This window comes from Quercus robur, chromosome 11 (assembly GCF_932294415.1).
Source record: "Quercus robur chromosome 11, dhQueRobu3.1, whole genome shotgun sequence".
In the NCBI taxonomy this organism is placed as follows: domain Eukaryota; kingdom Viridiplantae; phylum Streptophyta; class Magnoliopsida; order Fagales; family Fagaceae; genus Quercus; species Quercus robur.
Window position 1 is genome coordinate 28,294,220 of NC_065544.1, and position 72,089 is coordinate 28,366,308.

At 35.3% G+C, this 72,089-nt stretch overlaps 2 protein-coding genes and 2 long non-coding RNA genes across 10 annotated transcripts; 2 read left to right on the forward strand and 2 right to left on the reverse strand.

Moving 5' to 3' along the window:
- Nucleotides 1-17,090: 17,090 nt before the first annotated feature.
- Nucleotides 17,091-27,162, forward strand: LOC126706388 (uncharacterized). Of its 7 annotated transcripts, none has more exons than XR_007648580.1 (10): nucleotides 17,091-17,383; nucleotides 17,471-17,529; nucleotides 22,870-22,971; nucleotides 23,072-23,271; nucleotides 23,381-23,737; nucleotides 23,826-23,984; nucleotides 24,084-24,146; nucleotides 25,746-25,881; nucleotides 26,032-26,214; nucleotides 26,860-27,162. It is a non-coding gene; the product is annotated as an uncharacterized LOC126706388 (long non-coding RNA). The 7 variants fall into 7 exon arrangements; XR_007648577.1 differs by having other exon boundaries at nucleotides 22,890-22,971; nucleotides 23,332-23,737; XR_007648576.1 differs by having other exon boundaries at nucleotides 17,092-17,383; nucleotides 22,890-22,971.
- A 19,140-nt stretch (nucleotides 27,163-46,302) lies between these two features.
- Nucleotides 46,303-47,328, reverse strand: LOC126704905 (uncharacterized). The gene is made up of 2 exons (XM_050403893.1): nucleotides 47,087-47,328; nucleotides 46,303-46,882 (listed from the first exon to the last, which is right to left on the reverse strand). The coding sequence occupies exons 1-2, from the start codon at nucleotides 47,326-47,328 to the stop codon at nucleotides 46,303-46,305; spliced, it is 822 nt and encodes a 273-aa protein (XP_050259850.1).
- A 195-nt stretch (nucleotides 47,329-47,523) lies between these two features.
- LOC126704906 (uncharacterized) lies at nucleotides 47,524-48,189 on the reverse strand. The gene has a single exon (XM_050403894.1). The coding sequence runs from the start codon at nucleotides 48,187-48,189 to the stop codon at nucleotides 47,524-47,526; it is 666 nt and encodes a 221-aa protein (XP_050259851.1).
- Nucleotides 48,190-59,809: 11,620 nt separating this feature from the next.
- Nucleotides 59,810-61,093, forward strand: LOC126706272 (uncharacterized). Its single transcript, XR_007648544.1, has 3 exons — nucleotides 59,810-60,202; nucleotides 60,328-60,407; nucleotides 61,024-61,093. It is a non-coding gene; the product is annotated as an uncharacterized LOC126706272 (long non-coding RNA).
- Nucleotides 61,094-72,089: the final 10,996 nt, after the last annotated feature.

Sequence of the window (72,089 nt, forward strand, 5' to 3'; positions counted from 1 at the left end):
GATATTTGTTTATCTTTTCTTTCTTACCCTTGGCCCCATCTCCCACCTTTAGTGGTAATGCAACTTCGAAGTGTGTTTGTGACAATATGATATTCAGGTCATCCTCGGGCACATATTGGCGAGAAGGATTTTGTCCTCGGATGAATACTCGACTCATTTCATGTGATATCTACTTATCTTTTCATTTGGTTTCCCTTATAACCTTATGTGGGCCTCCTCGGATAATTTAACATCCTCGGATGGGCCACAGGCCCAGTTAACATGGTTTTAATAGTTATTGATTAACTAGCCCCCACATTGATTATTAACCAATACCCTAAGGATACTTGTTGGTATGACCTTTTAATCAAATGTAAATGTTTAATAAAAAGATGTCAGCAATGGTTGACAACTTATCTTAAAAAAATTTTATGAGAAAAGAAAAAAAAAGTAATTAATATTTTGATAATTTTTTTCATTTCTTATAAAAGGTGTGTCAAAACTTTCTTAAAATGAATTGTTAATCATTATCCTAAGAGCACCTGTTAACATGACCCTTAGTGTCCAGATTCGCTTATTTTACTGAAATTGAAAACTTTTTACTGAAAGTACCGTACATAAAAGTAAAAATTAACTGAAATAATACAGTAAAACTCATAAATAGTACCAAAAAATGCAGTGAGATCCATGAATAGTAGCAAATATAAATTGAATATTAAAATAAGTTGGCAAAAACAATATTTTCCAAACAGACAATCAATTTTTTTTCAAAATCAAGAAATTTTTATTTAGTACAACTACGTTCTAGACATTGCGTGGATAGAAAGCACTGCATTTAACCAAAATCAAAATTTCAATTGAGAAACACAACCGGGATGTGTTTTTCCCCGATTAATAGGACAATATGTATGAAACAAATGAAACAAAATTACAATTAATAAACAGAAAGCAGCAAACTTACTTGCATTAATTCCGAAAAGTGGAATAGAATGGGTACAATTGCTTGAAATCTTTACTTATAGAATTCATTTATAGTTTTTTTGATAAACATTTCATTTATAGTTGATACAGGTGAATTCTATGTGTCTAGTATTCTTACTGAGAGGACAATGTTCAATAGGATGAAGTTCCAATTATTCTTAGGAAACAGACATCTTTTGATCATGTTTATAGATTCCATAGATTAGTGAGTAGCCTTATCTTTTACTCTACATCAATCAGGTTTATTTATCTCAAATGATTGCGTACTGGTGCTTTTTTCTTACTCTTCAAAATTTTATTGCAAAGTATTGAGCGTTAGGTGAAAATTAAAATCAAGAGAATGACCAAGTTAACCCCAAATTTTAGGATTAAAACTTTGTTGTCATTGTTATTATTGTTCTCTGGGCTCGACTAAGCATTGACATGATTTCATAAATTCTGTAGTCGAAAGAAAGAAATTAATCTCCAGGAAAAATAACCAAGAAAAATAAAAAGGAAAGCCAAAACGAAGATTATAGAAAACAAAACAGAATTTCACAAATAAAAGTCGTATGACAATTACCAAAGTAGAACAGTACTCCCTTGTGCTACCCGATTTATTTTGTTGCCTTGATTCTAGTATCATGCCAACTTTCATTAAAAGAAAAAAAAAATTCATGTTAAGGGTCTGTTTGGATACCGCTTATTATTAAAAACTGAAAACATTATAACAAAATAATTTTTAAATATGTAAATAGTACCGTAAAATCCAATTTTAACTTAACATTTGCTGAAATCTGTATTTACGAGTCTCATGAACAATTCATAGAACCCAAAAAAAAAACACCAAACACATAAAGTTTCATTATTCGGTGCAATCCAAGCTCAACCTAACTATCACGTAGCTGTAACCGAGTAAAATTCTTGGTAGGCCATGGTTGGTAAAAAAGGAATTAAAAAATGGTTCGGTATCCACACTACGGAGAACAAAACTTCGACAAAGAGAATATAACAGCTATTAAAGACGGTGATCTCATGCTTTAATTGATTTTGTCAACTACAATTCCAAAAATCACGCCAACAATCACCTACCTACAACAAAGCAAAAGGTTTGATAGTCATGATTTTAAATGTTTTAAAGTAGCTAAAATTATGTTGGGCCCAGTTAATGTGTGTTAGGCACATGTTAATCATTCATTTTGAAAAAAAATTTATGAAAAATTAAAAAAATTGTCAAAATAATAAATTATTTTTTCTTTTTTTCATAAAAAGATTTCTAAAATAATTTACTAATATATGCCTTAAAGGCACACAATAGTAAATCCCAAATATGTTTAAAAGACAAGGAAAAGGGCTTTGGATCAGGTGTAATAATTGCATGGCACTAAATCAAGTAAAGAAAATATGTGAAAAACGTCAAAAAAGCGATCAAACCAAGTATGTGTTTGGATTGCGTTTCTATGCTGCCTTTGTGCGTTTGTGTTTTCCTTCTTTTTTGCTTTTTTCTTTTTTTATTGAGAATAGTGTTTTTTTATTGGATGTTGTCTGTCAGTGGGTCCTGTGTACGATTCACGGGATCAACAAACCTTTCATAAAAAATGAGTCTCACAGTACTATTCACACATTTAAAAATTATTTTGCTATAGTATTCTTAGTTTTCAATTTTTAGCAAAATAAGCCGTATCCAAATGGACCCTGAGATTGCTTTCAAGTATGATCAGACCATTTACCTACTTTTTCTCACATATTTTTTTTTTTTTTTACATTTTTTACTTTTTAACTTTAATATTTTAACTTTTTTTAATATATTTTATTTAATGGTTGAGATTGAAAATTGCTTTTTCAACTTTTAATCTCAACCATTAATTATAATTGTATAAGGTGTAATACCTTAAGTATTGCACCTAATCTCAATCCCAAATATGAAAGTAACCGAGATGACATGGCACGTTTATATGCTATGATTGATTTTGACATTTGATTCGGTGGCACTAGGATTTTTTTTTTTTTTTTTTTTATTTTATGAGTAGCCACTAAAAAAGCCTTTAAATTAGAGAAAATTTAATAGAAAAATAACTTTAATATTCTTCACAAAAAATATCGTCACAAAAAAAGGCAAATATATGTAGTATTATAATTTCTTTGAAATAATAAAGAGAAAAAAAGGATAAATAAGAAATAAAATAGAAACTGAGAATGTTGATATGAGAGTAATAAAGTGAGAGAGTCTAAAATGATGAGAGAGAGAGAGAGAGAGAGAGAGAGAGAGTAATGATATTTGCTACAATTATGAGCCGAGTAAGGAGAGTGAAATTCTTGTGATTGTAGAGCTAAAGAAAGCATAACTGCTGGCATTGTTTAGGAGAACTCGTGACCATTGTATTTTTTTTTTTTTTTTTTTGTATTGTTTTTTTTTTTAAGAGGAAAAATGAAATGCAGTTGGATGTGTTGCAAATTTGAATGATTAGATATTTTTATTTTTATTTTTTTGAATAGCCCTTTTATTGAATAATTTGTTTACTTGTTATTGTTTGGTCTAGTATTGTTTTTGTTTGAGTTATTTTTATTTGGACTAATTTTTTATTGTTGTTATTTAAGCTTTATTTATTTATTTAAGGGGTTAAGAATTATGTTTGGAGGCCAAAATTATTTTTAGAGTAATACTTTGTCCACGGTGTTAACATAAGGGGTTTCGAAGTCGCCACCTAGTTTTTGTAATGATCAAGGAACTAGGAAGAACCTTTGATCTTACTACTAGAGTATGGGTTCGGAGTTTAGATACACTTTTGTGAAGGTGTTAGGCAACCAAGATTGCCCAACCCTAAGGTTGGCCTAGCATCATTGTGTCTTATGTCTTAACCCTGTTAAAAACTAATTCACATTTTATATCCTAACTCACACACATACACTAACATGCATCTAACATGGCATCTTTCATCCAAAACAACATATCTATCCATAAAGCAATAAAGAGCCAAACATATATAAGAAACCCTAGTATGTTAAACCCTCTCATGTATCAAATAAAGCAGCCACCCAAGCATGGCAACAAACATATCATCAATAGCAAGCAAAACATATTATAAATAAGGCACTAACTACATACACATATACCAAAGGAGGATTAAACAAACAACATGCATGTTCATGTGAATGCATGACTTACCTTACTTACCATGTAGCATCGCAACACCCATGGCATCATGAATGGGCATGTGAATGCATGTTCATTGCATCAAATTAAGAAACAAACATAAAACCCTAATCTAAGCATGCTAAAGACAAACAAGTATACAAGACAGAGGCTCACATACGTATAAACATGTGAAAAGGCTTAAACAGAGGCAAAACATATGAAACAAGCCAACCAAACAACATAAGGAATGTAGATTAGGGTTTCTGGGCAAGCACCTGTGTACACAGCCACTAAGCTATGTACGCATGCTTATGACATGTGTGCATGGGACTTGTTCAACAACCCTAACCCAAAAATCAAAACAGAAAACAGAGCATAGACACAAAAACCCTAATTCTAACAACCTAGCATGCTTAGAACATAAATGGAACTATAAACTAAACTAGGCAAACATGCGTAAACATAAACCAAGCCAAAAAAAAAAAAAAAGATTAAAACATAAAAATAAAAGCATAAAATAAAAAGGAAAAGTTGAAGCTTGATACCTCAAAAGGAGTTCCTAAGCTTTGATTTTGACTGTTCCCCTCAGTCAAATCTATCACAGTCAATAAACACGTGATTAGTAATCTTAAACCCAAGATTGGGGCTAGAAAAGGTCCCAATCAAATAAAATTGACTTGAGGGCGTTTTGTGAAAAACTTCCTTTTGATTTACTATTTTCTAATAAATCTTAAGTTTTTCCCGTGAGATTTCTGTGTGCCTTGAAAATGTACCATGTAAGGCTTTATATAGTGGAAAAAATGGGGTTTGGAACGGCTCCCAGATGACGTGTGATTCATTTCAAACCTCAACTATTATTGCAGAAAACTTGCATTTTTCATGCTTCTGAAACCTTAGCTGTATACATAGGAAAGTACCTGTGTACGCATACTTTGGCCCATGTACGCAGGTCGTTACCCACGTAGGTGAGCCAAGGGCCGCTTTGGTCATTTAATTTCCAAAAAGAGATTTTTGCTCATTTAAAAGGTTATATTTTCCATTTTAACACTCCTCAAGTTAATTTGATACCTGATTGTGTTCTAAACTGGCCTTGGGCCTTAGAGTTTGAACATCATTGGGGAACGGGGGCTTGAGTTGTAAGGGGTATAAAATGCGGTGTCTACAGATGCCCTTCTTTTGATTCGTGAGCTTCGCTAATGGAATCAAAAGAATAAGAGGCAAAACATTTTGTTTTGACATATGGCTTGGGCCTAACCCAACCGACGCACATGACAAACATCACGCATACATGGGGCGGGGTGCAACTCTAAAGAGTTGTGTGGGATTCATATGTCCAAAGTCCCACCTTTGTTGCTCGGGAAACGAACAACGACAGGTTCACTATTCCAAAACCTGTTTTGCCACTTGCAAGTAAATGGCGAGTGACTCACTATCCTAGAGTCACTTAAAAAGAAAAGAAAAAAGAAAACAAACAAGGGTACTCTTACAAGCTAACCCATCAAACAACAAAGGGATATAGTCTCTATGGTGTCCGTCAGGGGCTCTTGCCTCAAACTTCTCCAGGTCACCTATTCCTTTTGTCTTTTTCACTTCTTTCTCTACCTTTTCATGTGAGGCTCTTGCTTTGGGTTGACCTTGGTCTCTTTCTCTTTCTCTATCTCTATCTCTACCTTTTTATATTGTGCCTGCATGTTCAATTCTCGTGGGATATGTGCACAAATAGTCTTGATTGTTGGATCCACTAGGGATGGTGAAAACTTGCTAAGGTGTAGGTTTGCATGGGAAGGAATCTTCTACCTCTTTCATGACTTACTTGGGAATGAGAAACTCAATGAGGAGTAGTGGGAATGGACTTGCTGAGGAGTAGTGTAGATGTGTGACCCACTGGGGAAGAATCTTCTACTTCCTTCATGGTTTGTTGAGGACTTTAAGGAAGAATCTTTTGCTTCCTTGTTGGGGATTTTTTGGTGTATTGGATTCACTAAGGAAGAATCTTCTACTTCCTTGCAGGGGATATTTTAAGTGTACTTGATTTACCAGGGATACTTTATGGAAGAATCTTCTGCTTCCTCACTAGGGATTGTTTAAATATGCTTAGGTCCATTGGGGAAGGGTCTTCTTCTTCCTCTATGGGGATGATGCTTGATATGCTTGATCCAATGATGCTTGAGATGCTTGATCCATTAGGGAAGAGTCTTCTGCTTCCTTACTGGGGATAGTGTTCTTGATATGCTTAAACCATTGAGGAAGAATCTTCTACTTCCTCCATGGGGATAATACTTTTGAATTTATGTGATCTACTGGAAATGGTTTTGGGGTGTACATGCTTAATTGAGGGAAGAGTCTTCTGCTTTCTTTACCACTAACTGGGAAGTTCTTTGATGATTTCGTGCCTAATTAGGGCAATCTTGAGATGTTGTTCCATTTTGAAAGTTTTTTTTTTTTTTTTTCATGACTAAACTACATGTAGTTTAGTGGTAAGGCCTAAACTATACGTAATTTAGCCATTAGGTGTATTCCCGCCTTTTCATTATCTCTAACGGTTACCAACCATTTCTTTTTCTTCTTCATTCTCTTCATCTCCCTCATCTCTTCATATTCTCCATAACTCCTATTTTCTTTTCTCCATAAAAACCTCCCTTTCCTTTCTTTTCCTTTCACTTCTGACTCTCTCAGATTCTCAAACTCCCTCATTCTCTCATTTTCTCTTTAACTCTCTTCATCTCCTCCAATGGCACCCAAAGCCAAGAAGACCTCTTACATCCTTCCCTCTGATACATTCCACCTTACCCGTTGGAGTGGGGTAACGAGGTTGATGAGGCCTCCACTGTTAACATACCGACTAGAAAATCACATTCTTATGGCTAAATCTGTAAGTTTTCAAACTTTTCTTATTTTCAAGTTCTCTATGATCTTTCATTTTAATGTGTTTTTGGCCATGTAAATGCTTAGGCTTTCCTATGGGATGAGTTTAGATGAAAACCTGACATATTAGGAGGGGTAGGAACATGTTTAGGATTGATTTTGGATGATGTATGCTTGAAAATGCCGAAGAATTGCTTTTTGCATATGTGGGCTCGAGTTTGCATACACAACTTAGATTCATGCGTACGCAGCTCCATTCTTGTGTACACAGGTATGTTCTTGAGATCCTGTGTACGTGGGGATGGGCCTGCATATGTGGGGTCTTGTTTGCGTACGTGGGCTTTGACCCACGTACATGTGACTCCTAGCAAAAGCCCTACTCTACCCATTTTCACCCCTTTTTGTCATTTTTGAACCTAAATATCATTGTATCCTTCTTTTTATCTTAATTCTTGCACCGAAAACATCATTTTGATCATTTCTCCTTGAATCAAGAATCTAATGTCATCTTTTTTTGTTTTATTTTATTTTATTTATTTATTTTTATTTATTTTTTATTTGCAATCATCATCCTCTTATGCTGGTAGGGGAAGCATCAATAAGGTGATGGAATGGTACAACCTTCTTGCCCTTGAAACTAGGGCCCACATCCAAGAGGCGGGCTTTGAGCCCATCATTGGTCTTCTTCCAGAGAGGTCTGCGAGTGCTACCTTGGTGCAGTGCCTCATTAAAAGGTGGGGGGATACTACCCACACCTTTCATATTGTCGAGTGAGAGTGACTTCCTATGATTTCTACCGCATTATTAGCGTTAGCTTCGAAGGGGGCCATCATCAACTTAGACGGTGTGTCGGGCATCTAGCTGGGTCTCGACATGTTGGGGAGGAAGTACTCCATTGAGACCATCCACTACTTCAACTTGGTGTTGGACTATATGCTTCTCCCCTAGAGGACTATGAACGAGTGTGTCCGTATGGGTAGGGCTTTCCTTCTTCACTTGTTGGGAGCTTACCTCTTTGACAATGGTGGGAAAATGGTGTCCTTAAGGTGGTTGACCCTCTTTCAGGACTTTGGGGAGGCACAAAGGGCCAACTAAGGACAGGTATGTCTTGCCTATCTTTACTCGACACTTTCAGCTTGGGCACCTTGCGGCAGTTTGTGGGGCCTTGGAAGCTCCTTGCAATTAGTTCTCTTTCCATTTCTTGCATTTTCATTTGTAGCTTGTAGTCTTGCAAACTGTATTATCTTGCGCACTGTTATCTTGCAAATTTTTAACTTGCAAACTGTCATCTTGCAAACTATCATCTTGTATCTAACCTGTGACTTATGCTTCTTTTTTGCAGTTGTTAGTGGTTATTTATGGCCTCATAACCCCGATCACTGACCTAATTTTGAGGGAGTTTCCTTGAGTGAGGGCCCACCTTGCTGGGTTGACTTTTGATGTGGTAAGTTCAAGAGTTCTAGTTTTTCATGCTTCTTCATGTATTTTCCTTAGGATATCATTTTTTAACCTCACGTTATTATAGGTTAACTGGACCTCATGGGCTAGCCAGCTCCTTCCTACTTCTCGAGACTTGGAGCATGCCGCTCTCATAGCTTCAAAGATCACCTGACCCTTTGAAGAAGTAGGCTTAAGGGCGCTATATCTAGAGAAGAGGGTGTCGTGCTAGTTGGTGGGTAGGGATGACCCCCAGATTTCAATGGACCCTCCTGAGTTCATGCTTGCCCCACACTTCATGACCGATGTTGAGTACCACTCATGGGGGAGTAGTTTTCGCAGGGCGGCTTCTCGAGGGGATGGACTATAAGGAGTTTAACATCACTGGCCTCATGCCTTCCCTTACTGCTCGGGTATGTGCTTACTCTCTTCTTTTTCTCTTCCTTGTGTTTGTCATGACTTCTAATGGTAGAAAACTGTAACAAGAGGAGCCTACTGTCGGTGAGCTTATTGACCCTCCACACCTTCCTTGGATGGTCTATGACTATGACCCTGATGGCTTTGCTTGAGAGCGCGCTGTGCCTTGTAATTCTAATATCATGGGCTATCTTTTCCCTCCCAACACTCGGAAGGTGAGTTCTTTCTTCCTTTTGTTCTTTCTCTTTTTTCCAATTCTCTCTTTTTGTTTCAATCCCTAACCCTTTTTTCTTTGAATTGTAGCCCACTATCCAAGAGCATGAGGAGTTGGTATGGTTGGCTGGGAATCTTAAGTTAGAGGTGACCAATTATTCGAGGAATCTATATGGTCCTAGAGGAGTGGCCCACCTGGGCAGTGGTGGTGGTGACGATAATGATGACGGTGGTGAGAAAGAGGATTTGAAGGTGACTTCTAGCTACTAAACAGGGAAGAGACGACACCATTGATTATCAGTAGTTCAAGACATATAGGCATACAACACACGACTTTTTTCTTTTTCTTCTTTTTCTTCTTTGCTTTTAATGTTTTTCATCTCCTTTAGTAGACATTTGGATTAAGTTTGAGACAAAGGATTGTATTTAAGAACATCTTTTTACATTTATGCTTTTGATTGGGACTTAGCACTTAAGGTACAAGATATGTGATGAATTGTATGTTTTTATACAATTTTGTTTCCTTGAAGCTTGAAATCTTGTGCTTGGAATGCGTCTTGAATGATCGGTCACAGGAGCCCTAGGAATGCTTTGGAGTGAAAAAGCTGTGCTCAAAACAACGGAACATGGGCTTCTGCCAAGCGTTGTGTGTACATGGAGATGAGCCTGCATACGCAGCTATGACTTTGCGTATGTGGGCCACGAATTAGAAAAACCCTAATTGACTTACTTAAGAATAAAAGTAGCCGTTTGAGTCCAGAATCCTTACCATCGTATTTTTAATCTAGAGAGCCCTTTTTTGAGGTCCCCTAATGGCAAAAAAACTCTTCTCTTGATGTCTTAGCTTGGATTAGGAAGCTTGGTCCTGATTTCAAGGATTCCATCGCCCCCTATGGTCTTTCTTATATCTTTCCCTACTATTAAATCAAGGTGGATGAGCCTCTTCTTCGTGCTACTACTAACTATTGGGTTCCTTTTCGGCATGTATTCCGCTACAACGGAATAAAATTATGCCCCATTATTGAAGAATTTAGTGCTATCATGGGTGAACTAGAGATTGATGATCTCATCTTCCCACCATGGGTAGGGATCTTCCTTCTTTGTTGCGAGTTGTGTTGAGTGTCCCTGCTACCATGGCAAATATGTGGTGTTTTTGAAAAATCAGATTTGCAATTTCTTTTAAAACTCATTCTATTTCTTAATTAAGCAATTAGATTTGAATTTTCCTTTTGGAGGTTCATTTTTTTCTTTAGGCTATGTTTGGCTCTATGTAAAATGTTTCTTGAGTATAAAATATTTTCAAGTGAAAATATTTTACTTAAAGGAAAACATTTTTTGTTGTTTGACTGTGTTGTGGAAATTATGCCGAAAAATTATTTCTTGTGTTTGGTCTTACATACAAAAAACCTATTTTCAGAAAAGGTAAACATAAGTCAGCCACCAACTAGCACCGACAAGGACAAGCAAAACCCACCACCAACAATCCAAAATCCAGATCAGGAAAAGGAAAAAAACTGCCACCATTGCTTTGTTGCCACCAAATTCCACCAAAACACCACCACTCACACCACCGCCACAACAACAAAATCAGAGATCAAAGAAAAAGAAGATCAACCACAAAAGTAAGTGGGGTGTTTGGTTTGGGTTAGAGAGAAAAAGTGGGATGAGAAGGAGAAGACCATTATGGAGTGGTGTTACCTGAGGGCTGTAGAGGAGCCATAGAGGCTCCACTTTGCTGGATCAAAGAAAAGAAGAGAGGGAGGGTGAGATTGAGATAGATCGAGAGTGTCGTGAGTGAGAGTGGAAGAGAGGGTGTGGTTCTTGAGTGAAGCACTAGATTGGTGACATGTAGTGTCCGATCTGGCCTTGGTTGGTTGGAGGGAAAGAGTGAGAAACAAAGAGATGAGGAAGAGAGATGAAAGTGAGGAGGTTTAGAGAGGAGGAGGAGTTTACCTTCACCAGTGGACACAAGGGACAGCGGGCGGAGCATGCAGAAGGACAGCAGTCAAAGTGATAGAGGAAGCTTCTGGTGCTCTTTCTCTCTTTGGGTAGTTGGAGTCTCTTCCGGTAGCTGGAGTTGTGAGGGAGATGGAAATCGATTGAATTTAAAATGAACATCTAAAACATTTTACACTCTAGAAAGCTCTATTTTATGGTCAACTGAAATATATTTTCAGTTTGATTGAATTTTCATGCGTACCCAAATACCCTCAAGGGTGTAAAATGTTTTCCCAATTTCAATTACACCTAAAACAAACATAGCCTTAGTTAAGAAAACAGATTTGGGAACTCTTTTTTAAAAATCCATTCCTTTTTTTTTATTAAAAATATCATATCTGAATTTTTTATTAAAAAATTCATTTTGCTTGTTAATAGATTTGAAACTTCTCTTAAAAAATCCTTTTCCTTTAAATAAAATTCAGATGTAATTTCTCCTTGCATAAATGCAATAGACCTAATATTTTGCATATTAACCCAGCATAGATCTAGGAATATTGACACAATAATTTGCATATCATTTTTTTAATGGGTATTTAAAAGATCATTTAAAAGTCTAGAAGACCAGACTTTGTCTGGGCAGGATGGGTGTCTAACACCTTCCTATTGTATAACCTAGCCCTTGGATTTAAAAATCTTAGGTTCGTAGAGGAGTGTCTTATTTTTCTTTTGATAGATTGTAACTCGGAAACAAGGCCTTGTAAAATTTTTATTAGATTGTAACTAGGAAACAAAGCCATAGTTCTTTCTATCAAGTTGTATTTATTTCAAATTAATGAGAATGTGTATTATTCAAGACATTTTGTAATCTTTTGTATAGTTTTCTTATTTTACTTATTGAATAAGTGGTAACTTCATATGATCCTAAAAAGGGAAGGTGCTGATGCCTAAACCTCTGCCAGTCCGGTCTCTCATAGGCTTAATACCACTTTGCCTACCTATGGTTCAAAAAATATCACTTTACCCACTTGAGATAAACTCCGTTTATCTCTTGTAACTCATCTCTGTTAAAAACAGGGGTAAATAGGTATTTTCGCTTCCATTTTATGTCTCTCTCCTCCCAAAACAAAGAAAAAATAAGATCAAAAGATGTCATTCATAAAAATTTAGAAATTTGTCTCAAGAACTCCAATAAATCACAAAATGTTTTTGTAACACTCATAAGAAAAAAGACACAAAAGGAAAAATTTACTTACCACACTCATTAACTTACTTTCTTCTTTGTACTTTAATTTATTCTGCATGCTCTATTAGGAAAACAAATTCTCACGGTCTTTCTCTCTTTTCTCTGGCTTTTTCTTTTTGCCTCTCTCTGTTCTGTCCTTGTCTCTCTCATCTCTCATACTCTAGTATAGATTGGTGGTAGCTTGTGGTCATGGCTGCTTGATGGTAAATGTGGAGGAGAGAGGGGTGGGTAATGTCATGTTGTTTGATCAGAGATGGAAATTGGTGGGGCGGAGTTGGGTTGGGATCCTTGGGGAGGCATATGAGCCCTTGATCCTAGCTTTGAATCCTTGTTCAATAAATTATTTTGTTCAATCCTTGTGACCTAATTATTATATAATTATCAATTTGACACTTTCCCCTTAAAGAAAGTCTTAAATTGAATCTTCCATTTGCTAAAAATAGAAAGCAAGTGAATAGCATTTTTTGTACACCAAATCAAAGATTAAAGGCACATCTTGTATCCAAGTTGGTGGCTAGGAGGGTCTTAGTATAGGAAAATTCTTAGATGCTTTCAGAGCATGAAAAATTGGTGCTCTCAAAGGATGTGAGAGAAGGGAAACACCATTTTTCGTACACCAAGAGTACCTAAGAATTACTTCTTAGTATAAGCCGACTTATGCTTTATTCTCTTTCTCCAAGAAACTTTGATATCTTTTTACACTCTTGGATTATCACATGATGGAGTCTTAGGATGCCGTTAGTCACTTTGGATGCTATTTGATTTTTACAAAATCCTCAAATTTTGATATTATTTTCTATGGTTTTGGGAGGAGAGAGACATAAAAGGGAAGTGAAAATACCTGTTTACCTCAGTTTTTAAAAAAGGTGGGTTACAAGAGGCAAATGGAGCTCACCTTAGGTGGGTAAAGTAACATTTTTATAAAGCATAGATAGACAATGTGAATTCAGGCCAAATCATAGGTGGGTTTACTACAATTATCCCATAAATTTATAATAAAGAGAGAGACACTTACAAGTCACGAACACTCACTTTTACTCTTGGACTCAGAGATATCAAGATAGTCTGATAGGGAAGAGAGATGAGATGAGATTCATGAGAGAGATTCAAACATTTGATTGGTTAAGTAGACACTTAGTGTATTATTTATATCTGGACGAGTGCAGCTGTGTGAGTCAATAATTAATATAGTGCAAGTGGGTTGAGTTTTGTCATTTAATTTAAAATATTTTTATAAAAACAATGACAAATAGATCATGACAACCGCATAAAAATCAAAATGTTATACAAACTTAACAATATAAAATGATCATACTTATCCACATTAACAATAAATAATGACAATTGATAATGAACTATTAGGTAATAATTTCAAAAGATGAAAACTCGTAAAAGAAAATTGTAAAACTTCACGCATTTATTTATTTTTTGTTGATAACTCGATATATATTTTTAATTAAATTTGGTTTAATTTAAGTTCCTAAATGATCACTTTAAAAAAAATGTCCAAAGCTGCCACTGCGTAAATCAAGAGATCTTAAGTTCATTTCCCTGTTGAATGTATTATGTTTCCAAGATATCTTATAGACATGGAGTGAATTGTGCGTGTATGTATGTGTATGTATATATATATATATATATATATAAAGTAGAAAAAAGAAAAAGAAAAAGAAAAAGAAAAAGAAATTAAGGAAGACCGCCCAGTCATGTTAACATGTCATGTCATAAATTATATCGGCTGCGGCAAAGTACTCTCGACTTAGGTGTCCGGTGATCCAGTCCATTGATGCCCAGTTGGTGTGAACTCGTTCAAATTTCTTAAGTTATAGCTAGGGCGGTGCAATGATGGAAGACAAGTTATGGTTGGTACAGGGGGAGAAGAGGGTGTGGCTTGCCATTTTGCCAATATCGTTACCACCCTATAACTTGTTTTTCATGGCAGCACCACCATTAAACCAGTCTATTTGCTGTTGGTCACCCGCCACCAGCCTCTGGGTATCCTTTGAAACAACAATATTTTTATTGCCGTACGTGGAAGGAGCATACTGGTGTTGCATGGCACGTAGCTAATACTAGCCGAAAGCCCATGGCCGCCTCTGACACCTGTGAGTTTGTCATAGTTGCAGCCAAAATAAAAAAAAAATTAGCATTTGGGTTCGGTTATTCAGAAGGATTCATGGAAAACTCAAGAAGATATATGAGCATTCCGTTCTTAATATTCCCTTTAAACCTTCATTTACCTCCATTCTATTAGAACGTCCCTTTCAAAACATACGAGTATCCATCTTAATATTCCCTTTCAACCTTCATTTTTTTTTCTCTGGCGAGCTATTCTACCATTCCTTTATCTTTAGTGTAAGCTTGGAGTGACTTCTGGCGTTCGATTTTCAGATTTTGGGAATTTACATTTTATAATATTTGAAATGATATCAATATGCTCATTCTGCTATTCTTTGTCCAATTTTTGTAGGTTTTTAATTTTTTTTTTTATCTTAGATAAAATTTTATTTTAACTTAATTTAAAGGTATATATACGTGTAAAACTTCATTCTAAAGACTTAAACTTAAACCTTGCCTTCCTCACTTCTCATAAACATTTATGCTTGTATATGTGTGAAAGCTCTCACCAATTTTTGTAGTTAACCTGCCTAAAATAGATGTCATTTTTCCAGCTCTATTAGAGCATTCATATCAAAGATATGAGAAATGCTAAATTCTAATTTTAGCTCTCATCCCTTTAAAATATCATCCACATCAAGCATGCTAATTCTAAAATTTTTGACATCTTTGCTATAGGGGAGTGTCATCTTTGACACTGTTGTAGCAAGTTGCTAGAGTTTTTTTTTTTTATAATTTCTCTCTCTCTCTCTCTCTGTTGTGCTATGCACCTGTGCCTCTCTCCACCACTTTCTCTCTCTCACTTGATTAAAATAAATAATATTTTAATAAAGTGGTAAAAAAAATAAAATCTTTGATATTGAGTGTATTATAAAGTGGAGTATTAAAATAAATAAAGTAGTATTTTAAAATGTTAAATGCTATATTTTTTGACATGTTTGATGAAAATGCTCTTACTATTTTGCCCAAAATAGGATTTTATTGGTTGTTGACTAAAGAAGCACACTAATATTGTTGACGGTGTATTGTAAGTTTTCATAGTAAAGGCCTAGTTTAACAACAACCTTTACCTTTTTCTTTTTTCTCATGAAGCAACCTTTAAAGCCTTATTATTATTATTATTATTCAAAGGGCAGAAACAATATTTCTTCTAAAATAAAAGGGCAGAAACAACCTCTAACATAGAGTATGTAAATATATAGTATTTTAACCTCCTTTACTATGGTATTTTTATCGTTATGGTTTTTCTATTTTTTCCTTTTTTTTTTTTTTTTGAAAAGTCTTTTTTTTGGTATTTTTTCCTAAATTTAAGAAATTGGAACATTTCTCAATCTATGTGTGTTATAATTGCTCAGTGAGTCAGTGACAATGCTTTTTTATTTTTATAAGACAAAGTGACCATGCTAATCTTCTCTCTATACGGTTTCTTTTTTTTTTTTTTTTTTTTTTTTTTTTTTTTTTTTTTTTTGAGTGCACTATACGGTTTCAATTTTATTGGATTTCCCTAAAAAAGAATACTATAGTTATGTTAGTTTCTCATTTTTTATCCTTTTTTTGATACCAAAAAAAAAAAGAAAAGAAAAATGCAATATATTGATATTATTTTGTAAGTTAAAAAAAAAAAAATTTTGAGTCAATGTGATATCATAGTTATATTTTATCTAATCAATTCCATTTATTATTTTTGGTCTAATGGTACTTCTTATTACTTGGGGCTTTTTTTTTTTGGGGGGGGGGGGGGGGGGGGTGTGGGGGGTGTATTCGGAAGTAGCTTAGGAGATTTCTAATAATTTCAAATTTTTAAATTTTTTTAGTAATTTATATAATTATTTACGTACTATTGTTTTTTTAAGAAAAATTATAATATTTCAAAGCTTAGGTTTCCAATTACACTTGACCTCTTGGTTCAAAAGGGTCTTTAAAAACAAAATGACCAATTGATCCATACTCTATGGCTACCCCCCCCCCCCCTTCCCAAAGAAAGGATTGTGAGTTGTGACCTCAATTTTTTTTTTTCCTGGTTTTTTGTTTATGTGTTTTCACTCATAGAACTAAGAATCTATGTTTCTCAATAGAGTCTTATAATTCAATTGATCGACTCTTTATTTTAATTTCAATAGACAAATTCAATGTTCAAACTCCAATTTCTAACTTGATAGAGTTTGACTACAAACTTTTATTAAAAAATTAACATAGTTACATTTTTTGAAAGTTAAATCGTTATATTGAATGTTCTTTATTTTATTTTATTTTTATAGAGTTACATTCTATATAGTCCTCTTTTGTGGTTTTGCTTTTTATCATTAGACTAAAACATTAATCAGTTTTTGGTATAAGTAAAGATTGAACTTTAAATTTCTTATTCTACCATTAAAGGATTTACCGGTTGAGTTAATTAGAATCTTCATGTTAAATTTCGTGGTACTAAGATGTTATTTTTATTTGATTTATAAACTTATTTTTCAATGTATTATTTAAAACTACACAAATTTAAAATTTAAACATTGATTAATTACTTAATGTTCTTGAAATTTTATAAGCATAAATGATATAATAATAAAAATTGTTCTATTTTTCATCTAAAAAAAAAAAAAAAAAAGAAGGTAATCTAACTGTAAATTGTGAAAATTTACATTAATACTTTTTTTTTTTTTTTTTTTTTTTTGGGTTAAAACATTAATACAATGATACAGGATCGAGTTGTTGCGAAAATCTGTCCTCCTCGACCCACTATTTATAATTTTTTTTTTTTTAAAAAAAGGGTTAATTTAACGAAGACTCACCTAAATAGGTGGAGTGAAGGGCGGAACAAAATCTTTGCCCCAACGGCCAAATTTGGTTGGGCCACCCCACCTGACTATATTTACTACTCACAGTGCCAACCGACATAAAAAAAGGGTTAATTTAACGAAGGCTCTCCTAAATAGGTGGAGTGAAGGGCGGAACAAAATCTTTGCCCCAACGGCCAAATTTGGTTGGGCCACCCCACCGGACTATATTTACTACTCCCAGTGCCAACCGACACTCCACGCTCCTCACTCCTCACTCCTCACCCTTTGCCTTTTTTTCTTTCAGTAAGCTCTCTCTCTCGCTCTCTCTCTCTCGTCTTAACATCTTTGGTGATTTTTGGGTAATTCTCACACATTTTATTTTGGGTGCAGAATATACAGATCAAGCCCTCGAAGTCACTCTTGATTACACTTTCTTCCCTGTCCATAAGGTACTTCTTCCTTATTTTTCTGTTTTCGTTACTCGAATAAAACACATGTTGATAAATTTCTTAATATTATTACCAAATAAGTGATTATATCTGATTACGGTATGGTTTATTTATTCTTTGTCTAACATTTGTTATTGATCTAGTGCAAAAGTTATAGATTTCAGTTTTGCTTGTTTACCACCGCACACCCTTGGTGGGTGCGATGGTCACTCCACAATTTAAGATTTTGTATTTTTTGTCTGGTTAAACAATCTGTTGTGAATTTTTATTTATGTTAATGTTAAAGTTTTGCTTTTATTTATTGAGTACTATTGATAGGTAAAGATTTGGATTGTGTTATTGAGTATTTAATTTTTTTTTAATTGTTGTTATTATTATTATTTTTTCAGAAAGTTTTATTACCACAAAACAAAGGAAACAAGGAAAAGAGTTCCACAAGGAACTCAAAAACCTTGCCGAGGACAAACATGAGCCCCAGCACAACCCACAGTCTACAATCTTACAATCAAAACTAAAAACTCCCTATAAGTCTCATTTCAGTTCACTTTGCTACACTGAACACTATAGCTCACTACAAATGTGATAACTATCAATTACACATTGTAAAACCCCCAATTAGAGGCAAGAGTGCAACTACTAGGAGTTCAAAGAATTTTCCTTCCCTTCTTCCCTTGACATCCCTTTTTATACTCTTAATCGGTTGCTCTTCTGTATTGATGCTTCCTCCATGAAATGGGGTAATTTGGAACATGGTTTCCCATTGTTTGATGTGGGGTATTTGGAGGGAGAGAAATGCTCGAACTTTTGAAGGCAATGAAAGTTTGATTTGGGACATGAAGATGTCTTTTTTCCATACTCAGTTTGGGTGGACTTATTCTTCGGGTGTTTTATCTTTTTCTTTGTTATCTAATTTGCTTGATAGATGTACTTTCTTTCTTCTTAGTTCTGTTTTTGTAACTTTGCCTACCTCAGTATACATCCTGAGTGCTATGGCTCTTTTTGTACTAGTTTTTCTTTCAATGAAGTTTGTAAGTTGTAAAAAAGAAATGAATTATGTTATTTCTTTGTATCCAAATGTGATAAACAGTAGCCCACCAAGCCACCTTGCACAAAAAAGCTTTGAAGTTACTGCCCTGTGGATAATGTATTCCCAAATTGACCACCTCCTCCCAATTATAGGATATACCAGGAACCAAACTAAGCTGCATTATCGCTTGCCAACTTCTTTTGCTGAAAGGGCACTCGAAAAAAAGAAAAAAGAAAAAAGGTTTCTAGTTTCAATCACCATTTTGCAGTAGGATCATAGACTATCCTCATTGTATCAACCTTGCTTTAGTTGAGAGCCTGTCTTTCATTGCTTACCATCCTGTGAAGCTATGCTTTGGTATTGCAGCAGGAAACCAAATCAGTGTCCACCAGGGGACCTTGCTTTGAAGATAATTCCAGGTGGCTGCAATGCAAAATTTCCCTGAAGGAGTTGTAGCTCAGATCATTCTATTGTTCTCTTTGAGATCTATTATATGCAATTTACTTTGAATCTTGACCGAATCTTCAGACCTTGTGGGCCTCCAATGTTATTCCTTGTCTTTAAGTACACTGTGGAACCTTGCCTGAAGAGAACTAGCTGCCTTATAGATAACCCTAGGCCAATAAGCTTGGTGAAACACCCCATCTAGGTGCCAATTGTCCAGCCATAGGAATATGCACTTCCCATCAGCTACTTCATGCCTTACAAGCTACTTGGCTTTAGTTATAAGCTTCAATAGATTCCTCCAATTCCAAGTGCAATTCTGAGGAATTTTGACAGCTCAGAAGCTTCTTCCCTTCAGTAACATAGCATGCATCCAGGCCACCCAATGAGAACCTGCAGGAGTGAAAAGATTCCAAATATGCTTTATAGCTGCAGCTTCATTCCAATCTATTGTATCTTTTAAATTAGTTGCAGTGTGGGGTGGGGTGGGGTGAGGTCTTTTGGGTTGGGGATGAACCAGAAAGACCAGTTTGCCTTAACCTGCAAGGCTGGGCAAAAATGAGGCAAAATAGTTGATCTACAGGTCAGGCTCAGGACACCTATGATTCGACCCCACCCCACCTTGATTGCTAAGACCAAGTGCCCGTTTGGTTTCGGCGTTTACTGTATTTCAGCAATTGCGTTTTGGGCATGGGACCCACGCTACAGTTGCACGTAGTAAACGCGTCCTTCTTCTTCTTCTTGTTTTTTTTTTTTTTTAGCCGTTAACGTTGACTTTTCCTGTGAACAGTGCACCCGTGTACTATTTCATGGGTCTCACAAACTTCATTTTCATCAAATTTTTCATTAAAAATGGATCCTACAATACTATTCACATATTTAAAAATTATTTTGCTATAGTGTTTTTAGTTTCAATTTTCAGTTTTAGCAAAGATAAGCTTAATCCAAACAAACCCCAAGTAGTTTTGATAAAATGTTAGATTATTGATATAAGTGTGTCCGTGGACTGTTATTTTGTTTGTAAGTTTGATTTGTTACTTGGCAATACTTGTTGATTTGTAGATTATGGGAAAACCAATTGTAATATTTGACTTTTTTTAACGAAAAACTTCAAAAAAAAAAAAAAAAATTCATAGGCCAGTACTAGTGATGTAGCATACTAACCTCCAATACTAATATTTAATCTATGAAAATCCTCATGCAAAATTTTGGAAAAAAATGAAATCAATGAAATTTATGCTAGTTTGTTGGAATGTGATATTGGATTACATCTGTGACATTACCAATTGTCCCAAAAATTTAAGCTATTGGGATATGGTCAATTTAACTGCATGCTTCTACACTCCCTCTTGCTTGTAGGCTCAAACTCCATTTTAATAGGTGAGGCCCAACATGTGTGATTTTAGATGGGAGGTAGTGTGGAGGAGATATGAATCAAACTCAGGACCTTATGTTTTGATACCATGTTAAATTACCAGTTGTTCCAAAAACTTAAGCTGTTGGGATATGGTTAATTTAATTATTTAACCATATACTTCTAACAACATCGACAAATACGAGATTGCTATTGAAAAATGAATTTGCTGCAAATTTTAGAACAAAATTATTTATAAATGATTTCAATGATTACGAGTTCCATTTAGATAGATTATTAAGTTGAAATATATTTAGAAATAATTAATTCATGCCTTCTTTTATTTATATTTTTTTAATGCTGAATAAATATTAGTTTTATTTTTCATGTATTAAGTTATTTTTGAGTCTTAGCTATTTCTCATTCTTGAGCAATGATTTTATTTTATTTTTTTAATTCACATCCCTAATCAAGGTATTTCAAGTCTATATATCTTGTACAAAAGGTATTTGAAAAATTATATAATGCTCATAAGATTTTTGAAAATAAACTAAACGTGCAATTTCACAATCCTAGTTTTTTCATATTAAATTTCTAATTAAACTTAGTTCTACAAGTGAATGCCAAGACCTTGTAACCTTGTAACTTAGTTGACACTTCTTGATGTTTTCAATGGAAACGTCTAAAATTCAAATCCCCATTTCTCCATTATAACTATTGAATTTAAATTCACGAGGGAATTCAAATCCCCATTTCTTCATACAACATGCTATCCACCTCAGTGCCTCTAACATGATTAGCTCTTCTATGAGAGTTCGTCAATCTATGAAAGAAACGTGTATTGTTATCACCCTCCTTCACAAACAAGGCACGGGACTTTGTTCCAAAAAATGAGCCAAATGTTTAATTTCACCTCTAAGCTGTGTTCTACGAGTTTGTTCCTCATGTGAGAGCCCCTTCTCTAGCATCCAAACCCATTAACTCACTCAGCAGAATCTTCCTAAAAGACAAACCCCCAAATTCCTACTTATTCCACTTCTTTAGATCTACTTTAAGTGCCTTTAAATTCTGAGTAAGAATGAAACTTAGAGAGCCTATGAAATGATAACCATTCCACTACTGATGAACTCTCAACAAAACCATCAGCTTTCAACCACATATTTCAAATTTGAAAGCACATCACCCCCTACTAATGCCACCAGCTTTGACCAAAAGAAGACAGTGATAAGAAACAACACAAGGAGGCACCCTTTGAGACACATCCACAAAATGATCTATCCAATCCACTGAAACCAGAGTCCTATCGATTCTTGACATAGATGATGCGTCAGAATCCCTAAACCATGTAAAAGATGCCCCTTCCAAAGGTAAATCAACTAGGTTATTATCCTTGATGAAATATGAGAATGCAAACTTGGCCGGACTAAAAGAATCTCAGCCAATTCTCTCACTTGGGTATCTAATTAAATTAAAATCACCAATCAAACTCCATGTCTAGACTAAAAGAATCTCAGCCAATTCCCACAAAGCACCCTGCTAGCTATCATCATTAGGACCATACACTCCTGTACAAGCCCATTCAAAGCCATCAACTTCACCCCCTGAATAACACATTGACTGAAAACTGCCCCACAGTCACATCAATTTTCTCAAAGGCCCTCTTATCCCAAACCAACAAGACATCCCCCTGCTGTGTGATCAGCATTTAAAACAGCCCAATTAATAAAAGGACTACACCATAAACTCTTAACAACAACAGAGTTTAAAGAATCTAGTTTAGTTTCAGGGAAGCATATAATATCGTACTTCCACTCCTTGAGTAGATTCTTCACTACCTCTCTCTTCTTGGATTATTCAACCTCCTAACATTCCAAGATAAGAGTCTCAAATAGATAACCACTAATCAACCCCAACCCATTTGAAGATCCTCTACTCCCACAAAACAAAATCCTTTAAAAACTAAAAATTGAATGGGTTGGCATTCTAGTGAACCTTTAAAAATTTAGAACTTTAGTGAACCTTTTATCATTAAAGGAATGTCAAAAATTAAAAAACCTCTATGTTGTGGAGTTCACTAAAAATTCTAAAGAAATTCAATACATTTGATTTATTTGAATGTGCATGGTCAAAAATTGGCCGTTCAATCACCCCCCACCCCCCCACAAAAAAAAAAAAAAAAATCGGTTGAGGTACTATCTGTTGCATCCATTGTAGCAACAATGGATGCTTTGGTTCATGGCTTCATGCCGTGTATGGAACACACTTGTTGTGAAAGTACTTCCTTTTTCACGGGTTCATCTGCGTATGGATTGATCAGATGAAACAATAGTTTTTAGTTTGCCTGAATCATCTTTGGGCACACAGTGAGAAGCATGGTAATTAGAGTTATTATTAGGTGCTCCTGGAGCAGGAGACTCTTTCACATTCATGGTGGATTACCAAAAAAATCCCAAATTATTTGTTCATGATTGAAATTAAATAGGCTTTGTTTAAAAAAAATTAATTTTAAATACAGCTGAATTATCTCCATGCCAGGAATAGTCAAATTGAGAATTTATGATGGGATTGAGTCAGAGCAATCATTCAGGAAGTGATGCAAATGAATCTTCATTACTTGGTAAGTTTTAATTCTTTTGCATATTTTTGTAGTTATCATTGTTTCTTTGTTTTTGCTAAACCTCTAATATTGTTCATTTGTTCTTGGTTTTTATTGCAAGATACAGAAATTAACGGCACATATATAAACACGCAAATTTCTGTTATCTCAATGAATTCCAGTCAGGATTCTTCATTTTGTCAACGATCCATTATGAAGGAAATAGCTCCAGGTGAGTCAAACAGGACTGATGGCGGCGTGGTATTCCAAGCAGCAAACTGTGGATGTGCCTTAATTGACACAAGTCCAGAATTACGTCAGGTAAAACTTAACTTGGAATACACTGTAAATGATATGTTTAAAACCCACCTTTTTCTTTAGGCTGTCTGCTAAAGAAGTTGATGAGTTGACATCGCGACCCATCCAGCAGGCTGGGGTTTCTTCCCATATGAAGCTTCTAAACTGGAACACACCGATAAGGCTTGTCAAAGTTACACCACTTCTGACTTCACTGCGGCATGAAACACTTCTAAATTGGAAATCATTGATACTCGATAGGGCTTCTAAAAATTGCACCACTTTCATGGCTTCACTGCGGGCTACATGAATCAACTGTTTAGTGAAGGAACACGTGAACGACATAGTATTGCTGCACCTTCACAGACTAAACAGCGACCTCTCACCGATACAACATAGGCCAAAGATCAGATTTTCTTCTCTCAAATTTGCCCTCAAACAATTCCACTCCTTTGAAACCCCTTCTAGAAGAATCTCCAATTTCCCCCAGGTCCCATTTCCCTTCTCTCTCTCTCTCTCTCGCTCTCAATCCATTACTTTCTCTCTCTTCATTTCTAATGAAATCATTTTGTGATCAGGAAACTCAAGGTACAGTTGATGTTCCTCACGATTTGAGCAGTTCCATCAGCTCTGACTTTGCTCAGATGTTTTCCTTGCTTCAGAGCATTTTCAAGATCTTACTTCGTATCTACAAAAAGATACTATTGTTTCTACCTCCTTCGATCCGTTCCAAACTGGTAAACTCACAATGCCTCTCTGCTACGATTCTGCTAAATGAAGAAATAAGAAAAATAAAAAGAAAAAATTACTGATGTGATTTTTTTTGGCCAATGTAGGACCGTACTGTTGTTGGAGTCTTACTTCTTGCTGTTTTTCTGGGGTTTAAGGAGATTCTTGAGGTAATGATATATTCTCATTTGCTTAAACAAATTGCATGCACATCAATGTCAATAGCCATACATTGTCCTCCAATTGCAAATTAAGATTAAACCCTGCTCTACAAAATTTATTTGTGTTCTTTTTAATTTTAATGATAAAGATGGAAGGTCTTTGGTATTTGTGGTGTCTACTTGGTTTAAAGGTACTTAGCATAAATTGCTTAGTTCGTTAGTGATGAATGTCCTGGATTACCCGACAACTAGTTATGACATATGGGGTCAGTTGCCTATAAATTTCACTGGTTGGAGGCGAGTCCAAGGGCTCATCTTTGGAAAGATTTCCTACCGTATTAATTACCAATCACACATCTGTCATAAAGATAACTTGGCAGCTTTTCATGTGTTCAAGTCTAATAGAATAAGAGTAATACCATCTCTGTGTGTGAGCGAGTTCAAGTTCAAGTTCAAGTCTGAATGTAAATAGAGTGAAATACTATATATGTGTGTGTCAGTGTGTGTGGGTGTTAGACTTTCAAATTCCAATATCTGCTAAGTATGGTGTTGGATTTGGGGAAAAGTAGCTTAAGCTTTGCAAATGCTAATGCCTCATGTTCACATTAAGCTTAGTTGCAAATTAGAACTGTGGAGGAGTAAATTATTAGGTCTTGTTAGAAATTTATTTATTTATTTTTCATAATGCTCTATCGAAGCCATAGCGGAATCCATAATAGATTCTATTATGTTATTGATGTAGGACAAATTGGGAAGTCTATCTACGTGTGCTTGTGTAGGTTTAAGGTTAAGTGAATTTGGGATACAGTGTTTACAGTTGTAGAAGAAAGGGTTAGGGCTCAAAAGTGACTATAGGTTGTTAAGATTGTGAAAAAAAAGCAAGAATATTATTTCTCTTTAAAAAGGGTAGACTTTTTGAGGGAAGTGAATGTCATCATTATAACTCAAGTCCTTGTTGCAGTCTCTCCAAATTTTTATACTGTTTAGAGAATGAACAGTTATTTTTGGCTTTTACATGACCACTTTTTCAAATAGATTTTTCAATGGACTCTCTATCCTTACTTTATTTGATTTAAATATTATTTCTTCATTTATTCTTTATTCATTATTTTATTCTCCTTTATTATGTATTTTTTTAATTTTTTTCATAGTAAAGGTTAGTTTGAGAAAAGCTTGAATGCTACCTTTATCACTCATCCCAAAAAAAAAAAAATTGAGGCAATAGAAGTGAGGGATTTTCGTCCTATTAGTTTTATTGGGGGGGGATTTATAAAATTATTGCTAAAGTTTTAGCCATTCGACTGCCTGTTGTTCTTGATGATATCATCTCCATCTCGGAATGCTTTTGTATTGGAGTTGCAAATTCTTGATTTCTTTTGATTACTAATGAATGTCTAGATTGTAGATTGAAGTCTGGTCAACTAGGGGTGCTATATAAATTGGATGTAGAGAAGGCTTTTGATCATGTGAACTGGAACTTTCTCATTTTATATTAGAGTGATGTGGTTTTATTGAAAAGTGGAGGTAGTGGATTTTCTTTTGTTTATCTATTGTTTGCTTCTCCATCTTGATTAATGGTTCTCCATGTGATTTTTCTGGAAACTGTAGGGGATTAAGACAAGAAGATTCGTTGTCTCCATTGTTATTCGTTATTGTCATGGACACTGGGTAAAATGTTGGATAAAGTTGTCAATGAGGGCTGCATATTAGGTTTCATAATGGGTAATCTAGAGGCGATTATTGGGTAATATCTCATCTCCTCTTTGTTGACGATACTCTTACTTTTTGTGATGTTGATCTTGATTAGCTTCTTCTTCTTCATATGATACTCATTTGGTTTGAGGCAGTTTTGGGTTTGAAAATAAATATGGGTAATCAGAGTTGATTCTTGTAGGAGCGGTTTTGAATATTCTACTATTGGTGGATGTGCTAGGCTGTAAGCAGGGTTCACTTCCAATGAAATACTTAGGTCTTCCTTTGGGTGCTCACTTCAAAGATAGGTCAATTTGGAATCCAATTTTGGAAAAAGTTGAAAGAAAACTTGCGGGATGGAAACGTTATTATTTATCCAAGGGAAGTAGAGACACTCTAATTAAGAGTACTTTATCAAGCTTGCCTACCTACTTTCTTTCTTTATTTCCTATCCTGACAGTTGTGGCTAATCTTAGTATTCAAAAACTGCAGTGAAAATTTTTATGGGGTGGTATGAGGGAAGAGACTAAACGTCATCTGGTTAAATGGGCAGATGTTTGTACTCCTCTTTCTGCAGGTGGCTTGGGTATTAGAAGATTGAGGCTTTTTAATGAATCCTTGTTAGGGAAATGGTTATGGCAATATGGTTATGAGAAGAATGCATTATGGAGAAGAGTGATAGAAGTGAAGTATGGTAGTGAATTTTGGTTGGGGGGGTGACGGTGCTCTAATCCAATTCTTGATCCTTATGGAGTTGGTATGTGGAGAACTATGAGACAGGGATGTTATGTACTGTGGGGTAATATTAGCATACTCCAGACGTGGCATGAACTGTGGTTATGTGCCACTAATAAGCTACGAAACATACTATCCAAAACTTGCTGCGTGGGTGAATTCTGCATTTTCTGTATATGATGTTATGTATGTTTAGAATAATCTGTGCTGTTTTTTTTTTTTTTTGAGATTAAGTCTGGATTTTTTTCCCAATAAACTTTTTGTCATTCATTCATTCTCTGTGCATGAAAAACAGGTTGTTTGCACTCTTGGAGTTGGAGGTGTAGTTTTTGTAAGCATCTTACTTTGCTTGTGGGCTATGGACTGTTAAAAGCCGGAATTTTCAGCTCCAGAATTAGCAAACGTTCAAAAATATCAGAAAAAATTCAGGATGATTGATGCAAGGAACACTGGAAAAATTATTTCAATTTTTTTTTTCCAGATTTTACTTTTGAATTATGAACCTAATTTGTTTTTAATTTTGTTGAGGATTCTGTTTTCAAAAGGGCCCTTGTAAACCGCAGTTATGATGGATGAAATTTTATGCTGAAATTTTCAATTGTTAGGTGCTGCTGACTCCTAACTTGGTGCTAATACCAAACAAACCCTAACGGCTAATTAGTAGAGCCTATCCTTTATGTTCTGTTCAATTATTTTTTCTAAATTCCTATCCCCTCTCTTATGATGCCCCTTTGATCTGTCCGACGTCAACGATGAGATTGTATCATAATGATTCCATCTAAAAGAGGTTTCATCCAACCCACCAACCCGATGAAATTGACCAAACCCAACCTAACCCAACACCTTGAGTTGGCTTTTCATGTTTTTGTAAGTTGGGTTGGGTTAGAATTTTATTTTAAGCATAGGGTTGGATCAGGTTCAGATTGATGGTGTTTTCAACACAATTCAGCCAACTATAGATATAAACTTATTTTATTATCATTTTAAAATTTTTTTTTTTTATGATTTATTTTGGTATTTTGATAATAGTTTTGATGAATTTGAAAAGTTAGAATATGATTTATACATATTATGTGAATTAATAACTTACTGAATAAAGTTCTTAAATAGTTCATGGAAATCCAAATGTTGGTTGGAAATCCAAAAGTTAGAATATGATTTAGACATACATGTAGGCATAACTTACCAATTCAACCTAGTTGGGTTGGTTTCCACATGTTGGGTTGGAAATTTCTCAACTGGACGTTGGGTTGAAAAAACCCTTTAATCCAGCTCATACATGCCCCTTATTCTGTCTTTGGAAATAACGGTTGTGCTTTTGACAAATTGATGTTGGCTTCCTGTAGGGGTGTCAAATGCAAGGTTTTCAGATCCGAACAGTTCATTGAACCGTAAAAGGGAGAGGTTCAAGGTTTTTGAGGTTGAATCGAGGTCAAACCGTGATGACGTCATAATTAATTAAAACCTAAATATAGATATTGAATTTATAAAACTAGCAAAATTGACAATATATCTATATATGTGAGGGAAATTTAATGATTTTCAAGCATATATTTAATAATTAAATAAGAAAGTTAATAAAATAAAATAATAACCATGAAAACATTAAAATTTATTATTAATTTTTGAAGTAAAGTTGAATATCTTTGAAAGATTTTAACTATAATTTTTTTTATTCCTTGTAAGAGATGGATAATTTATTTAAGCATAATAAAATTGTGTTAAGTTGTTTTTTTTTTTTTTTTTTTTTAAAAAATTGCTAAGGGGTTGGACTGCACGGTTCTCACCGATTCGTGCGGTCCAACCCCGATTTTAGCGGTTCATGGAATTAACAAAAAATCCGGTTCTTTATGCTTAAAAAACCGGTTTTCATCCCGATTCTCGATTTTCACAGTCCGACCTCCCGGCCAGTCCGGTTCTGAAAACTATGGTTAAATGGGTGGGCATAATTGGGTTGGGTATATAAAACCCATTTAACTAATTGATTCTAACTCAAATCCAACCCAACCCAATTATTATGGGTAAACCCTAACTCACCCAATTACCCAATTACCAAAATGCCATTAAAGTGAAAACCTCATTCTCTCTAGTCTTTTCTCTACTTTCCCGAAAAAAAGAAAAAACAAAGAAAAAACTTTTCTTGGATCTAAAATTTCTTTTTCTTTCTCCTCCATTGCTTCCCCACTTCAATTTTGACTAAAAAACTCTCACTTCTGCTTTCTCTTTCTCTCTCACTCTCTTTGATTTTCGATTGAGATTTGACCTGAACTTTCCAGGGAATTTTATTATTATTATTATTATTTTTAGAGATTTGATATGGCTAACGAGAAGATCGACGGTTAAGATTGCGTGAACCAATATGACAGTGAGGAATACAAAGACTCCTCGTTGTTGTCAATGTCGATGGAGGACTCGGTTTTGTTGTGTGGTGTTGGATCCAGAGCGAGTTTAAGCGGTTTGTGGGAGAAAAACTAGTCGAGGAGCGAGATTGGGCTGATAGAGTGTTTGACGGATATTCTCGTGGACGAAGGGGACGGAGATCTGTTGCTTTAGCGGAGCGATTGAGAGGACTGTTTTCTTCAATGGCTACAGGCTCTAGATTTGCAAGTGATGGGAGCTTGTCGCGCCGATGAGAGGTTGAAGCCGTTGTTGAAGATGGTCTAAGCATAGGATTGATTCTCACTTGTTCTCGGTGGTCTCTGTGTTGTGTTTATTGTGCCTCATTGTTCTTTGTGAGAGCTAGAGAAAGAGAGAGAGAAGTTTTTGGAGACCGAGAAAATGAAGGAAAATGAAAGCATTGAAATGTCCGAGGGCTTTTTTTAAATTTTTTTTTTTTTAGGGGAAGGGTTGGGTTGAATTTGGGTATATTGTTTTTGGGTTAAATGAGTCTCAATGGGTTTTTAGTTAAAACCCAATAATTATTGGGTCTAATTGGGTTGATGCCCATTTAACCCAACTAATAATTGGATGGGTTTGGGTTCAATTAGAGTGGGTGGGTTTGGGTGAGCAAATGGGTTTAGACTTACTTTGCCACCCCTAGCTTCCTGCATGATGATCAATAAGAATTTGTTGGTATGATACTTTTGTGATATTGACGAAGTGAATGGGATAAGAACAATGAAAATCTTGTTGTATGAATGGACCCTTTAAATCATCACATCAGTCCGCGTATCTCATAATGCGTCCCGTCCATTCTTAGCTGATAAGAGACGCAACCCCAATTTCAAAAGTGGCTTCCTGCCTTCCTGGTTTTGCTTCATCATTTGTGCATTGCTTATTGCCATTTTGCTTTGGATTCTCCCACGAAAATCTAGTGCTTTAATTTCTGTTTTGCATAGCATTTGATTGACTGGACCATTTGCATTGCTTTGTTTGCTGCCTTTACTGATGGGAGCTATCCTCCCGCTATTATATATTCATTCCATAGGATTATGTAAGGATTTATTGAGGTGGTGCTGATACGAGATTCTACTTTCTTTTGTACTGATGGGTTATGCTTTAATGAGTAACAGAAAATTATCTAAACATGTTCATCTAAGCATTTGAATGAGTAACAGAAAATTTAGTATACATTGACAAGTTTATCTAGGCATTAAATGTGATAGGCCAATAATGTATTGACTATTTTGGTAAATTAATAAATTAATTAGCCAAGTGAACTAATTAAATTCAATTACATGCAATAAGCGTGGTAGTACAAACAAATCACTAACTAAGTTTATATGTAGCGGAAAATAAATTTGACATAGGTGATTTATTTACAAATGGGAAAAACCACCAAGACAAAACCCCACTGGGTGAATTTAAGGTCATCACTCCCGAGAATTCACTATTATCAAAACAAACGGTTACAAGTAAAAGGAATCTCAGTACTTAATACCAACTTACAGTTGAACCCTTACCCCAATACACAATTGGACTTGTAATGTAGTGACAATCTCTCCTTTCAATGCACAGTTCCCAGTACGTGACTAACCAATCAATACATAGATCCCAAGTACGTGACTAACACACCAACTTGAGAAAGATATTGGTTGCTAAGTTCTTCAATTCATTCAAACGATGAAGATCAAGAAGCTCATTGGTTACAAAAACCTTGGCGCAAAGATGCAACAGCTTCTTTAAGAGAAAGATGAACTAAGGCAAATTGTCTTCGGTCACAATTTGAGTGAATAATCACTTTGCATCAAGTTGCATCACCTTAGACAGCCCTTAAAATAATCCTTATATATGTTTAGGGTTGTGAGAAAAGAAACCCTACACAAATAGCTTGGATATGCATGAAACATAGATTTGGAAATCTGAATTTTGTAATTCTCGATAAATACAGCTTCTGTCGAGAGTTGTCGAGAATTATACATTAAATCTCGATAGATACACCTGTCAACCTATCTGTCGAGCTTTTATGAACAACACTTCTTCACTTGTTTTTTAGACAAACTTGCATGGTTTCAATACTAGACTTGAACTCTTGCTCCTTGAAGTATTAAACATATCCTAGATCTACCCAATTACAAGTAAAGTGTGTTTAGTCAAAGGATTAACCAATTTTACGTGACATATGTTCTAACAAGTTCCACATATGTCCTAACAAAATGAAAATCAAAAAATTACCTAGACATATTCATCTAAGTATCATAAAGGAAATTAAAAAAATTACCTAGATATGTTCATCTAAGCATTTTTTTTAAAAGAATATATATATATATATATATATATCATATACTAATACTATATATAATAGTATAAGCCTTTTTCCTGCAATTAAGGAGGTGATTCCATATAGGAAAAAATACCCATCTAACTTTCAGACACATTCACAATTAAAAAGCAATAAATTATATTGTTTCACAATCTTAACACCGATTGATAGTTTTTGAGCGTAAAAAAACATAACTGGTTAAAATTAAATTAAAAAAAGACTTGCAATAGTAAAAAAAACTTGCGATATAAAGAAAGAGGAGAAAAAAGAGAGAGAAAAAGCTTGTGATATAGAGATGGAGAATGAGACAGAGTTTGTACGATCGGTCATCACCATCATTTTCATGCCACCATCCATTCCCTTGCCAAACTTAGACCACTGGAACCGACATTGGTAATCTAAAGGTGCATGCAAGAATTGAGATACGGAGATGGAGAGAGAACTACCACCGGTAATTTGTTTTTTCCTTTCTTTCTTAGATCTAGGTATGAAATATGAATTAGTTTTGAGAAATTTGGTTGGATTGATTTTTATTTAGATATTTACATTTGGTTTTGATTTTAAAGAAAAATACAACATGTTTCATCGTTTGAGGGCTTTATATTTTATTCATTTATTGTGCTATCCACACGGTTTAAAACAAAAACATGTTTGAGGGCTTAAAATTTCCTCTGCTCTTTCTCCGCCCCAGATCGTCTTTGCAACAGTATATTTTGAAGGTCAATATACTTTTTTCTTTTTCATATATTGTTTTTGTTTCCGGAAAATCTGCCACGCTTTTTTTTTTTCCCCTTTGATTTGGTTATGAACTAAGAAATATGAGATAATTTTGGGAATTTTGGTTGGGTTGGTTTTGATTTAGGTTTTTTCAATTAGATTTGTGTTTTGGGTCTTTGGGTTTTTGTCTCAAAGTCATAATTGTTTTTTCTCTTTGATTGGAGTACATACTTTTTTTCTCTTCAAATATTGTTTTTGTTTTCTGAAATCTGTCATACTACTTTTTCCCTTTGATTTGGTTATGCACTAAGAAATATGAGTTAGTTTTGGGTATTTTGGATGAGTTGGTTTTGATTTAGGTTTTTGGGTTGGATTTTTTTTTTGGGTTTTTGTCTCAAAGTCGGAATTTTTTTCCTTCAATTTGAGTATGACTAAGATTTATGACTTAGTTTTAGGTTTTTTGGTTGGGTTTTTGTTTTTTGTGTTAGATTTGTACTGTTCCTTCCTTGCAACAACAAATATTCGATTCTTAATTTATGCTCTTTCATTCGTTTATGTCTTATTCTTTCTCTTCCATTTGATGTTGTTTAGATTCCAACTTCCAAAGTAATTTCTGATTTGTTTTTTTTTTTTTTTCTATAGTTTTTCCCTACAATTGCAGAATGCTGTTTCTCTATGATAGATAAGGCCATTGGTTCTTCTGCAATAAGAGAATTAAAAGCTCGTTTAGATGCTATCCTAATTTTCAATTTATTTAGATTTTAATTTCTTTGGTTTGTTAATATTAATATCCTTACTTCAATGAATTTGGCTAGCTTGGTATAGTATTATCTTTTGGTACACTTATTTCAATGGGATCTATCATAATGTTGATGGTTAGCCTATCATTCGAATTAAGCATATAATACAAAGTTAAATTTATAAATATACATTTTTTCTTTTTTCTTTTTTTGTTTCTTTTAATGTTTCATAAATTGTGCTGAGAAACTTAAAATAGCCATATTCACGGTTGGAGAAATTGGAGGGAATGATTATAATTATGCATTGTTTCAAGGCAAAACAATTGAGGAGGTTAGATACATGGTTGTAGAAGTTGTCCAAGCAATAGCTATGCATTGTTATGGTAAGTTTTATAAGCAAAGAAACTATTAAAATTTTTTTTTCTTGCAAAATGACCTGCTATGATTATTGATCACCAATTTTCTATTATTGTTCCATAAAGGTTCACTGGTTCTCTACTATTACGACATTCTACACCAACAATTCTTCTGCTTATGACAAGATATGGTGAGTCTCTCTCTACTTCTAATAGAATGCAAAAAAAGAAAAAGAAGAAAAAGGGACATGATATGATATGGAGATTTAGCAATGGATTTTTTAATTTTTCAAGGTACAAGATTCTTTTATGCATCTATGAAAAAAAATTGCAGTGGTGTTGGAGATGAATATGAGTTTAGCATGGCATAAAAAATTAAAAAAGTGATGCTCTTGATGTATGCTAAACTCATTGATTTAATTATGTTCAGGTTTTATTTCATAACTCTTGCCTTTAAAGGCTATTTCAACATGATTGCGATCCTATTGCATTAAAGGCTTATTTGTTTGGCTCCAAGTAATTGTGAAAAGGCATGTTTGTTTTATTTCAATGTAATTTGTCAGGCTCCTTTGTAAATACCATCAAAGTTTGGGTTGTGATGACTGAGAGTGAAGTTGTTGGGAAATATTGGACCAATTCTAGAAATAATGAACACTAGCTAACCTAAGAATTTTTAATCCTATGTGATAGGTATACCAAGGGAAGAGAGTAAGTTTCATTCACCCAATAAAATATGATCAAGTTACAAGTATCAAATATTTAATTTACTTTGAAGTTTCAAATAAATGTTGTTAGGACAACTTTTAATTCAAAATTATTTTGTATGTACTATAGTTGTTTGTTTGGCCTTTTTTTTGGTGTTATTTTAATACATAAGGAAAATATTTATTGATCATGCAAATATAGATATTAGCTTACTAGCAAAAGTGCATGCATCTTAACATTCACTTGATTAGGACCTGCTACAAATTAGAATTATTCTTAAATCTGTTCTCTATAGCATGCAATTAATACCTTTATTTCTAGATTCCTTCACATCATACTTTCTAGAATTAGCTAATGACATTTGATTCAATACAAAATAATGCTATAAGTTGTATGAATAACCATAGTAAGTCTCTATTGCATGAGGTAAATGTTCTTTCCGATGACTACCTTATTAGTTGCAAATTAATACAGCTATTATATTGTTATGTTAAACCAATTTTTCTTTGGCTGAAATTGTTAAATTACCTAAAGAATGTTGACATCTTTACCAAACCTCTTGATAGGAGCAAGTTTGAGTCTCTTTGTCAAGTGATTGGTGTTATCACATGTCCTTAGTCTTCAAGGATATCCTTGGTCCTTGTGCTTTAACTCTCAATTCTTTGGGATCAAAATGTTTTTGATTAGGATTTTCCTTTGCATTACATTTATGCATTTCATTCTAGGTTTGTTAGGATCTTTTTAAGTTTTTTTTTTTTTTTTTTTTTTTTTTTTTTTTTTTTTTTAAATAGAAAAAAAAAAATTGTATTACACATCACCAAGTGTGTAATTAAGATTGGCCTATGAAATTTGCATGTCATGATTGTGTACCTTGTTTAGCTTTGATGAGCTATTATTCTACACTTTGCTGTTTTTGCTATGTAGTGCTTAATTATGTGAGTCGTTTATAGTATTTAAACACAAGCTCTTGAATTTGATGTCGCATTCTTTTGATTGTAAGGACTAAAAAATCTTAGGTGAAAGGCATAAATAACCATCTCGCCAATTATGAACACCTGTGTGCAATTCATAAAAACTGTGCTCAGTAAGGTGAAGCACTTGCACAACAAGATTAAACGAGGTGTTAAATAAAAATGTAACAATGGTATTTTCTTTTCTATCTTCTATATGCCCATGCATGATATCTTTGATTGTGCTCAAATGAAAAATTCAAAAGAAAACAAAAAAAAAAAAAAAAAAAAAAAAACAAAATGCTTTTACATGATTACAAGCGTGTTTTCTAGGAGATGTGAGAGTTATATGATGTAAACTAATGTGATTGATGATGTAGAAAATTTGTTTAATTACTATCTACATATCACCTTTTATGTATCTCATACACTTACTAGTTGCACACACCACATGCAAATATTTGTTAAACATTGTACATGTGATTGTGTGTTAATTAATGTGGCCATCCAAGATTATGCTTTTTGTGTTGTTTGATGCTCTTTTTAGGGTTTGAGTTGAAATTTTTAAATCTTGATAAAAATTGATTTGGTTGAAGAGAATGTGGTTTTTGAAAAGTTTTGGAATTATTCACATGCATTTCGTATCATGAAATCTTGTTTTGAAAAGTGTTTTTGCAGAAAATTTTAGGTTTTCAAAATATTTTGGTTTTTCAAGTCTCGATCGATCAAAAAAGGGCAGTTTTAGTTGAATCTATTTTTTTTTAAAAAAAATTCTTCGATTCCTCCCGATTGATCAAAAGTCTTTTTATTTTTTTAAGGAATCAGATCATATGTTTTTCAAAATTTTGTCTTCTTCCTTCAATTCCTCTTGATTCCTCTTCACTCAAAATCTTTTTTGTTCTTTTCTAAGTCAAAGCTTCAAGGGTTTTTTTCCTTTACATATGGTAAAACTCTTTTGCCTTTCCTTTTTGTTTATATTACATGCATTGATGCATAATCATCAAATTTTTCTAAAATTTTGAATTAAAGAAATTTTGGGGTTTTTGGTGAGTCTAGGTGTTTCGATCAAATTTGTTGAATGGGATTTTTTTCATGTATCATACAAACATGTTTCCTCTACTTTATTTTCAAAATTTTCATGATTTGAGCAAAATTTCAAAATTAGGGTTTACGTGTTCATGAGGAATTTGGGGATTTTGATCATTTGGGTAAAATTGATTGCAATTGACTTGTGATATTGTTTAATTGATTGATTAAAACATGGTTTATACTTGTTGTGATATTCAGTTGCTCAATATTTGTGTTTTTGAAAATTAGGTTTTTCAAAATTGGGGAGTTTGCATAAAATTTGAATTTCTGGGTCAATTTTCAAAATTGTGCTATAATTGGACTGTTTTATGCATTAGATCATGCATCATTTGTGTCTATGCATCATGCATCATATATATTTTGAAATTTCTATCTAAATTGTGCTTTATCATTCTCTAATGCAGTTTGGCCATAGTTTGTGTTTGTGTTTTGGTTTTGGTTTCTTCTCTTTCTTTAGATCTTAGATTTGGCTCCTAAGGTTGGCAGGAACTTTAAAACCAAAGCTAAGAAAAAATATGCATCCTCCTCTACTTCTGTTGATTTTGATAGGGTTAGGTTTCCTATAGCCAAAGATGAAGATATTTCTGAAAAACTAACCAAATATAGGTCTATTGGGGAGAAAGACAAGTTGTTCTAGATGAATTAGATCCTTCTATTCGAAGGAATCTAGAGTCTAGGAATTGGTTGTCTTTATGTGAGGTTCTGACCCTCCCCTTGTTGCTTTGATTAGAGAATTCTATTGGAATCTCTCTATTCATTCTGATGATGTAGGTGGTCATCACTTGACTACTTGGATTAGAGGTGAAAAATTTTAGATTACTAAGAAAGTAGTATCTGATGCTCTTCATGTACGTCTTGTTCGTAGACCTACCTTTCCATGCACTTAATCTCTTCCTATAGATGATGTGATGTCTCTTCTTTGTGGAAGATCAGTTACTTGGGGATCTAATCCAAAAATAAACTCATGTGAGTTTAATGAGCTTAACTATCTCTTCTTTAGGATAGCATGTCATAACATCTTCCCTATCTCTCATATTCACACCATACCTATAGATAAATGTGTTTTTTTGTATGCATTTCTTACTAATGGTCCTATGTGTTTTCTCTCTCTTTTCATTTAGATCATTGTTGAGGTCTTTAGAAGTACATCTAGAGCACATAAGCTATTCTTTCTAGTCTTTATATATAGGGTGTTGAACTATCTAGAGTTAGAAAACTTTCCTCTTCTAGAGTTAGTTCGTATTATTGCCCCTAAGGAAGCTTGCTGAACCAAGTGTTGGTACATCAAAGCGACCTCGAGTGGAAGCTTCTACTACTACTCCTGCTACTAGTGAAAAACTTCTGTTGTGGACCCTACTGTTGAGGAGATTCATGTGGATCCTACTTCTACTATGGATCCTACTACTAATGCTGAGATTGCTGATGCTATTGTTACCCCTCCTCTCTCACTCCATGCATTGATGAAGATCTTTATGACGACTCAAGCAGCTCATGGATAGCTTATTGATGAGCTACTTACAGAAGTTGCTGCCTTGAGGGATGATTTTTTTGAGTATGGGAGTGCTTTTCCACCTCCTCCACCCTCTGATCCTTGATGATTGCCTTTGGCAATTCGTAGCAAAAGCGGGGAGTAAGTTTGTGAGCTCTTGTACTTAGGGGGAGAGTATATGAGTTTTTTATTTTTTATTTTTTTTATTGTTTTATTTTAGTTTGATTGTTCTTATTTATTTTTTGTTCTTGTTTCACAAACATGATGTTATTGATTATGATAGCTTATTGATGATGTTATTCATTTGATATTTGTCTATCTTGATGTTTTGTGAATTCAAGTTTTTTGTTGTTGGATTTATACTGTATTTTCCACACACGCGTTTATGGTTTATTTTCGATATTTCAAGAATTTACAGGTTCTTTCAACAATTGTTGTCTATTCTAGCAACTAATAATTAGAAGATTGTGATTGAATTGTATTAGGGCAACACTTTGTAAAATTGGGCTAGTTCTTGAGTTGAGCAATTCATGTGTGTGTGTTTTGTCACAGATTGCCAAAGGGGGAGATTGCTAGGTTCTAAAGATTTAGGATTAAATGTTTAGATTCCTATTTTGTTTATGTTGGCAAATCGAGAACAAAAACATGTCTAGATTAGGTGTTAGACATTGCTCAAGGTGCTACAAGTCAAGTCTCAAGAATATTCAAGTTGCAGAAAGAATAGTTCAAATTCAATGAAGCTTGACCAATCCAAAATTGCTGTAAATCAGTTTCTCCAGAATTTTAAATTAGGCCTAAGCCTACGAAAATGTTTAGGGTTTCAGTCCAACACTCCTAAGTATAAAAGGAAAACCCTAAATATGTTTTGAAGACTTTTGGAGGACTTATGAGTTATTCCTGTGAGATCTGAGAGGTTCTGTAACCTTCTAATTCCACAAGTGTCTATCGGAACAAGATCTATGATCAAATGCTGGTGGAATCTAGTTGTTGTTGCAAGATCAACATCTAATGATCTAAAACCTTTGAGTGAGATATCAAAGCATAAGCATGAGAGCTTGTGTGCTGCAAATTCAAGAGAGAACAATCCGTGGAGTTGGAACTTGCATGTGGTCATTTCAGTAAGTTACTACTGGAGGGTAGCAATAGATTTAGGGTTAAATATTTTGTAAAACTTCAATTCTCTATTAGTGGATTTTTTTTACCTTAAGGATAGCTAGGTCAAATCCTCCTCAGGTTTTTACCTTGGTTTTCCTAGGTGATCATATCTGTGTGTTATTTACTTATCCACTGTGCATGATATGATCTATTACTATTTAACCTAGATCTTATAATTAACCTAAGTAAACACTTGCTAATTCATTAGGTTAAACAATCTATATTAAGGGGTCTAAACAAACAAACAAACACACACACACACAAATATATTTAGGTATCTATTTCAACCTTCATTTGTTATTGCATTTTGAGTTTTTCATAGTATGTCAAAGATTTGGTAGATTTTTGGAGTTCCCTCATCATGATTTTTGAAATTTTTGGCTTTAAGTTGGTAGAAGTTGAAAAGTTTTTAAGAGATATTTTTACTATTTGACGAGGGTCCAAGTTAGTTACAAAAATTTTCACACATCGATAGTGGGGGTGGGGGATGTCTTCATTGAAAACACTAGGAGGTACTAGTTGATCTACAAGACTCTTGGTGGTTCATTGACATAAATTTGCTTTAGAACATATGCAAACATGGTTTATGATCTTTTTCCATTTTCCTAGTTAAATTAGGAATTTATTTTCTTTTCTTTTCTTAGTTTAGTTGCTTTCCATTCTCTAATAGAATTAGGACTTTGTTATTTATTTTTCTTAAAGGAGTATAAGAAAGTCTCTTCCTATATATGTTCTTTAGAAAGAGGGTGTGATTAAGAAGTTGTTACTAAGAAGTTTCTTTTGAGAGGTTTGTGAACGCATGAAAATTAATTAAATCTTACTAAATAAATCTTAATCTAGTTTAATAAAAATTTGTTGTTAAATTGGTTGTTTTGAAATTAAATAAACTAATCAAGAAATTAATCTAAGCAAAGATATAATATAGATACTATCAAATTAAAACCTACTACATAATAATTTAGAGATCAATTTTGTTATCATGGAAGATATTATCATTAAAACCTGTGTTTAAAAATTTAAAGCATGCGCTTCTTTGCATCCTAAGTATAAAACCAAATCATCAGTTGTATTCGTTGCCAAACAAATCACAAAAATAATTGTGAGAAAAACATAATTGAACTCATATGTAGAATCCTATCTTAGTCAATTGTGATAAAGCAAAAACAATTTAAATCATTAAAGAATAACTACTGTGGGAAAAATTAAATCTTATAAATGATATAGAATAATTTTATCTTCAACATTAATTATAAATTTAGCTACTCATAGTAATTGGAATAAAATACAGAAGTAAAATACATAATTTTACTATGCTAGCATAAAGGAAAAGGTGCAGAAAAAGCTCCATGTAGCTGCCTCATTACTTGCAGCCCCTAGCCTATATTGTTTTCTCTCTTTTCCCACAAACTTTGGCCAAAATGGCCAAATACCATCATTGACAAAATATATAGTGTTCTACCACAGTTTGCAAAATATTTAGCAATGTACCACTGTCTTGAAACTCGAGTTATGGAAACTTGAGTTTCATTTATATCTCGAGCTCTTCAAGCTCGAATTCTTTAAAAAGATTGTTATTAAAAAATCATTTAATTGGTTCTTTTGTAAATAACACTAACATTTTGGGTATTTCTTAAGTTACATTTAATCACTTTTTTCCCAATTCCTATATGTATCCACGTGAAAGCACTCATAAGTCACATCTTCAACCACTTTCAATTAAATCCTTATGCTCTTTCTTTTAGTTCCAGTTCCAGAGTTTTCTTCCTTATTTCCTCAACAATAGCTGCGTGGATCTCTCTGGCCTTTTTTCCTCTTCTTCCTCCTTTCCCCTTTTCACAAGTAAAATAGCCATTGGTTCATCTTGTTTTTTCTTTTTTTCTGATCTAGATCAAAAAATGGACCCAAAATAACTTTAAATGGTGTCCCAAAATTAGAAAATTTTATCATTAGTGAACTTGAAATTTATAAAAAGGTTGCCTAACAAAATGAAAGAGAAAACCGAGAGAGGGAGGCTATTGTGATTGAGGGTTATTTATACAAAAGGTTGCCTACACTACTACACTCTAACAAGGAATTTGATTTCAGTGAAATCGAGTTTCACACTATATAATTTGTGGAACTTGATTTTGTGAAACTCGAGTTACATGTTAAACTTGAGTTTCGAAAGTTCAAGTTTTAAAAAGGTAGTAAATTGCTAAAAATTTTGCAAACAGTGGTAGAACACTATATATTTTAGCCCATGATGGTATTGGGCCATTTTGGCCCACAAACTCCTATATAAGGCCCTATAATTTCCTTCACTGTCACATTCTCCTTTTCTGTCTGAATTTGAGCTGTCAAAATTACTAAAGGTAGTGGCAAACACTTTACCCTTCCCTCTCAAATAGTTGGGACACTCCTTCTTGAGATGTCCATGGCCATTGCATTCGTAACACACAATTCCTTGAAGGGACTGAAACTCCTTTCTATCTTTCTTCTTGAACTCCTTCCTATCACCTTTGGAGGATGTAAACTTTGCTTTGTTGAATGGCTTCCCACTGCTTTTCATCTTCATAAATTTTCGGAAGTTCTTTGCAAGGAATGCTACCTCCTTCTCCATATCATCTTCGTCAGAGGAGTCATCCATTCTCTCGGTGATGGTTTTGAGAGCAAAAGATTTGCTCGTCTTGTGAGAAGACAATCCCAGCTCATATGTTTGGAGAAATCCAATGATTTCTTGGATTTTGATCACATCCAAATCTTTACTTTCCTCTATAGTTGTGATTTTTGCTCACAAGCTCTCTGGTAAGGACCTCAAAATTTTTCTCACCACCTTAGCATCCTCAATCTTCTCTATGAGATTGAGCTTAACAATTACAATTTCATTGAGCTTCCCATAGAATAAATCGAAAGAATCATCGTCACCCATCTTGAGCTCTTCAAATCTGATGGTAAGCATCTGAAGCTTTGTGTCCTTAACTTTCTTGGTACCCTCATAGGTAGTCTTAAAAATCGTCCAAGCTTCCTTGGCTGTCTCCACATGCGATATCCTGTGAAATTCATCACTAGACACACCGCAAAATATAGCATTAATAGCTTTACTGTTTACATTAGCCAAAGCAAGAGCTGCCTTGTCCCATTCGGACTTGGCTGTCGTGGGTTTAACATACCCATTCTCGACGGAGTCCCATACTGACTCATCTATAGCACACAAGAAATCCCTTATGTGGACTTTCCCAAATGCATAGTTGCTTCCATCAAAGAATGGAGGAGCATTGAGCGATTGTGATCGGTCCATCACAAAAGGGTCTAGCATCACACTCAGGTAATAAAACCACAGCAAGTGTACCCACTCTAATACCAACTGAAAGCTCAAAAATGTGTTAAAACACAAGAACTATTTAGACCCCCAAATTAAAGATTACAGCTCAATTGATTTTACTCTAACCTATACAAAGTGCGGAAAAGAGTAAATGCGAGCGGATAAACAAACTACTCTAACCTATAATCTTTATAACACAGCAGTAAAATGAAAGGTAAAAGAGTAGGGAAGAAGAATGAAAACACAAGATAACATGTCGATGTGTTATCAAAGATGAAACCGAAGTACTCGGCGTAAAACCTCTTCGCCGCCCTCCAACCAGTAATCGATTCACCAGACAATCAGTTGGGATACACAAATAGCAAAAGACCCTCCAAGCCTAGTTTACCCAATGCACCTAAGCCCTCCAAGCTCCTACTCCAACAAGGCTTCTCGGAACTGTGTCTTGTCTAGCTCTCCGAATCCTACAATACGCCCGATTGCATCCACTAAAGCTTGGCTTCTTCCAATGCTTCCCAACAGTACCAAAACCTCACTTGACACTCTGAAAGGGTGTGGTAAGTGTTTGGGCTATCAACCTCTCAACGGAATGGAAATGGAGAGGTAGGAGTTAAGGAAAAACCATAAGTAATTGTATGGAGAATTGTGGGTATAACAATCTCTAAAAGTTAGGGGCTAGGGTTTTCTCTCATAAGCACTCCTCAACATATGTGGGTAATGGGGGTATATATAGTGTGGGTATAGATAGTGTGTATCAAAAATAACAGTTTAGCAAAACAAAATGTTTCGCAAATGTCTCGCGTGAAGGCCTTACCTGCGAGACACTCGCGAAAACCAGCTGTCTCTATCCTATCCTGACTCTTCACATTCCAATCATATGCAGGGCACATGCATCATTTAGCGGGAAGCTTACTCACGAGCTACCCACGAAAACAGCTTTAGTCTTCAATTAGCCTTGAGTCTTCATACTCTCTTTCTCTCACACACAACCCTTACAAATAAAACTCACATGAAATATAAGGTACAAAAGATTGAACATAATTACAATCAAATTTGGCACGGAATAAAAGCCAACAAAATACATAGTTGTAAATTACAACTTTACAGTCACAAAACCCTAAGGTGTACAACAGCAGCTTCTTCAAGAGAAATATGGACTAGGGCAAATTTTGTCTCGTGTCACAATTTGCATGAACAAAACTTTGCTTCACACTTGCGCAACCTTTGATAGCCCTTAAACTAATCCTTATATATGTTTAGGGTTATGAGAAAAGAAAGCCTAAACACATACTCATGGATTGGAGTGAAATCAGCTCTGAAAAACTAAATTTCATAAACCTCGACAGATAGGGTATCTATCAAGATAGCTATCGAGTTTCAAGCTTCAACAGCTTTTTAATCCTCGATAGATGCTAGCTGCCGAGCTTTAAAATCCAGTACTTCTACACTTGTTTCTTGGATATATTTGCATGGCTTTAACACTTGATCTTGAAAACTTGTTCCTTGAAGCATTAAACACATCCTAGATCTACCCAATTACAAGTAAAGTGCGTTTTGTCAAAGGATTAGCCAATTCTAATTTGACATATGTTCCTAACATCAAATCACATATGTCCTAACATGAAGTATAGTTTGACAAGAATGAGGTCAAACCCACAAGGACTTGAATGAACGTAGGAAAATTAATCAAATCTTAACCAAATTAATCCTAATCTTGTTTAATAAAAATTGTTTTTTTTTTTTAAATTAAATAAACTAAACAAATAATTAAACTAAGCAAAGATATAATATAAAGCAGTAAAGAGATGTAAACAATCTAGAGAAAGGAATTAAGGTTTTGAAATCCATCTTGTTAATTCATATCAGCATATATTTACGATCATTAATTTTTCCCAACCACTATATGATAATCTAGAAATCAATCTTGCTACCATGGAGAGTATTATCATTAAAACTTCGATTTAAATACCTAAACATGCTCTTTTTCGCTTCCTAGATATAACGTCAAATCATCAATTATATCTGTAGCCAAACAAATCACAAGAGATATCCAATTTTAAAATCAAGAAATAATAAACCAAGCTTTCAATTAAATAAGACGAATCCTAAATCATGAGAAAAACATGATTGAACTCATATCTAGAATCCCATCTTAGTCAAATGATATGAAGCAAGAACAATTTGAATCATTAAAGAACAACTATTGTGGGAAAAATCAAATCACATAAACAATACTGATAATCCTTAACAAGGTTTCAACCTCAACCTTAATTATAAATTTAGCTACTCATGGTAATTGAAATAAAACACAAGAATAAAATACTAAACATTAAACTAGACAAATAAAATAGAGAAAGAAATAGTCACAATGCTATCATGGAGAAAAGCTACGGAGAAGCCACATGCGGCATTGCCTCTTGCTCCAATTTTCTGTTTTTCACCCCAGCCCTAGCACTAGCCTCTCTGAATTTTGCCCTAAAGAGCCTTTAAATAGGTCAAGGAATCCTATTACAAGTTGAATTCCCATTTGGAGAAAATCCAAGATTTTTAGGCTTCACTTAACTGACAATTTTGGCCCATTTAACTTCCGAATTCAGACTTTTGGTAAACTACAAAGTTGTAGCCCTTTAAGTTAAATTTCCAGAGCAACTTGAATCATCTCAATTCAACATCTGACCCGAAAGTTATGCCAAAAATACTAACGAATGTGTAGGCTGGAATCCTAATCCGAATTGGACTTGGATTTGGTGCAAATTTCCTTTGATTCCTTTCTCTAATTGGACTTAAATTTAATTGGGTTGGCCTTCTTTAACTTCATCGTGGCCCTTGTAAAAGTAAAGTCCATTAGCTTTTTGTACAAATCCACTTATTTAATTCCATTCTCCTACAAAAGACAAATTCACACAATAAAATTCAATTAAGCACAAAATTGATTATTTAGCATTATTCCAAAACCAATTATAAAATGCATGAATTAGCTCAAAATAAGTATGATAATGCTTTCTAACAATGATATAAATATGCAAAATTAGGCTATTATCAATGCACATCAAAGGTGAAGGAGGAAAACCGCCAAGACAAGACTGTGGGCAAGCTACGCATCCAATCTTGGTGTTCATCTGACACATCTCATCAGAAATGTGGTCAAGACGAATACCAAAATCAGTACGCATGTGCTGAAGCTGGTCCATAATGGCAGCAAGGGACGCCTCCACTCTAAAAGAAGAAGAAGATGGAGCAGAAGATGAAAACGAATGGGGGGTAAGGGCAGCATCATCCTCCACACAAGGCCACTTGGCCACTAGCTGTGCATCGCTCCTCCTAATAGATTCCTTACTAGTAGCACTCATGAAATAGAAAGCAGAAAAGAGAGGAATAGTGACGTGTGCATGTGAAAGGATGCGTGTGATTGCCGAAGGGAAGATGAGCTTATCATGTGTTGATAGGCCAAAAATGAATTGACCCCTTGTGATAAATTAACTAATTAATTTAGCCAAGTGAATTAATTAAGTTAATTAACATGCAAACACATGGTAGCACAAACAAATCACCAATAAACTAAGTATGCAGTGGAAAATAAATTTGACATGGTAATTTTGACCAACCGGAGGTTAATGATCTTGGTTCGGTAGACTTCTGGGCTTCCGATCCTCCTTACATAGATTTTTATGGCTTCCGAGTCCCTGAGGATTGCGTTTCTCACTTGGTGATGATCTACAGCAATCGTGGCAACTTTATGCAGGAATTTCATCTTGGCCGTTCTGCTAGAAAGCATTTCTTGAAGATGTTAGGGTGCGTGTTGAACGATATTGAGCATAATTTCATTGACTCTGTTTCTGCCGAGAGAATCCTGCAATGGAGGGCCGTGATTCAAGAACTCATCAGCGTGGGTTTTGCTGTGGAGTTTGTTCTTGATCATCTTCGTGAAGTTGCCCGATCCCTTTTTATGAGGAGAGTTCAGCCAGCCGTTGATGCCATAGATGCCAGCATCGAGCTTTTGAAGAAAGAGGTGGCGGATTTGGAGGGTCGTCGTAAGCACCTTCTTTCCGACGTTAGTAGGCCCAGTAGTTTTGGAGATTAGAGTCTCATTTCTGGACTCCATTGATGATGGCGCGATTCCTTTTCCTTTTCTTTCCTGCTTTTGTTATGTCGCACAGAACACTTATATGTTTCCTACAGTAGTTATTTGGCGTGTGTTTACCACAGTTTGGGTTTGTAATGATGCTACACTTTGCTACCCTTTTTTGTTTTACTATTGTTATGACATGATGCTAATACTTCGTACTTTTTCATTACATACTCATGAAAGCACATTACAAATTTTTCTTCTGTGACATAGTCACTAGGAGGAATAAAAGAAAACGTGAAGGAAACATAAAAGTTTTTTTTTTTTAGAACAAAAGAAAGGGACAACCACATAACTTTTTTCTCTAAGCAAAATAACGTTTCAGCCATTTTCCATTGATGGGATCCATCAAGTCCCTGCCATCTATTTGAGTTAGGCGATAATACCCACTTTGATGCGCTTCCCTTATCACAAGGGTCCCTCCCACTTTGGTGTAAACTTGGATGGTCCTGCTAGGCCTCGCCTAACATAGTCTGCCACCTTTAGCATTAGTTGTCCTTCCGCAAACACTCTTTCCTTGGTCATCCTGCCGTAGGCTTCAGTCATCTTTTGCCTGTATCTTCGGCTGCGTTCCTGGGCTTCTTCTCTCTTTTCATCAAGCTCTTCTAGGTTCTTGAACCTTTCTGCCACGAAGACTTCTCCCTCTTTTTCTTTTTCTCGCATCTGCATGACCCTCAAGGACAGTGTCATTATTTTTGTCGGACTCACTACTTCAGTTCCGTAGACTAAGGACAATGGTGAAAAGCCTGTGGCTAACTTTGGTGATTTTTTGTAAGCCCAGAGAGCATCCGACAGCTGCATTGCCCATCCTCCCGTATTCTCTTGGCTCATTTTGCTGATGATCTTTATGAGAGTTTTATTTGTTGCCTCTGCCTGCCCATTCCCTTGAGGGTAATAAGGTGATGACCTGTGGTGCTTGACTTGGTAGAACTCTAGCATTCTCCTTACATCACTGTTGACAAATGGTGTGTCGTTGTCACTGATGATCCTGTGGATGGGTATGAATCAAGTTGGCTTGTACTTGACAACTGTGACATTTTTCTACAAATTCTACCGCTTCTCTCTTCATGGTTGGCCAGTAGTAGCCCATCTGCAGCAGGCATCTGTAAAGTTTTTCTTCCCCTAGTGTTCACCACATTCCCCTGAATGTACTTCTTTTATCATTTCTTTTGCCTCTTCAGGGCCCTAACACCTCAAAGGGTCTCCATCATATCCTTTTTTGAAAAGGACCACGTTATGCAAGAAGTAACGTGTTGCCAACCTCTTAAACTTGTATTTTTCACTGTGCCTTTGTGGCAGGATACCTTCTGTTAGGTACTGCATGAAAGAGCTTCTCCAATCCTCGCTAATGAATACAGTGTAACTTTCCTCCCTGTCTGCCGCAAGCTGGCAGGTCCCACACTGGGTTTGGACTTGATCTTCATCTTTACCCATGCTTGGCCAATAGAAGCCTGCTCTCTAAAGTCTGCGGTAAAGACTGACTTCTCCACAAGACTCGCAAGTCTTGTCGTGTATTTCTTTCAATTTTCTCTGGGCTTCCTCCTGCCCCACGCATCTGGATAAGACCCCACCTGGCATCCTGCGGTACAACTCTTCTTTTACCAAGGCATAGTCTTTTAATATCTTTAATTATGCTGCATCGTCTCCCTTCACCAAGGTTTCCTTTATGGGGATTCGCCAATCCCCTTCGCCCTGTTCTTCCCAGAACTTTTCCTTCAACACCACAATGATGGATTCTTCCCTCTTACTGACTTCTATATTAGTGCTATTCCCTTTGAAGATTATTTGCGAACCCAATGCAGCTAACACGTCCGCAAACCGATTTTCGTTTCTCAAAGCATGCTCTATTTCAAAGGTTGAGAATTTTTCTTCCATTCTCTGGGCCATCGCTCTGTACGGGGCTAGGCTAGGCTCCTTTAAGGAAAAACTTCCCTTGGCCTGGCAGACAACCAAGTTCGAATCTCCCAATACTCTCAAATGTTTGACTCCCATTTCGAGGGCCATGGCAAGCCCAGTTAAGTAGGCCTCATATTCCACCATGTTGTTCGAACAGGGGAATTCCAGCTTAAATGACAGCGCCACCGCCTTGTCTTCTTCATGATACAAAACCACTCTTACCCCTCCAGAATGGATAGTAGAAGACCCATCGAATTTCATTACCCACTGTTCTTTGACTTCTTCTACCATGGCTACTTCCCCTGGAACTTCATCATCCAGTGGGAATTCTTCCTCTCCTAGAAACTGCGCCAATAAATCTGCTATAGCCTGACTTTTCACTGCCCTAAATGTCCCCATTCTTAAGTCGTATTGCGACAACTGTAGAAACCACTGGGATATCCTCCCGAAGAGGATCGGCTGTTGTAACAGAGTTTTAATGGCATGGGACTTAGTCATCAGCCATACTTCATAGGCCAACAAATAGTGACGCAATCTCTGCGAAGCATATACAATGGCCAGGCACACTCTCTGCCCTTGGGTAACGAGTTTCTGCATCTTTTAAGGCGCGGCTGATGTAGTATATTGGCTGCTCGACACCACCTCCATCTTCTGGAGCGATTAGTGCGCTGATGGCATATGAGTTAGTGGCCAAATAAAGTAGCAATGGTCTTTTATGAATAGGGGCCTGCACCGTGGGGAGGTTCATCATTATCTGCTGTAGCCTTTTGAAGGCTGTCTGCTGCGCTTCCCTCCACTCAAAACTTTGCCCCTTCTTAAGCAACTTCGTGAAGGCAGAGGTGATTGATGCCAACCTAGGGATGAATCTTCGGATATATGAGACTTTTTCTAAGAAGCTCTTCAATTCTTTTACTGTGGCTGGAGGTCTTATAGTTGCTATAGCCGTGGCTTTGGCCGAATAAATGTCTATGCCTCTGCTGTGAACCAGGAAACCCAAAAATTTCCCAAAGGACACTCCGAATGCACACTTAAGGGGATTCATTCTTAACTTAAAAGCTCTGCATCTTTCGAATACTCTTCTTAACACACGAAAGTGTTCTTCTCTCCTCCTTGACTTAACCACTATGTCATCCACATAGTTTTCTAGCTCCTGGTGCATCATGTCATGAAATATGGCTCGTTGATAAGTTGCACCTGCATTTTTTAACCCGAAGGGCATCACAGTATAGTAGAAATTGCACATGGGTGTTCTGAAAGCAGTTTTCTCTGCATCCTTTGGTGCCATCTTGATCTGATTGTACTAGCTAAAACCGTCCATGAATGAGAACATGGCATTTCCTGCCGCAGAATCTATTAGTAAATCCATGTTCGGCAATGGGAATTCGTCCTTTGGACAAGCTTTGTTGAGATTTCTGAAATCTAGACAGCATCTTATCTAGCCGTTCTTCTTCTTCACTGGTACTATGTTGGATAGCCAGCGAGGATGCTGAATAGGCTTGATGAATCCTGCGGCCAGCAACTTCTGCACTTCTTTAACTATTTGCCCTTCTATTTCTATGTGAAATATCCTGGCAGGCTGGGCCACCGGCTTGACCTCTGGGTCTACATTTAATGTATGCGCAACTAGCCCGGGATCCAGCCCTAGCATTTCACTGTAATCCTAAGCAAAAACGTCATTGAATTCTTTCAACAACAGTATGAGCTCTGACTTCACCTTTTCTGTTAGGCTTGCACTAATTGAGATGGGCCTTGGTTCTCGTGAATCAGACCCTAAGTCAACTTCTTCCAACTCTTCCTCTGCCATAACTTGGATGTCCTTTTCTACCACAACTGCCTCATCCTTCTCTTCTTCTTTTCCCAAACTTCCTTCAACGACGCAACACGCCAAACTCTTGTGTTGCCCTTTTTGGGTGGGACCCACTTGCATCTCACCCGTGGGCCCCATGCACCTTCATAATTTATACACAATTCTGCCATCAAGGCCTCAGACCCTGATGCACTGAGGTGTTTTGTCTGGCTCTGCGGCAGACGCTTCTTTTCTTTTCTTCTTTTGCGCCAGTAGTTCTCTTGAATCGGGTTTTGGGTCATCTTGAATATCTTCCCACCTAGGCATGAAGGTGCCTCGTGGCTTTGAAACCGATTTTTCCCCAGATGGAACCCATTGGTCATAAAACATGGTTTCCACCAAGTGGACTTCTGTCTGTTCGAATGGTGAGGGGTTTGCAACTATGCGTATCATCCTGCCATTCAATCTTCCTTTCACACATTGGTGGTAGGTGGATGGGACTAGTTGATGTTTGTGTAACCAGGGCCTTCCCAAAAGCACATTGTAGGATACTTTCGTTCTGACTACATGGAAACAAGATAAAGAGACTATAGGGCCTACTTTCAACCACAACTGAATGTGGCCTGTAGTGTACTCACCTCTTCCACCGCCCCGTTACTTCCATCGAGCATCCTTGGATCTTTCTTTCTGAAATTCCTGCGGCTTGCAAGGTGCTTAACGGAATGAGGTTTACGGAAGCACCCGTATCCACCAGGGCCCTCTTGATGGGGATTTGATTTATAGATGCTGCTAAATAGAGAGGCCTCCTATGATCTGGGTGTCCCACCTCCATATCCTCACTACTGAAGGTGATTTCTGTCGATTCCTGTAGAAAGACTCTGTCTTCTGGCATTTCTGCTGATAGGCATTCCACCCCTGCCCCGGAGGCGATACTTACCAAAGCCTCCATGGCTATTTTTCTTTCTTTTGCTGTAAGTCCCAATTGGTCAAATAGATTTTTGAACTTGGCACTCCGCTAAAGAGTGGTAATCGCCGCGGCAGACAGGGCCAAGTTTTCTTCCTCGTCTTCTCCCAGGTCTGCACATATTACCATTGCTGCTACACCCTTTCTCTTGTGGTTTGGGAGTGGGTTTCTTTGGACTTCTTGCAAGGTTAGCTCCAATATGCCTTCTTTAATCCTGCAGTGCACCAACATACGAAGCACCCAGCATTTTGCGGTGGGATGTTGTACATAGTTGTGCAAGCGGTAAAAGCGAGGATCCCTCATTTCTTCCTCCATGGGCTCTCTAAAAACCTGGTTGGGTTTACAGATCCCATCTGCTATCCATTTGTCAAGTAGCACATCCATCTGCTTAGGAGTATATGGTAAGGGTGGGGGCGTATCATACTCCCTCCCTTCTGTTTTCCTTCTCCGATCTCCAGTGGACACTGCCATAGCTTGCGGGGCATTTCTTTTGTCTGAACTGGGTTTTACAGATTGAGCCGTCTTTCTAGCTTTCTGCAATAGCTGTGCGAACTGGGAAATTTCTAGATTCTCCAGGATAGCTCTGAATTCCCTAATCATATTGGTCATACACATTTCCATTAACGTCCTTTCTTCACAGTGGTCATAGCAATCAAGTGCTATGTCCCTGAACCGTTTGATGTACTCCATCAAATCCTCGCCATTCCTTTGCTTGGTCGCCTGCAGAGTTATGAGCGTTACCGTTTCTTCTCCGTGGAAGTACTTAGTGCAAAATACATCCACCATGTCATCCCAAGTCGGGATCGACCCTGGTTTTAAGCCAATGTACTAGGTATATGCCCGGTCGTACAGTGACTTTGAAAACTCCCGCAGACATAAGTCTTCGTCAGCTACGTAAGGGCCAAAGGTATCAATAAATTTTCTCACGTGCTCTACTGAACTTCCCTTCCTGCCATTGTACTGTGCAAAGGCCCTTGGTTCATACCTCTCGGGGTACAGTTTGCTGAGTACTTTTAGAGGATAAGGAGGTTTTCATGCGTAAAACCTCTCCTTTGGTGTTCTGGCTCTCTCTCGCTCCAAGAGAGCCGCCACTTCAGCCATGGTAATGAAACACTATTCTGCGTTCCGTGGGACACCTCCTGCTAGTGTCTCTTCTTTGTCTGCTGCATGATCTAGGTCATGCTGGCTGCCTTTCTCTTTTGTTTTGTCTGCCTTCAGTTGACGGATCTCTTCCATCATTTGTTGCTGCAAGTACTGTAATGATTGCAATACTTCGATGAAGGTGTTGACATTGTCCACAGGGACTCTTATTTGAGGCTGAGGATCAGCCCCCGTTCTGTTGGCACCTTCTGTTTGGTTAAGTTGTTATTGGTGAGGCATTGTTGGCCTGGATTCTGCTTGTGAGAGTACGACACTCATATTCTGTGTCGTCCTGGACTTTGGTGGCATTGTTTGCGAGGGGCTCTATTTTCTTTTCTTTTTGCCCCTATCTGCTTCACAACTCCCCAGTGAAGTCGCCAATTTAATGTAGAGCCCTTTTTTGCGTATTGTGCTTTGGGTTGGGCTGCCTCCTGCGGTAATGGGGCTGAATGTTTCTGAGTAAGGGAGTTGGGACCGGTCCAACTGTAACTCAACTTGGGCCAGTTTGTGCACAAACTATGCCTTGTCTGCTAGGAGTAGGCTTACGGCAAGCAGAACTGTTTCAGATGAGTTATGGCAGGCAGATATAATAATAATAACAAAACAGAGTACTCTGACTATTTAATAAAAATGGCCAAGTAATCCCTACTTATAAAACATGATTATAGTCGTGATAATGTCATTTACAGAGAAAGTAAAGGAGAAAGAAAATAGTATGAACTAATCAAGAACAGGAATAAAGTCAAGTTTTAAGTTTGGTCCGCAGAAGCAAAACCAAAGACGAGAGAACGCCTCCTCTCAATGCAAATAATCTACCAGAAAAAGATCCTGCCGTGGAGATTAATGGCTTTGAGGGAGTCAGACCTGAATGGCTAATGCCCAAAAGGAATCCTTGTTATGTTTTGGAAGAGAGCAGGATTTGAAGGGGTAGAGAAGGAAATCGACCTACTGATGCATGCCCATTGTATTATCTCTCTTTTTTCCTCAATTTCCTCTCTTCTTTCCTCTGTTTTCTCTCTTATCTTTTTCTTTTATTTCTCTTCTTCTCTTTTACTCTACTTTCTTTTTACTTCATGAATACCCTCTGTTTTTCGATCCTCTTTTCAGGGCACGGCAAGGGTCCTTTTATAGTGCCTACCGTGACTAGTTTTTTTACCACTTTGTCCCTTAACCGCCTTTGTCTGGTCTGGGCGTACTTGCCGACCACCAAAGGGTTTGTCTGTGTGCCACTCACCCTTGCCAGACAAAGGCAGGTTTGTTTCATTCGTCAGTCCAATGTAGCACTCTTACCTGCCACGGCATAAATACTTTCTCTCTTTTTCCCTTAAGGCATGCACCTAACAGTTCCCCCCTCAACCTTGCCTCTTTTGGGTGGTCTATCATCCCAACAGGATGTACCTCCCAAAATGGCTTGGGCATGAGCCACAAAATAGGTCTTTTCCCCTTTCCCCACCACCAAACCATACCCCCTTTACCTCTTACCTCTGGCCCATGACCCCACCACGTTCCATATTGGTTGGGTACAGGCTGGTGGTGCCTGGGTCTTGCGCATGCTTTCCTTTCAGATATGTCCAAAAATCTGCCTACTGCTCATGCATTTGCTGTGATCTGGAGGCTCGCCGTCCGTGTTCTTTGACTTTTTATGTGGGCTTTTCTTTGTTTTCTCACTCCATTCAAGAGCTGGACTTTGTTTGATGATGGGCCTTACATTTCTTTAGCCCACTCTTGGTTTTCTTTATTTCTTGTAATATTGTACTGTTATTCCTGCCATAATAACTTAATCCTACTGGGCCTCTTTTGGGCTAGCCGTTTATTCCTTCTCTCATGGCCACTGTTTTGCTTTTACTTATGGGTTCCTATGTCCCTTTGGGCTTTCCTTTGGGCATCCATGGTCCGTTTGCTTTCTTTAGGCTTTCTCGGCCCATTTTCTAATTCCACACTCCCATGAGCTTTTTACTAACTTCATTGAGCTTCCCTGGCCCAATAACCTTATTCTCATCATTGGGGTTCATAGACCTGCCATAAACCCCTTACTCTCTTAGTTTGCATTGCCTTGGGCCTACGGCGGCCCTTTCTCGCTTTTTTACCTCATACACTACCCATGGGATGCTATTTCTTTCTTTCTGTGCTTCTTTGAGCCCACTTGCCTCTTCAAGACCCATTTGTTTATTTCTTGGGCCTGTGAACCATTATTCCTGCCGCTTGGGTCTAATGGTTTTTTGCTGTCTATTTTGTCAATTCCTTGTTGCCCTTATTATTGGGCTTTCTTTCTTTCTGCCTGGGCTCTCACAAATGGCCCTCAACAGAAGGCAATAAAGGCTTCAAGTTCATAAGGGTTAGAATTACCTTCTCCCACAACGAAGTTTGTGCCATCTTTTAAAGAATCTGAGTTGGCTTCTTCATCCATACCATCAACATACTCCCTCCAAAAATATCTAATCCATCCCCAAAAGTTGGCCCTGAAACCTTTGTCACCACCCACAATAATGTCTTCTAGCTTTTCTTTGTTGGGGGCTTTCCCTTTCCTTGCTACCTTCAAGATTGGCCTCTTCAAAGTTTTCTTTACTGCATCTTCAAGGAACTTCATAGCTTTGGCTACATCCCCATCCCTGAACAGGGGAATCTCAATATCTCATAAACATCTCCAAGAAAAGGGGAGACTTCTTGACACCCTATGAAAAAGGTATGGGTGGTAGAATTACATTGGTACAAGAGAGAGAGGAGACTTTCAATATCATTGCTAATGTCCAATCTAGAAAACACCAACACAGTGTGCATAAGATGCACCCTTTGCAAGATGTCCATGAAAGAAGGATGTGTTAGCACCTCAACACCAACATCTCCAGCCTTTGGAAACAAATGTGTGAAATTTGAAGACCACATCAGTGGTAGGAGCAAAATCTCCTCTACAAGTGCCAAGCTGAGGAATGTGATTCAACTCCAAATCCATAGTCAAAAGATCATCAGTCTCTCCACATGCTGTGTAGGGAGGATCTGTAGAACAAGGGATAGGCTCCCAATCAAAACTTTTATCAAATAGGTAGTCTTCGAAGAAAGGAGGGATAATCCATTGTTCCTCTATAAAAGGATTCTCTTCTCCCCCTAACAATGGCCTATTAATCTTGGGAGTTAAAGGTTCTATGATATTTGAAGATCTAGATCTCAAATTGCATTTGACACCCATGGTTTTTCGTACTTATCAAAAATTCTGAGATTTGGGTTCAAAAAAGAAGAAGATAAGGAGAAAATGAGAAAAACGGGGAGAGGGAGGCAGTTCCTTTCCTTTTATAATTTGGAAAATTCCTTTTTTCCCTTTAAAAAGAGTTGTTCAAAAGTGAGGCACCTTTTCAAAATAGTTGGCACGTGTCAGTAGGGGGAAGAGCCAAAATCTCTAACAAAGTCAATTAGCAAAAATGAAAGAAAAACCGCCTTTGCAGAGATGGTGAAAAGGCGTGATCCCTCATCAACAGGTTCAATTTTACACTTTACTTTGTGTTTTGGTTAATTAACATATTTATATGTTGTTCCTTTGTGTAGCAGCACAATAACAAAAGGGAAAAACATAAAAATAAACATACAATTACAGAGCAATTTTAGAGCAAACTATGTTGTTTATATATATATATATATATATAAGCAACTTTAGCTCCGTACAAAGTTGAAGAATCCTTTGGTCCGATCGTGTCTAAGCAATCTTCTTATACTCTCCCTCCCAGAACAGGTAAAGCTTCTTATATCAAGAAACCTTTTGTTCAGCATATCTCTTATATTGAGCCACACTTGGCCCATATAACGGATCCGCTGGTACTAGCAATGGAAGTATTACCCCCTGAATGGCATTTCCTTCCTAAAAGCCCAGAGAAAAACATCAAATTCTATAAAGGCATTCTCATCCAAGAAAAGTCTGCCAGAATAGAAGATATCAGAGACAAGAATAATCCCTCAGTTGTCCTATATCATAAGTTCATAATACAGAGTTTCGTAAGCTGCAAAGATTGGGGACACCCCTCCACTCTCAGAACACTTACAGTACTCAAGGGCTCAGAACCCCTATACAATTATTATGACTATATGGATGCATTTGAAAAGGTATTATTCTTCCAGAATGAGACCTATGATCACTCATGGTTCATTCAGTTTGATAGGAATTTCAAAGGACAGATACCTTCGTGGTTCCTCAAGTGGTGGGAAATGTTTGGTCCAACTCCACAGAATTGGCCAGAACCCCTACAGGATGCACTAAGGTATTTCAGTTCCAGGTTCCAGACCAGCAAGCATTCTTCCTAGTTCCCAGCCATCTTGCACATGACAATACAGTACAAGATCCACTGGATAAGCATGTGGAATTATGCGATCAACCAGAATCTGCTCGATAGGGAATTCTTTACAAAATGGTGGGATAAATTCAGACCTACTGATGCTATCTCCCGCTTATATAAAGACTTTCCTCTTCCAGTACAGAAACCTATAGCTCATTGCACAAGATCACAGTCAAGCCTGGACTCCGTACAGATCTCCGGAAAATCCAGTAAAGAACTCAAGGATCTTGCCCAACAGCTACTCCTCCAATCTGCACAGCTAGAGTCAGTAGAAAAGAACTCTCCTGCCTCTTCAGAAGCCTCGTGCAACCGTGTCCCAATTGGCCCATTCCAGGATTCACAAGATCCTTATGATGGTTATAATTTGGACAATGATTAATGTAAGGCTCCAGGACGTTCCAGAACAGCTCCAAGAAAGCTCAAGAACCACCTTTGCAGATCCGGTTACTATTCAGAACAGTACCCGTACTAGCAAAGCTGCGAGCAAGATACTATTCACTGCACAGTCCAGAACACTATGCAGATTTACTATTCCAGAAAAGCAAGGGGACAAGATACTGTTCATAAATAGTGACCAATTACTATTCACTCTACAGTACCCCAGCAGAATCATTGAGGTTACTATTGCTTTCGGCTGAAAAGATATTCACCTGGAAGTAAAAGCATTTCACCTCCCATAATTTCAACAGTCTCCTGAATGGATCCAAGGCTCCCTCCAGCTATAAAAGGCAGCCTTCTCCTCAGTCTTCAGCAGGCTCAGTACTAAGACCACACTACAGGCTTAGTTTTACTACCTCAGAGCTAGTTTCACATTGTACTCTGAAATACTTTGTAAACCTAAATGGCTCTCTTCTCCTCCCCTCTAGTTTACACTTGTACCAGAACTACATTTGTAACCTATTTATGCTTCCGCCCCCAGTGCCCTCTGAACGGCACCTCTTTGTTGTAGCTTATTCAAAAGGAAAAAGTGGGATTTACACTTGGTTTGGCCTTTATGGCCTATCACCCCTTTTCTATACATTAACCAAAAAAAAAAAAAAACAATAACAACAACAATCACAGCTACAAAACAAAGTAACCTATAATCTAAGACCAATAATAGGCCTGCTAACAAAAACAAAAAAGGAAATGGATTACAAGTTTGAAGGCGAATAGCTTAAGGGGAGCGAAGCTTGTAAGCATCAGGGTCTCTCCCTGAATCAAAGTCTTCTTAGGGGTAGTTTGAGCTAGGTCCTCCTTCTCCTCCTCCTCCTTTTCGTCCCCCTCCTCACCCTCATCATCTCTAGAGCCTGAGCCATCAAAAGAACTGGACTCTTCTGAGTCAAAATCAAAGTCACTAGAGGCTGTTGCACTTGAGTTAAAGCTTGTTTAAGAAGCCCTGTGCCTTCTTCTACTCCATGGAACATTCCCCATGAAGGCGCCATAGGAGGCATCCTCAACATCTTCTGCGGCTTTCAACCAAAGTTCTTCTGAGTCCTCCTCCTCATCTTCTTCATTACCTTCCTATGGTTGAACTTCTTGGGGAAGGAAAACTTGAGGGGGATGGGAAAAGATCAGGAAAAGGAGGGGAGGAGGAAGGGGAATGGTTGGTGGTGCATTGTTAATGCTCAGAGAGCCCGAGTCACTATTAGAAAAGTTTAAACTGTCCTTGGGAGAGTTAGAAGTTAGAACCTGTAGATGAAAGATTGGACATCATGTTAACAATGGGTTTTTTTCTCTAGGAAGAAGAAGGAAATGTATGGATGCAAAAGGAATGAAGAATAAAGGGAGATCTTTTCCCTTTTAATCACCAACCAGAGTTAAGTGAAGGGACATAACATTTATGAAGAGTAATGTCTGTCTGCCAAGCATGGGAAACAAAGCGATGCCAAAACAGCTAGAAACGCCCACTAATGCCACGTGTCCTAGCTTCAAACATCACGAGGCATGATTACACAAGCATTAAAATCCGATATGATGTGACTACAATAGCTTTGGTCATTAATGCCATTGATAGTTAAGGGACTAATGTACAATACAATAGTCAAGGCATGAAGAGAATGCTGGCGTGGCTGGATCCGGACCTTACGTGTGGAGTAGCTCTGAGCAAAGGAAAGGAAACACTAACTGAAGGAGAGGATCTTTGGCCCGTGCCAACGGTGTGACCATCTTAGGGAAAAGTGAGATTTACACCTGACATGGACACCCAGCATTTGCACAAAAAGGAGATAGTGATCCCTTATGGCTAGATGCTATAAAACACCCCTTATTGGGTGAGCTTGTGCTGGACCACTATTGGAGACATGTGTATCACTCTTAGTATCCCTGATGTCCCTTTCCTTATCCAAGGTTTTCTCCCCATGTAGTAGCAGAGCCACCCTTCTTTCCACTACCCTAACATTGGCATGCTTTCTCTCTCCTCCAGCCGTTACATAGTTCAATAGATGTATTATAATTCAAATGGAGGAATCATAGTTTGACACATGTCCTTATGTACCTGGAAACATTCCTCGTAATATAAGAGGCACATGTTGCTGAACTATGAAGGCAAGAATCGAGAGAGAAACTAAGAGAAAAACCAAAAATTTTGAGTAGGAAAGTGAGGTAGAGAGAAAAAGGCTTCCTTTGGGAAAGAACATCACCATGGTAAAAAAAAAAAAAAAAAAACCTTCATTTTTGCATAATAGAGAGCTCTAAAGAGTGGGGGTCATTCCCCCTTGCTCACCCGTGGTTTTTCATCCCTTCCAAAGGATTTTCCAAGTATTTCCCATGTCTTCTTTACTTTTCATGTTATACTTTCTATTTCTCATGACATTAAAGTGTTAAAACTTTCATTTTTAGTGTTCTTAGGCTTTTTCACTTAAATGTACTATCAGATCTCACCCATTCTCTCAAGTGGTTTTGATAATCTAATTTGTACATACACATACTTTTAAATTGATTGATGTGGATGATTTTTGGACTTTAATATGCAAACTTGATGCCTTATGCTATTTTGCATGCACTTATGTAAATGTTTAGGATGTTGAGACTTGTCTAAGTTGACTAGGCCTTTTTATTTATTTATTTTAAAAGGTATTAGTTTTCCTATCATTAGCATTGCCTCCAACAGTAATCTATATATATATATATATATATATATAAAACCGAAGCTTTTGAAGCTCCCACAAATTTCCACGTCAGCACAATATTAAAAAAAAAAAATCAGAAACCAAAAAAAAAAAAAAAATTCTAAATCCCAAAAAATACATAAACGCAAAATCAGAGTAGCCATCATAAACATATTTTTCCAAAACAGCAAATATATTTTTTAAAAAAATTCTACCCCAAACAAAGCAAAACCCAATTCTCTTCTAAAACTAAAAAACTAAAACCCGTCCTGCTTTCTCTTCTCAGAAACCCAAAAAACAAAACTCTCTCCTTCCCCCAAAATCAAAATCCAAAACTCAGATGAGAAAGAAGTAAGCGACCAAAGGTAGAGCTGATCAGATACAAAGAGTCTCGCACCCACCTTCAAGTGCCTCCCCTTCTATAGCTGTGGGTACCTGTTCTCTCTTTCAAATTCATTCATTGTTATTTGAATCTCTCTAATTTTCAAAATTCTTTTATTTTGTGCTTTGCAATCTTACATTGACACTTTTTATTTTCTGGTAATTCTCCAACTTCTTTTCATTCTAAATTTAATCCATTTAGTTTAAAGTTAGGGTTTTCAAAATTTTAGTTATAATGCGTGGTAGGTGTTTGATGCTAGGTCTCAGTTAATAAATCCTTATTGTTTGTTAAATATATATATATATATATATCTACCAGCGAGTGTGAGAGAGAGACAAAGACAAGTCTTTTGATGTCGCAAGAGTTGTGATCTTTATAATATTTAACTGTAGCATCAGTAATTGGCACTAAGTTGCCAAGTTACCATCCTTCCTAGAATCTTCTCCATTTTGTTTCTCTCCAGCAAAAGATTCAATGTTTGCTTTCTACTTTGCTTAGATTTGATCCTTTAAACTTTAGCAAAGGGATTGCTAATATAGCAGTTTGTGTGTGTATAACAGTGACATTCTGGATGATTCTCTATAGAGACAACATCTTTTATAAATATTGATATAAAGCTTCCAAAGTATTTTCACGATCAGACAAACTTAACCAAGTTGAGCATCTGTTTGGGTGTTGAGGAAAAAAACAACAGTGAAGCAAAAGTAAATGGAAGCACAATCAATTGTGAAGGTTCCTTTTAGATACCTTTGTGAATTGTGAATTTTGCTTTGTTAATTTGCCAATTGTGAATTAGGTCATGTTATTTCTACTAAGATTTTTCTATGGTATTCTATTTTATTTCACTTTTGTTGCAGGTGCTTGCATTTTTCTTTTTTTTTTCATGTTAGTAGCTGAACATGATTAAGGAGGGGTTACGTATGATTCTTTGTATCAGGTATTTACCTTTCCTTTATTATGTACTGTTTCTTGCATATTTATTAATAATATGTTTCTAGAAAGAATTTGAAATTGGAATGTGATTGCATATTTAAGTTTCTTGGTAATCTCAAACTTGGGGCTATTCTTGAGTCAGTTGACTCTGTTTTGTATTTGTAGTTTTAGTTGTGTATCTGTACTGGCTATCATTTTGTTTGATATATATATATATATATATATATATTAATAAAATTTTGATATTGTTAATTGTCATAGATGTTTTTTTACCTCCAAAACGGAGACTCACAGCTAAACCCGTTACTATCATAGTATCATCATAAGAGAATCAGACCAAATGTTACTATTAAAATATGAGCAAATATTATATTCAAACATCTATGACAATTAACGATCAAAATATGAGAGCGTAAAGGCTGCCCTTTTAAGCAATGAGATTGAGCAAACTCAATCAAAATATGAGCAAATATTATATTCAAACTAACAATCATATCATGGCTCTAAGCCAACTTCAATTCTTTGTTTTTAATGATTTTTACACTTTTTTTTTTTTTTTTTTTTTTGCTTAGGCTAACTATATATTACAAATTGCAGATGATATGCTCCCATTTATGCAGATGATTGCTGTGGCTGATATTGATTTTTCCTTAATTGATTCAGAGAGGGAAAAGATGCCAATTGCCAAGGTAAGCTCTAAATCCAATTTCTTTTTTTTTTTTTTTTTTTAAAGAGCATAGTTAATAAATAGAGCCTCAAAATTTATAATTGAAGGATTGGAGATCGAAAAGGATGGCGAATGGATTCTCTGCAAGCTATTGCCAAATTCTTTTGTGATCCTTGTTGGAGATGCTCTCATGGTATTTCACTCTCTTTCATTTAATGAAAGGAAAATTCATTCCCAAGAGTACAGCATATAGCAATTTCTATCTTACCATTTTATTTTATCTTTGAAAAAATTGGTCATTATTTCAATTGTCCAAGAAGTCAAGGAATTCCAAGCAAAGCCAAATCTTATAATTTTGAATTATTTGGTAAACATGTTAGTAGACATTTTCTGAATTTTAATAGGATTTCGCGAACAAACTAACAATCATATCATGGCTCTAAGCCAACTTCAATTCTTTGTTTTTAATGATTTTTACACTTTGATATTGATTTTTCCTTAATTGATTGAGAGAGGGAAAAGATGCCAATTGCCAAGGTAAGCTCTAAATCCAATATTAAAAAAAAAAAAATACAGGTAAAAAAATACATACCATGCCAATTACCAATTTCTTTTACATGAAGATTGGTAAGGAAGAAGATACGTAAAGAATGTGATGCTATGTTGCTGATTTAATTAGGTTGAGATGTGTTTGTCGGCCTTCTTTTTTCAATGTTATTTTTTGCAATGTAAAAAAATGACTGGCTAGGTTGCTTAAGCCTCTAGACAATTAAAGAATTTTGAACAAAAATTACCCAAACTCATGATTTCGAATTGGCTGCTATGGTTTTTGCTTCAGATTTGATGGTAAAGTATTGAATGTTAATAATAGGCCCTTGGTCACAAAATTGTTATGATCCAATATATAGGTATGATATATAAAAAGGTCCACATATGGTTTTGGATGAGGGATAGCATGAATGGTTTATATAAATAGTGTAAAGAACTCCACTCATTTTTCTTATGCTTTTTCAATTGAACCAAGATGGATTTTGTTTCTCCAACTTAAAATGAATGATTGGCTTTTATGTGCTACACCTATTCTTTGAACTTGCTTTCAAGTTTCATATGATTGTATTCTTTAAGAAAACATCTATTAAAAATTTGTTGTTTTTCACCTACTGGAATATGCTTTTACATCCTTTATGAGATTTTGTGTAACCAACATTTGCTATGGCTCAGTTTGTTGTATAGTTTATAGTGGTGGAACAACTGAGTGTGTATTTTGGTTTCTGGAATTAAAATAGTTGGTTTAAGATCTCTAAAGATGACAAGAATTATCTGCAAAGTTGTGAAGTTTGTTTAACTCTTCATATTATTTTTTTCCTATAAAGTTTTTTTTTTCCCCCAAATCGTCACCATTAGCAATTCATTACTATTTTTTTTTATTCTCAAATTCATAATACATTTAGAGTTAATTTTGTGATTTTGCTTGGGTTGTCCTTGATTAATTTTTTCTGTTACATTTGTAGTTTTGCATTGATTTATGACTATTATGCTACTATTTTAAAGTTAAGTATGGACATTTTTAGTAATGTTCACTTTCATTAAGTGTTGTTTCTTTTACATGTACACAAGGTGTTTGATGAAATTTCTTATGAGTTCTAGAAGCCATAATACATGGAGAGTCGTAAGGAGGAAGATAGGTAAGAAATGTGATTCTCTATTGTTGATCTAATCAAGGTAAGCTGTGTTTGATTCTTATTACTATTTATCAATTAAAAATGTATTGTATATAAATGTTTTTTTAATAAGGGGTTGCTGATATTTCCTAGAGGTATGAAAGGTTTGATTTAGCATTGACAAAAAGTAGATAACTCAATTCAATTATGATCCTACTTTCATGGAGGAAATGAGGACAAGAAGACAAACATCTCATGAGTTTCACATACACAGTTGCAAAACCAGTTCATAAACCATAGAAATATGGAATATGCAAATTGACAAATGTCCATGTACAATGATAGATTTGCTAAAGAAGTTTTCATAAAAGAAATATTCAACTTGTGGTGGTGTACATAAAAGTAATGTTCAACTAGCATTAATAACACCTACTCTTCAAAGTTTATGAAATTTTACATGTATTACTTTTGTGATCTTCTGAAAGTATGTTGTTTTAGGTTTTGTACAAGTTCTGTGTATATTTTTATTTTTATGTGAACTTTTTATTTTGAACCAATTGTTTTTATTTTCATATATTTTCAAGTCAATACCTTGAACAAAATCAATATATTTAATTTCTATTTAATTATCCCGTGCATCGCACGAGTTAGCAACTAGTAACTTATATTTTCAAATTACTGTATATGGGTTGTAAACTTAAAATTTTCATATTTTATTCACTTTCGTTCCCTCTCTCTCTCTCTCTCCCTCATCTCTGACATATCCCTCATCTCAGTCCTTCTCACTCTCAAACTCTCTCTCTCTTCTCTCTTATTATTAGTCTCCGACTCTCTCTATTTTTTCTTCCTCTCACTCTCTAACTCTCTCTTCTTTCTCTCTCTCTCTTTCTCTCTCTCACTCACGGTTTTGGGTGGCTGTAGATCAACGGTTAGGCTATGGATCTGCATTTAGGTGGTTGATTTTTTATCAACATATGCGTGGATGGCTGTAAATCTGCATTAAGCTTCAGTGATGGTTGTTGGTTGTTGGTTTTGGTTTGGTGTTTTCATTGGTGGTTGTTGATTTTTGTTTTTCAGTTTTGATGGTGGTAGTTGGTTCAATTGGGTGGTTTGATGGTAATTTTTTTGTTTTTCTAGTTCAGTGATGTTACAGTGGTGGTGGTGATGGCTGGGTTTTGGTGGTTAGGCTAAGTTTCAATGGTTGAGTTGAGTTTCGATGGTAGGTTGTTGCTAGCGGTGGTGGGATTGCTGGATTTGGTGGTGGTAGCTAGCTGTGTGGGTTTGATGGAGAGATAGAGAGAGAGGGATACATGGGAGAGAAGAGAAAGAAATGAGTTGTTTATATTATTTGATGGTGGTAGTTTATATTATTTTAATGAGTTGTATGTTAAAATAAAAATTAGAATATTGTGTAATTTGTAAAATAAACTATTAAAATAAATAAAGTAATTTTTTTTGGTAAAATAAATATTTAAAAAAAAAACACTGGATGTGAATGTTCAGCAAGCAAAAGTAGAGTGATTTGTTGTTATTAACCAATAGAGTCTTTTGTCTTTCTCTTCATGGATATAATTGGATGAGAATGCTAATTCCAGTTTCATACTGATTGATTGGTTGACAAATCTTGGTCACAGATGATTTATGGTGAAGCTTTTCATAAATTTTATTGGCCAACCAGTCTCAATTTTTTGTTCCTCGAGTTTAAAACTCGAGTTTCATGCCAAAAAAAAAAAAAATTTCACCTATAGTGGCGTTTTTAAGCCTTACAGTAACGTTTTAAAACCCTATAGCGGCGTTTTACTACAAAATTTTTTTTTTATAAGTACCAGGTTTAAGGAGTCCTATAGTGGCGTTTTTAAGCCCTATAGTGATGTTTTAAAGCCCTATAGCGGCGTTTTTCTGCAATTTATGAAAATCGAGTCTTTAAAACTTGATTTTCACGTCGATTTTTTTCTCACTTTGAACCCATCCTCTTACAAATCAAGACTTAAAAACTCGAGTTTTAGACATTCGAGATGCTAGTTTTCAACATTGTTTTGAAACGTGACAACTAACTAAATTTTTTAATATTTATTGTTACTTAGAAAAAAAATTCAGAGAATGAATTGGGAAGCAAAGAGTATGCTTATGGTTCAACATGACAAGCAAATGTATAATTAGTCCCTATCTATGCGATGTACAGTGCATTAGAACTATTGAACATTGATCAGTACAGTAGACCTATTGAAATGAGATTTAAGTTTTTGTCCTTTTATTCTTACATTGATTTATTTTTTTTCTTTAATTCCCTTTGTAATTTGAAGTGATTCTCTAAGTTAAAAATTGCTTTACCATTCATATTTTAAATGGAAATATAACAAAATAAGTAATTTTGTATGTTATTTGGCTTGAAAACACAATCACAAATTTCAAAACATATAGGCTAAAGCTAAATATATTAAATTACTACTTTTTTTATAATTTTTCTTTTTGATGAATTTTTTTTTAATAATTTGATATTTATAATATGGAGGTTTGAACGTCTTTATTAGAAACATCACAAAGTGCATGTTTAGCTATAAAACTCTTAGCTATTTAATTACTTCTTCTTTTTTTTTTTTTTTTTTTTGAAAGAAATGGCTATGTAACTACTTAATTAGCATCTTCTCAAAAATAATTTTACTTAATTAGTGTGAAGTAGTGGGTATTATATGACATCTTATGAAACTATATTAAAATAACATAATTATGCTACCAGGTTTGAATATTGTAAAAGAAATATTTTCTATTTTAGCCTCTCTTTTTTTTTTTCTTTTTTTTTCTCGAAGAATTTATCCAGAATTCTAATATGAAATTAAGATTTAATTTTTGACAATGTGAATCTGGATTAAGGTAAAAGGAACTCTAAGTCAAGTAGTATAAAATTATTCACAATTTGTTTCCAATATATATATATATATATATATTGTAATTTGATAATTACAATAGGAAAAATGTGATTTCAACTTAAATGTCTTGAAAACACTAAAAGATGCCAACCAGATACGTTACAAGGCTTTTGGAAATTTGTTTGCAATGTTGGTATAGCTTATTTTGATTGATATGGTCTCAATACTTACATTAAATAATGAAAGTAATATTGCTCCACCCTAACAAGTTAATGAATAAATTTAAGATAAATTACAATTTGCCTTTGGTGATTTGACCCATCACAATTTAATCTACGAACTTTTAATTATTATATTCAATCTCCCAAAATTTGAATTAAAGTGATACCATTGAGAATAGGTCAAAATTAAGAGATATTGTACTTTTTGGACAATCAAATTACCCTGTTGCGGTTTGACCCAATCACAACTTCATCCCACAAAGATTTCCAATTATTACATTTTAAAGTATCCCTAAATATTATAATTTAATTCAAATCTTAGAAGATAACATGTTTGTTCCAAAAATAAAAAATAACATATAATTTATGATAGTATCAAAAACAGATAATGGACTGATTCACAATTTGGCCCGTTGGGCCTCATTTTGTTTTGCTTGGAGACCCAATTCTATCTACTTTATTCCTCTTTGGGCCCTTATTGATGCTGATAGACATATTCCTCCTACTACAGTACTACATCTTCTATTTTGCCTCAATAAAATTGTCTTTATTTATAATAAAAAAAATACTAATAATAACCACAAAAAATTAAATGGTTATTTTTCCAAAATTTTAGGTCCCTTCACAACAGGGGAAAAAAAACAAAACAAAATTTGGTTACAAAATTAATTGTAACCTAAGAGTATAAACTGCTCTAATAAAGTGACACGTGTAAAAAATAGCACGTGCACTGCAGATGATTAATGAACTAAACTTAATCCAATAAACCCTAGTGAACCAAATCACCTATTAAAAAAAAAAAAAAAAAACCTATAGCGTATATCTCTCTCATTGAGATCTCAGTAACCCAACCCCACCAATCACCCAAGCTCTCTTCTCCCAACACCGGTCACCCCAAAACTCTCCTCTGTTTCCACCACTGGTCACCCTCAAAGGCTCAAACCCTCCTCTATCTCCACCGCCTGCCCACCCTCAAACCCTCCTTTGTCTACACTTAAGGCTGATTTTATTTGAGCTATTGTGAGAGATAAAGTTTGTGGTTTAAGATACTACCACTTGTTCTGCAGTTGTTGTGTACCATATCACTAAAATTTGTTCTCCAAGCTTCGGGCCTAACGATGTCCAACTAGCTAGTTTACATTTGACAAAGATAGAAATTTATTTTACGAAAGCCAAACCAATGGTACAAGAAAAAACATTAAGACCTGGGTAAAACATCCAGGTAATTAGGACCTCAAAGGCTAAAGCCGCCCATGAGGCTCGCGCTTGTACATGACAAAACAAACTAGAAGGAACAAAAGGACAAAACCAAAGTCTAATCAGGAGTTTGTTTGAGACAGAGGAGGGTTTGAGGGTGACCAATGGTGGAGACAAAGGAGAGTTTGGGGGTGACCGATGGAGGGAAAAGAGGCCTTGGGTGACCGGTAGGGCTAGATTACAGACTTACAGTCTTACAGAAATGTCAATGAGAGAGAAAGAGAGAGAGAGCGAATATGTATACGTATAAGTTCTTTTTTTTGTTTTTTGTTTTTTATATTTTTAATAGGGGGTGTGGTTCACTAGAGTTTGTTGGTTTAAGTTAAGTTAAGGAATCATGTGTAGTGTATATAGTATTATTTTTTACACATATCAGTTTATTAAAGTAGTTTGTAGTCTTATATTATAATTAATTTTATAGTTAAAAAAATTAAAAAGAAAAAGAAAAAGAAAAAGAAAAGAAGAGGTGATTATACTCGTCAAATTAAAAAAAGTCAATTAAGTGCTGTAAGATTTCTGTTAGAAATTGGGCTGGTTTTGGTCCAACCCATAAACCATGGCCCATGGATCGTCCACATAGGTTATCTGATAAGTGAGTTTAAATTTGAACTTAACAGATATTGATATGAGTTATCAATATCAGTAGTGAAGTCATTTAAATTTAAAAGATGAAATCTTTTAGGGATCACAGATATCTGATAGTAAGTGAATCTCTACTAGTATTTAAATACTCCTACATCAGTCAGATAGTGGTTAGACACAGTGAGAAAAACATACGTATAGTTTTGAGTGCTCTCTCAAAATAAGCCGTCTCTTTGGGACATCATCTACTGTTCCCTAGAATTTGGAGCATGGAAATTAGAAGAGACTCTAGTAGCCTTTCCTGCGACTTGGAGGTGTTCCATAAAGGAAATCGTGAGGAGTTCGTAAAGCAAGCAAAGTTAAAGATCCGACAATTTGGTGATCTGCTCCACCAAAGGTATGTATTTACATGACATCTAGTAAAGTATATATTTATTCAACAATTTCATTTCTTTATACCTCCATAATCATGTCTGCACCGAAAGAAGATTGTGACAAAAGCGTTAAATGCTAGAGACAAGTCTGCACCGAAAGAAGACATCACTGGACTCCAGCTTTTGAGACAAAGGGCCAAGTTCTTTTTGACATTATTGCCTTCCTTTCTTTTTTCCTGTCAAATTTAAATATTGTGTGCCAAATGTTGTGAGTTTGATTTAAGTTTATAGAGAGCGGTGGGTTTCGATCAAGGATCGTTTAAAGCTTTTGATTTATTCTGGGTTCTGATCTGTATGATTTATTTTGGGTTTCAATAAAATATTTTATTTGTGTTGCCAAATGTTTTGTTTTGTTTTTTTTCATATTCTCAACAAATACACACACACACACATATATATATATATATATATATATATTAGGAAATGATTTTTTTTTCTAAATTAGTTTGGAGAAAAATCATTCAAATTCTTTTTATTTTTTTATTGGATGTGAATTTCAAAAATGTAATCATTTAGATGGCATGTTTTTATTATATCCTCCATATTTGCAAAATTTCAAGAAAATAAAAAATCAATAACTATATTATCAATCAAATGTTTAAATTTCAATATTTTGTAGTTTAAAATTATGTAAAAAAAATAAGTTTATTAATCGAATAATAAATAATATCAAATTTAAACGAAATTTAACATACGTGTTAAAACATAAATAATATGTAATCTAACAGTTAAATTTTAAAAATTCATATCAAACAAAAAGATATAAGAGGATTTTTAAATATTTATTTTCAAACTAGTTTGAAAAGAAACCTTATCCATATTTTCCCTGTCAAATTTGGTGTAAGTTTCATTTTACATTTGCGGCTGGTAGGTATTGATCATGTATGATTTGGTACTCAATTTCTAATTGAGTCCTCGTTGATAAAGCTTGATTTATTGTTTTTATGTTTAGATTCAATTTTAATCTAAAATATTTTTAGTATTAAAAGTATTTTTAATAGTTAATGATAATTTATCAGTTTTAACTTTCACCTATCCACTATTTTATATTTATTTTAATGTGTTAAAATGTAATTATATATATATATTAATGAAAATATGTAGACATTTTTATTTAAATGTGAATGCGAAATTATTATGAATATGTGCAAAATAGTAAAGGTGAGAAAATGTGAAAGAGTAAGAGCCCGTTTATTAGAAAAGTTTGAGTAATAATATTTGTAGTTTTTTTAAATATGTATAAGTGAAAAAATATTGAAAATATGTGTAATGTTATTTAAAAATTGAAAATGAGTTGTTTAACAACTCTACCAAACAATACCTTAATTTTATTTTTTTTTATTTTTAAGAAAACTGGCAATTTAACCCAACTTGTGGGCCCTTTTCAACTACACATTTGTTTTAAATGGGCATTTAGTGTGGTTTTAGTGTGGTTTGGCATCCCGATAAAGAGACAAGTGGGGATTGGGAAAAGAATAGTGACATGACATGAGACGGGAACTTTCCTCTTCTACCCCACTAGTCTAGTCTGAGCTCTGAATCAATTTCTAGCGTCCCTGTATAAAAGTTTTGATAAGAATAGATTTCTAGCGCGTCCCTGTGTAAAAGAAAATAAGAACAGAAAAGTGAAAAGGGTTTGGTAGATGTAATAGAAAATACAATTTATTTCCTTTGTTTGTTTGGTTGAATTGAAAAGAAAAATAAGAGTAAAAAATTTGTAATTTATACAGGTAGAAGAATCCAATTCAATTCTTCTTTTTTTTCTTTTTTATGTCCAATTTCAAATATTTTTATGAACAAAGTTTGGCTATAAATTACAACTAATAATAGAAAATTAATAGATGATACGTATTCTTGTCATGTACATTGTACATGATTTATTAAATTACTCTTTTTTTTTTATAAGAATTAAATTACATTTAAGTGATAGTATACAATTGATTAGGATTTCAATTAGGACAAGATTAAAAGAAAAACTAATTTGAAAAATAGAAGTCAATATTAATAACAAAAAAAATAAAGATAAACTAATGTAATTGTTATACAAAATCTAAAATAAATGTAAAATGTAAATTTTTTTTTTTTTTTCATTTTAAAAGTGTTAAAGAGTATAGTAATATATACCTACAATATAGTAGATAGGTTCAATTTCTTTATTTACTTTAAAAATATATAGGATTCAACATTTTTTTTTCTACACTTGCAAGTAATTAAAATCTAGGTTTATAGCAAAAACCTTGAGTTTGGGACTATAGAAAAAACCAAGAGATTTAAGAGAAAAAAGAAAGCAATGCTTAAGAGCTTTTTGCTCATTTTTGTACTATCAATTTCTTTTTCTTTTTTTCTCTCTTTTTCTTATTTCTTGTTATACTCTTAATTTCGATTGTTCTAAGCATGGTTTTAAAAACTGGATTGATCGGTTCAATAGGAAATTGAACCTTTAACCGGTCCATTAAAAATTACTATTTCAACCACATAAGCCAGAAACTCGACTTTGTTTTCAATTCTTTAACCGTTCTATTTTTTAAAACCAAGGTTTTCAAACAAAAATACAATTTTGTTCTTACATTTTGGGATTATGTCTCTACATTTTAGTAACAATCAATTTAAACCATATTCTTATCAAAAAAAAAAAAAAAAAATTAAACCATATTATTTTAATGGGCAGTTAATTTAGTCTACTTAGCAAATAGTGTGTACAATTTCACTCTCCCTTGGGTGTATTTGTTTCTATAAAAAATTGACACATTTAAAGCTTTTGCCACTACTAAAATTTTAAAAATAAATAAATAAATTTATTGACATTACAAAAATAAAAGGCAATGTCAGATTTTTAAGGAATAAAAAAAACAGATCAGAAAAATAAAATAATTTTTTTTTTAACAAATTCATTTTAGTTTTTTAAAACTTGGAACACCCAAATATAAAGCTTGCTAACTTAGATTTGCGAAGAAGAAGAAGGGCCAGGCAAGGTGACGGATCAAGCAATGAAAAATTGTTCTAAGCGTTTGGTGATGCTGGAGTTCGATTTGAAAGAAAATCACCGTCATTCGTACTTCTGCAAACGGCCACCAATGTTATAGATCTAAAACTTAGAAAACCCATAATTTACAAACTTGGCTGTCTCCCCCTCTTTTCTCACCGAAAGCACTTGGCTCCTTCACTATCTTGTTAATTTTCATTGAATTGTGTGACATAACGTTTGACATCGAGAAGGTTCCGCATGAGGATTTGCACCCGGATTTCGTGTATAAGGGGACTCGTGCTTATGTTTTGAGAAAGTAGATGACGAGTAAAGAAGGGTCTTAAACTAGTTGTTTTGTTTGGTAAATGTTGTCAAATTCTCAAGCTCCGGATCTCAATCCTTAAATCCTATAGATCTTTATAGGCTTTGTGCTGAAATGGGATCGGTATAGAATTTGGAGGATTTTTTTATAAAATAACTATAAAAGCCAAACAATATTATTAGTTAGTTAAGATTTGAAACTATTTTAGTATCTAACGACTCGAGGACTTGAGACTTGATTTTACTGTAGCAAATCGAGTCTTCAAACTCGATTTCTATTGGAACTCAACTCTCTAATACTCAATTTCCCTTTGGAAAACACACCCAGAGATCACAGCAACGCAGAAACCCAGAAATCGCATAATAGCGACCCAGAAATCGCAGCAACGCAACCCAGAAAACACCATCGCAGGAAGAAATCGTGAGCAGCGCAGAAACCCAGAAATTGCATCACAGCACCGCAGAAATCACAGCAACGCAGCCCAGAAAACACCAACACAGGAAGAAATCATGATTTTTGGGTTTGGATTTTTGATTTGGGTTTAAGATTTTGAGAAATGGATTTAGATGGAGAAGGAAGAAGGGATTTAGATGAAATGGATTTTTGGGGGCTTGGAAGAAGGGAAGAAGATGGTGAACAAGACCTAAAATGGAGAAAGAAGGGAAGAAGATGGTGAACAGGACTTGAAATGGAGAAAAAAGAATGGAGGA

Coding starts and splice junctions, on each gene's coding strand:
- LOC126704905 (XM_050403893.1), bottom strand. CDS start 47,328: ATGGGTAAAGATGAAGATCAAGTCCAAACCCAGTGTGGGACCTGCCAG. Junction 46,883..47,086: donor TATGATGGAGACCCTTTGAG/GTGTTAGGGCCC, acceptor ACCCATCCACAG/GATCATCAGTGACAACGACA.
- LOC126704906 (XM_050403894.1), bottom strand. CDS start 48,189: ATGGGGACATTTAGGGCAGTGAAAAGTCAGGCTATAGCAGATTTATTG.